The following is a 72089-nucleotide window of genomic DNA, read 5'->3' as shown; positions in this document are numbered from 1 at the left end:
GCACCATAGGTGCGGCGTGATAGGCTCACGCCCGTCCCTATTTGGGGCTTTTTTTATTTTTTTAAAATTAATTTTATTAAAATTAATTTTTATTAATTGTTATTTGTTTAAATTAATTTGATTATAATTTTTATGTTATAATTGTTATGTTAACCATTGTTATTTGTTTAAATTAAATTAAATTAATTTGTATGCTGTAAATTTTATTTTGTTTAATTATAGTTAAATTTAGTTGTTGTAAATTTTATTTTGATGAATTTTATTTTGTTTAAATTTTTATGTTGTAAATTGTATAATGTTAATTATAGGTAAATTTTGTTGTTGTAAATTATATTTTTGTTTAATTTAATTTTAACTAAATTTTTATGCTGTAAAGTGTATAATGTTAATTATAGGTAAATTTAGTTGTTGTAAATTATATTTTTTTAATTTAATTTTGTTTAATTTTTTATGTGTAGACGGAGCGGGAGACTGTCGCAGGGATATCTATCTCGTCATCAACTCGTTGTCTAGATATGGACGCGGAGGAAGATACACCACGTCGTACGAGACTACGTGGTATTGATGTATCAGGTCGTAGACGGAGAGGGGCTGCGACGCAGCAGGTGCGGGGGGGGGGGGGGGGGGGGGCTTCGATTAAGCAAGTTGTGTTGGATCAGCCCGAGATTGGGGGAGCGAAGGCGGAGGCGGATTATTCTGATGACCAAGATCCTGATCTTGATATTGTGGATGAGTATTTCCAGGAGGTAGCCGAGGTACATCGACGACCGGTATCTGGTGGTGATGGTGAGGGTGAGGGTGGCGATGTGTAGCCGACCCAGGGCTCGAGGAGACAGCGCAGAGGTGGTCGCTTTGCGAGTACATGTATTATTTATAGTTTTAGTATTATTTAAATTTTAGTATTATTTAAATTTTTAGTATATTATTTATAATTTTAGTATAGTATTTTTAATTTTAGTATAGTATTTATAATTTTAGTATAATTTAAATTTTTAGTATAGTATTTTTAATTTTAGTATAGTATTTTTAATTTTAACATAGTATTTAGTATAGAATTATTTAAAATTTTATTATTATTTAAAATTACAGGGACCAGCAAACGTCCCAAAGCTAGTGAGGACCACAGCTGGCTCGTTTCTAGGCCGGTGGATGGTGGCCCCATTAATGGTTCCGTGATTCCTAGTTTTCTAGGACATGTTGCCTCACGGATGCTTGGAGGGGAGCTTTGATCGTATCTGACATGCTACAACATATCATTAGCATGTCAGAATTTGGTGACGTGGTTATGTGGTGTGACACCTGATGTAAAAATAATTTAGTCAAAAAATTATTTTACTTATTATTTTTAACCCTAAACCTCATAAACAAGTTCAAAAGACTATCTGAACATTTTATATAAGTTGATAGGCCTACCGAGACACTTTAAAATTTCAGAGAACCAATCAAGCTTTTTGAACAAGTTTAGGAGCAAATAATGTATTAAGCCTTTTCTTTTTCATTTTTCCAATCATTTTTTTTTTCTTCAATGCTTTTCTAGTTGGGCGGAGTGGGAGAGTGCTCCGGGTTTCCTTTGTGACCCCGGCATGCCTAAAAGATTGAAGGAAAAATTCTACCGCACGGCAATCAGACCAGCATTGTTATATGTTACGGAGTGTTGGGCAGTGAAACACTGTCACATTCATAAGATGTCGATGGCGGAGATGCGTACGTTGAGATGGATGTGTGGTCATACGAGAAAGGATAGGGTGAGTAATGAAATAATTAGGACAAAAGTAGGGGTTACATCTATTGAGAATAAAATGAGGGAAAACCGACTAAGGTGGTTTGGCCGTGTAAGACGAAGAGCGCTTGATGCGCCGGTTATGAGGACTGAAGAGTGGCAAAGGGATGTAGTGGTGAGGGGTAGGGATAGACCTAAGCAAACTTGGAGGAGGATGATCGAGAGTGATTTGAGTTTATTAGGGATTGAGAAGAATATGGTAGTGGATAGGACAGAGTGGAGGGAGAGAATTTGTATCGCTGACACGACTTGATTGCACGATTTCATATGATGGTTCATGTTAGCCAACCTCGAATCATTTCGGGACTAAGGCTTTGTTATTGTTGTTGTAATGCTTTTCTATTTTACATGAAACCATGGAAAACAATAACACATGCTTGTATATAGACCCCGATTCACCTTTGCTCTAGCCTCTCGTATGACCTTCTTTACTTCTCTTTTAGCCTCTTTGTACTTATCCTAGTTCTCATCACTCCTGCATTTCCCCAATATTTTATAGGATTCTCGCTTACTCTTTACTGCTTGTCGTACTTCTTCTGTCCACCAAGATGTGCCCTTACCCGGTGGCATGCTACCTTTAGATTCCCCTAGAACTTACTTCGCTACTTCCTTTATAATATGCTACATCTTAGTCCATATCGAATCTATATCTAGATCCATATTATAAGTCCAGATATCTTTTTTGGCCATCTCATCCACAAATTTTTGTTGATTCTCCCCTTGTAGTTTCCACCACTTAATCTTAGTCTCCACTTGTGGTGTTCATTTTCTTATACATCTCCTACTTCAAAAATTAAGCACTGCAACTCTATGTTGGGTTGTCGTACTCTCACCAGAGATCACCTTACAGTCAATATAACTCTTCCTCCAAGCACTCCTTACTAGGAAGAAGTCGATTTGGCTCGCATTACCGCCACTCTGATAAGTCACTAAGTGGGATGTTCTTTTCATAAACCATGTGTTCATGATACTCAAGTCATAGGCTGATGCGAATTCCAAAATATCATTTCCTGCTTCATTTTTATCTCCAAAACTATGCCCTCCATGAACACTCTCAAACCCATCTCGCCTAGAACCCACGTGTCCATTGAGATCACCACCCAATACCATCTTTTCATCCCTATGAACCTATTGCACCACTTCTTCCAAGTCCTCCCAAAAAGCTTGTCTTATAGAGACATCTAATCCTATTTGTGGTGCATATGCACTTATGACATTCACAACCTCATTCCCTATCATGATCTTAACACTCATAATTCTATCGCTCTTTCTAGACACCGCTACTACATCATCAATATACTCCCGATCAATAAGAATACTTATTCCATTTCTACCCTTATCCTTTCTTGAGTACCAAAACTTATAACCCCAATGAGCTATCCCTCTAGCCTTAGCTCCAACCCACTTAGTTTCTTGTAGGCACATTATATTTATTCTCCTCCTCTTCATAACATCTACAATTTCAACTAATCTTCCTGTCAAAGAGCCTATGTTCCATGTCCCAAAACGTAACCTACTACCCCTACCCCTACCATTACCGTTACCCCGGACTAGCTTGTTTACCCACAACCCTTGCATATTTGACACCACCCCCGGGTCCTAAGGTGGCGCGTCGCTTCGGGACGACGACCTAGCAACCCTTGCACATTTTTCACTACACCCGGGTCTAGGAAGTGCAGTGCGTCGCTGAGTAGGGAACGCCCCCACGATATTCATATTCTGGTTCATGTCATAAGATGTGGCTAAGTTTTACGTTGGCCGCCACAAACCTACCGCAATCCTCATTTGTCCGGGCTTGGGACCGTCTGTAAATGCCACAAAGTGACCCTCACAGGCGGAGTTAAAACAATAACACATGAATCAGGAAAAAAAAAATATTAAATGCCTGCAGACAGCATATCACTAATACGTTCTTGCAAAATTTGTTATCTAAATAGTTATCATATTCCCTTCACGATAAAAATAAATAAAGGAAAGACATTTCTTATTAAAACAAATTAGTCTCATCCTCTGCTTAAAAATCATCTTCTGTTATCGGTGTATAAGTGTTACTATTCTTTTGTAGACAGAATCATTCCCAATCACTCAAAGCTCCTCTTTTACTGTGTAGGCAGGAAAGCTAACGATTCATTGACCCGACCAATAAAACCTAGGCAGGAAAGCTAGCTCAAACAAACGATTCATTAAGCCGACGAACAAAATCAGCATGCACCGAATGACCTCCCTGTATTACATCCAAGTTTCAGTTACAAGGTTCCAATGATTGGTAGCTAACATCTTTATATTTCCTTTCTTAAAGTCCGCACGGAAAAAGTGTATATATGATTTCCAGTAATATCATTATGATATACTCCTATGCTCAAACAGATAAACAAATGAATAATTGGCAGACTAGAGCTAGCAACCATGCTAAGAAAGATGAACAAAATACCTTGTAAACAATTATGTGCGCCACGGGAAGCCCTTGATTACCAAGCCGTGCAAACAAGGAAAGGTCACCAACAAGATCCAAGATTTTATGGCGGCAGGGTTCATCAAGGAAACGTAGTGGTGGATTCAACCAACCTTCACTGGCGCTGCAGAACAAAACAATAGGTTGCATAAAAATGGATAAATACTAATGTTTCGCTGATTTACGATGTCTAGAAGATGAAAGTCCAGCCCAGTTTCACATCAATGACCATTGTCATCAAAACCAAATGTCACAAAGTTAAAATGAAAAATAGTTGGAGCTGTCTTGGGTTTTGACAAGAAGAGAATTAGTGGCTATCTATAGGTGTTTTAACAAAAGCATTTCTGCTAATGGAGGTGACTCCTGACATTAAGAGATTTTCACCCTTTATCATTTTTCTTAGGAATAGGAACCACAAGAGCGGCTGGACCAGCATAATAAGCCAAGGCTAAACATCGCCTTCAGATATGAATGAAGCATCTCACCTGCAAACAAGGGCATTGTCTAGTGATCCACCTTTAATGAGTCCCATATTCCGCATGGACTCTACCTGCAAGAATTTTTCAAAGTGATCTCAGGCAGCATACAAGAGTGTAATATAGCCTAACTGCACCAATTAAAAACAACAGTACCACGTAAGAGAAAGCCCTATTACATCGTCAAAAGAACAGCAAGCACATCCCAGCAGATGCAATGCATATACTGCGCAACAATTTACCATATATATAGCAGCGGCATAATTAAATGGTAAGAGGTGAGATATAGCTGAGAGATTTTATTTCTCCTGATGGAACATTCCCAACCCAGAAAAAAAAGTTACCAATTATCTTCAAAGTTCAGAAGAACTAACAAAAAAAAATTGCCCCAGAAATAAGCATTGTTATCAGAATCTTACGATTCTATTCAATTCAGCTCTATTTCGAGCCGAATCTATAGGGTGAATCTAGATTGTAACAGAATCTTACAATTCGATTCGATTCAGCTCTATTTCGAGTCGAAACTATAGGGTGAATCTAAATTATAACAGAATCAGATGTGAATAGTTGGAATCGGTGGTGAATTGGTGGAGTCCGCCAATTCCACCAATTCAAGGAATATGCTAAAAAAATCGTGATAATAGCTACTGCAGCAGATTCCAAATTGTAGTTTAGGAAAACTAGAAGTCTCTGATGAAGGAAGGATATAAATTAGTGGAAAAGAACCAATCAAAAATTTAAAAAATAAGAAATAAAATTAATTATAATTAATCCTTAACAAATCAAAACATATTAACATATATGACTTTCCACTTTCAAATCAATACGCAAGTCCCATCTCATCCCATTCAGAAAACGTCTTTGGCACTTTGCTTTGTCGTGGTGGAACAACAGATGATCATAAGCAAATTATCTTCATCACCGTTCATCAACAACTTCAACAACACTAACCACTAAACTCACTCTCCGCTAGTCCCATTGTTATTTATCAAGTTATCCACTCAAACTAGTTCCATTCCATCATTATCAAGTTGACAACAAGTGCAAGAAAACAGAGGCAGAACTCAAACTCTCCATCTCCACTAAGTTATTAAACAGAGTCCGATTTGTAGTTTTATTAGGATTGCATTTGCATTAGACTTGAATTTTAAGTACTTAGTTGATATAATTTCTTTTTTGACATTTTAATTGCATTTCTAGACTAATATTGATAATATTTTAAGTTCAACATGGTAAATATTTTATTTTTTGTAATATTATGAATTTGAACCGAATCCTACGATCTGATTTGATTCACGAGTCATGATTCACAAAATGAGAATTTCGATTCACGAGTCAAATCTCGATTTGACAACTATGGAAATAAGTATAATGCCATCAAACTACTCAAAGATGTTTTTCTGACCAACAATGTGATCTGTATTCTATAGTTGTGTGCAAGCCATTACATTTTCACCCTGATGCATAAGCAACTAGGTGCTTCATTTAAAGAATCTTACAGGTACGTAGGAATGCTACAAGTACATCCACAAACACATTACTGATCAGGTGAAAAATAACAATCTGACATAGGAAAAGGATAGAGATGATAAAATGCATTAGTAACAAATTTGATAAGCAAGCACATCATGTGAGTTTTAGAACATAAAACGAAACGCTGTCTGTTTAAAAATTCATCTAGAAGACAGTATGCTTGTATCCTGAGATCTTGTGCTCTTCTTTATGCTAGTAAGATTAAATTCTCTTGAGATAAGACCTTAAAAACAGCTAGAGATAGGTTATCATTTTATAAAGGCCACAAGTCATTAAAATAATGGTGAACTGCATTTCAATTATCATATATGCATCCATAGTACCTGAGAACATGACAATAAAAATTTAAATACTTTTCACTGCAAAAAAGTTGATTGTTCTTTATTTAGTTGCATCACACTGTCCACGTGAACGATGAGAAAGAAAACATCCAAGGGGGCAAACGAAAACAAACCTCATCATATAGACAAAAAGTTCTTGATGAAGCTATCTGCTTAATATAAGAAGAATCCTCAAAAGGAGCTATAGAAAACCACTGGCGGCCAATGGCAGGAACCTGGGAGTAGATGAAGAAAATGGAAAACATGTAATTCATTACCTGTTACAATTTCTCATTCTTCCATCAGGGTAAATAAGAGCATGATTCCCCAGCCAAAATAAAAGAGAAATAGCCTCCCGGCACTCCCATTAAAGCCATGTAATTACTACAGATAAAGGGCATTCTAGCAACTTTAAGACCAGTGAGGAAATGGCCAGGTAATTAAAGAAAACAAACAGTTAAAAGAGGAAAACGAGTTGAAGATTGCAACATCCAGTGTCCAATATCATTTCCCCTCTAAGAGGATAGCCTCATTTGTCATTTGGTAATCAAGAAATCAAAGAACAATAATACCATTGGGTATGTTATTTTTCAACTAGAATCTCTACTCTCAATAGAAAAACAGTTCCTCGTTGCAGACCCCCAATCCTTAAAGAACCAAATGTTAATTTAATCGAGTCAAGTTGTACATACATTATTACTTCATTCAGCCTATTTTATACCGTTCAACTGTTCTCAGATAAGTGTGCAGCTTTAGCTTATTGACCATCCAAAGGCCGATCTAAGAAAACTATGATCATGTCATTCTGTTTAACCTAATTGTAATCCAATGGCTGGATTTACAAGAAAGGAACTAACAAAAGATTATTCCTCTCCCTATCTGATTATGAAGAGCCTTTTAAAGTTCAAATTCTGTTATGAGCTATTGTTTCCGTTTGACACATGTAGGACCTAGAAAGTTTTCACCTTTCTGCGGTATATATCGTATTTTCAAAACTGAAAAGCAAAATAATCCAAAACACTACAGGCATAACAGGAGTACTTTTTCCAATCCAACCATGAAAAGCATAAAGCACCTTACAAAAGTCAATCCCATAAGTAATGACAACTTTAGGCGAAGGAACTGCAATCACGAAAGAATCATTCTTTTGTACACAGACCGGTTCATTCAAATATGGACTCAATTGTTCACTGCTATTGCCCCACTGATCTACAGCCACAACCAAACTAGCCTCTTCTATTGCGTCCACCCATCCACTCGCTGATCCATCCAAAATAGGAACCTGCCTCACAATTAATTTTTCACAAATCCAGGAAAAACAATAATAATAATAATCTGAACTTCTTCAAAAAAAAATATATATATATAATAATAATAATCTAATTTCACCAGTTCTGAACCTCAATTTCCGAGTCTTCTGCTTCAGAATCGACATTATCATCGTTATTACAAATCTCAATCCTGCAATTATCGACGCCTGCTGCCTCGAGAGCAGAAAGCAAGTGCTCAACGGTTCTAACTCTGAGTCCATCAGTAGAAAGCGAAGTACAAAGAGGCGAAGCTTGTTGAGCAAAATCAATGGAAGCGGGTATCGAATATTTGGATTGGAAATCAAAGTGTCTCCCTTTCCCAGCATATTCAGGCCATATCCTTACAGTTGATGCCTTACCGGAGTGGAGGCCGTTTCCGCTTACCTCCACGTATCTCCCTATGGTTTGTTGAAGTCTCCCGCTCTATGATCCAGAGACATGCAGAATTCAAATATTATAGAAAAAATGGAGAGAATGAGAGGGAATAGGAGGAGAATGAGGAGGGCGTACAGATTTCCAAGAGATGAGGCTGGAGGACTTCAGAGCGTTAAGCGCGCCGGAGAGCGTCATCCGGTGAGAGAACAGACAGGAGGTTGTGACTTGGGTGTCTCAGCGCTGTCGTTTCGTTCAGTCAGCTGTACATAACGGAAAGGGAGAAAGGCTTAGACCGACATTGGACCGGAAGTTTTTTAAAGTGCCCAGGCAGGGATTAAAAAATGGCAATTGGATATCAGCGGCGGGTGGGAATGGAATGTTCAAGGTCTTCCCTCCAATTCCATTTATCATTTTTTTTAAAGAAACTATCATCTTTTAAGAAAGGGATAATTACTAATCTAGCCCAATGAAGAACCCCACTTTACATATCTAACCCACCTTCCTTTCATTTTACCAAATTAGACAAATAAACCCATTTTGGACAAAACTACATTTATTCTCATATAACAACCATCTCCTCTTTCCCTTTCATTTACTTTCACATTCTCACAGAAAAATTTATCAACTCAACCCAAGATCTAAAGATATTCATACCCTATTCAAGTTCATGTAAGTATCATTTCCTCATTTTTCATACATATTACTAGAAATACACAGTTGGTTTTCGAATACATTTGTTTGAATCTTGACATTTTCCGATTCCGCCATTGTCTCCCGATCTGTCGCATTCGGTGGTCAAATGCGACACAGATAATAAAATGCGACAAGGACTAATATATAGCTTGTCGCATTCATATCCATGTCGCATTTGCGGTCGCATTTGGCGGTCGCATTTGATGTACCATGTCGCATTTGGCAGTCGCATTTTGGTATAGCTTGTCGCATTTGAGTCGCATTTTGGTGTATCATGTCGCATTTGAGCTTCATTTACATATGAATTGGCTTTATTATGTTTTGATCACGTGTCCATTTTACTAAATGTAGAAGTATGTCAACCAAAGAGAGGTGTACGTGTTTTTTATCTTGGAACGGACAGTGGACTACAGAAGGAAAAGTGATGACATACGTGGGTGGTAAAGCGAAGTTGTTGGTTTTGCCAATAGATATTGACTTGCAAAAGTTGAAAGAGAAAGTTTATGGTGCACTCCGCGTTGACTCAACCTCGTATGATCTCCAAATGTCAATGCAGGCGACATATGGTCCAAATAAACTGCGTGGTGGGATAGCAGATATTGATGACGATGGAGATGTCATAGGATTCATAGAGTACTGCCGAATGAATCCGACCGATTTGATTCCATTGTATGCTACTCTAAACATGCGAACAATACAAGCTTCAACATTGCGACCTAACAAGGATGGACATGTTGGTCAAAGCAAACCAACGGAAGTAGTAAGTAATGATCCCACCATCGAACTGGATGCTCCTATACATGGTAAGGATGACAACGAGTGTGGAAATGGCATCGATGATTATATGAATAATGATAATCACGATCATTATGATGAGCATTATGATAATGATTATTGTTACGATAATGGTGATAATGTGGAGAATGAAGATACCACTCAGAATGAAATTCCTGTTAAAAGTGTTCACGAAACAGTTAAGCAATCTAAATGCGTCCAACGTATCCCATATGAGGATGGCGATGAAGATAGAATGAAAAGGATGACTGATCCATTTCGATGGTGTCCAAAGCCATGCGATGCGCCCGTGAATATGATTGCACCTAAACAATCAAACAGAGGTACTGCTTTGAGGGTCAATGATCATTATCAACGGCGAATTCAAATACTTGCTAACCTTAGCAACCCGTTTACCTTTTCCACGTACTACTTTTGTTCCACGTCCTGCTCCTTTTCCACGTCCTGCTCCTTTACCTCTAACTGTGCCTCCACCTCGGGTTGGAACTATACCTCCTCGAGTATTTTCCTTAACTTCATCTTTTCCGGTCCCTCGACCTTTATCTTCTTTTGGATCAACCACCTACAAAAACATGGTAATGAATAATTCATACGTGAAAGCTGTAATTCAACATCTTGTTGCATTGGAGATGAATGCGCTCTAATGCGACAAGCCATAGTGCAACATCTTGTCGCATTGGAGATGAATGCGCTCTAATGCGACAAGCCATAGTGCAACATCTTGTCGCATTGGAGATGAATGCGCTCTAATGCGACAAGCCATAGTGCAACATCTTGTCGTATTGGAGATGAATGCGCTCTAATGCGACAAGCCATAGTGCAACATCTTGTCGCATTGGAGATGAATGCGCTCTAATGCGACAAGCCATAGTGCAAAATCTTGTCGCATTAGAGCGCATTCCACTACAGAATGCGACACAGAGATACGATATGTATAAATTCAACCAACTTATACCTCTTGCTGCAACTTTGGTGTCACTTCCTCAGGCACAGAATCATCAAGATGGACAATCTCATCTAATTGCGCAACTTCCTCCTGCACAGAATCGTCTGGTACCACAATAACATTCTGAACCTCCTCATCTTGAACCATATCTGCCTCTTGTTCCTTTCCATCTTTCATCGGCTCCTCTTGAACCATACCTGCCTCTTGTTCCTTTCCATCTTTCATCCACCCCTCTTCGACCACTGGCTCCTCCCGAATTTTACTGGCCTCAGCCTCCTCATTCTCCACATTAGCATTGGGTCGACCCATCACCTTTAATTCTTTTATATCTCCCTCAATCAATGATACCCGTTCATCTAGGTTGTCTAACCTACTGTCGACCTTACTAAATTGTCCCTTGCACCACGTATGATGCCTCTCAAGCACATCCGTTAGAACTTTTTGAAGTTGTTTTATCTCGGTCGTTTGTGACCGTGATGCAATGATATATCTATACATTGCCATGCCTCTCGTTAGCATTATCCAATACATTGCCATGCACAAAGTACAACATGGCAATCATCACAACATCTTGGTTAAATCGGTCGGTCGCATCCTTCTTCTTCCATTGTACACTTTTCAAAACTTCAAAGAAGTGAATTGTCGTTATTGTCTCGTATTTCTTGAAGTACTTATTTCGCAACCTATGCGGCATCTCTAATTCATACATTCTTTCCATGAATTCCCCAATGTTTACCCCAAACCTTAAACCACTTATCAGGCCAAACTCCCAATCTCCAAACCGCATATCAACTCCCCTCACCCTGAACCACATCTCCCTGTGTTTACTTTCTTTATGTTTAATCTCCCGTGATAGGACATGATGCACTATTCCAGCAGAGAAACTAGCAACTTTCATATCCAAATATTGAACAAAACATGTTTTCCTATACATTTCTAGCTGCTTTTCACTCAAATACTTCTTTATCATGACCCCAGAATCCATATTAAACCTGACTGTTACTTGAGCATCCGAATTAACCGCCTTGGGATATTTGAAAATGGAACTATGTTTTCTCTTTTTAGATTCACTAGGATCATGCTGTAACAATTTTAAACATACACACATTAAATTCTCTAACAAAACTGACATATTCTATGTATAAGGCTTACAATCATGTCGCATTCGTCTGTGAATGCGCTCAAATGCGACAATGTTTCATGGTGTATAATGTCGCATTTGAGCGCATTTAGGTAATAAATGCGACAGTTTAATGGAATGGCTCGTCGCATGTGTCGCATTTAGGTAACAAATGCGACACTATGTTCGCCTATTATACCTTGTCGCATTTGAGCGCATTTAGGTAACAAATGCGACCATATCTACATACAGTTAACATACGAGCGCATTCGAGCGCATTTAATCCATTAATGGCGGTAACAGGGAAGAAGATGATGCATGCTTACCTTATGCTTTGTCCGTCCTTCCTCTTCGCTTGCCGCCGCCGCCGTCACCGTCGCCTTCCGTTTTCTTACCATCACAGTCGCGCTTCGCAGGGAAGAAAGAAACCGGAGATGAAAATGTCGAGGTAGGAGAAAATGAAAATGAAAATGTAGAGAAGAACAACCCGGATTATATATAGTGATGAGTTCAAAACGTAAAATGCAGTTGAAACGAACTGAAAATGAAGAAGATGAACCACAATGAAGTTGAATGGGAAAGGTCAGGTGAGGAAGTGGAAGTGGAAGGAGCGGGAGGTAGGAGATGAACCTTCAAACTAAAATAAGGGTAGTTTTGTCCAAAATGGGTTTATTTGTCTAATTTGGTAAAATAAAAGGAAGGTGGGTTAGATATGTAAAGTGGGGTTCTTCATTGGGCTAGATTAGTAATTATCCCTTTAAGAAATGCAAATTTATAACTAATGCAGAAAATGGTGTAATTTTATCTTTCTTTCTTTTTTTTTTTTTTTTTTGTAAATTCCAAATAAACCTCTGTGGTTTCACCGATTTCCAAATAAACCTCTGTGGTTTACGCCGTTACCCGAAAAACGGAAAATGGGTTAACAGTGTTAAAAATGCTGACGTGGCAAAGAGTAAAGTTGGAAAAACGATTTTTTTTTATTTTTTTTATTTTTCTTTTTTCTTTTTTCTTTCTTCTTCTTCTTCTTCTTCTTCTTCTTCTTCTTCTTCTTCTTCTTCTTCTTCTTCTCTCACTCTTCTCTTCTTCTTCCTATCTCTCTTCCCTTCTTCTTCTTTTTTTGTTTTTTTTTGTTTCGATTTCAGATTTCCAAAATCGGAAATCTGAAAATTCTAGAAATCTGGAAATTCCAGATTTCCAGAATCGGAAATCTGGAAATTCCCAGATTTTCGATTCTGGAAATCTGGAATTTCCAGATTTCTGGAATTCCATAAATCTGGAAATTTCAGATTTCCGATTAAAAAAAAAGAAGAAAAAGAGGAAGGAGAAGAAGAAGAAGAAGAAGAAGAAGAAGAAGAAGAAGAAGAAGGAAGGAAGGAAGGAAGGAAGGAAGAAGAAGAAGAAAAGAAAGAAAGAAGAAGAAGAAGAAAAAGAAGAAGGAGGAAAGAAAAAAAAAAGAAAAAAGAGAAAATTAAAAAAATTAAAAAAATTCGGAATTTCCAATTTTACCCCTCATTTTTAACACTGTTAACCCATTTTCCGTTTTTCGGGTAACGGCGTAAACCACGCTCCTTTTTTTTGGTAAAAACAAACCACAAGGGTTTATTTGGAAATCGGTGAAATCACAGGGGTTTTTTTTTGGAATTTACCCTTTTTTTTTAAGTAGTATACTTTTATTCTTAATTTATCTAAATAAGATGATTTTTATTTTTATAAATAAAATATATTTTTATTTTTGTCTAATAAATTTTTTTTAAATAACATGATTTACTATTATTTAATGATTTTGAGCTTTCCTGGGAATTCTTAAGTATAGTCTATATCGCGATTCCAAGCCTACCAAACTTGGTGGACCGTTGGAAACATTCGTGTGAACATTATGACGATCAAATCATTAAGGATAATTAAGGCATTAAAGAGATAAATATAGAAAAAGAGAGGAATGAAAAAGATCTCACTTTGCTTGACTCCCTCAGACCTTTATATTAGGTGCTAGATTCGTTCTAGCTATCGAGTTTGAGTGGATAACCTGATGTGCTTACCTGGGAAACCCCAACATGGATCTTTAGTCTCAAAATATTGGGTTTGGATCCCGACAGGCGTTAAATGGGCCTGAGGCATGTGAATATGGGTCCATAGTCCAAATATGCCTCGTCAAGGAGTCAACTCCCCCCCTTCCCCATTGCCGGGTATGTTCCTTGAATCATTTATGTGAGTTATAGGAATTATGCTTATTTAGTGGATAAGAGTGATGAGTATAGGAGGTTTGATATCTTTGATGGGGAGGATTGGAGTTGTTCGTGTTTCTTTGCTTGACATCGGGATTGTGTGTGTAGGAAACATGTGTCTGCTCCCCATGAGGGGAATTGAAGAGCCATCATGCATTTGGTCTTGGTGCTCTCTTAAATGGCAATCATAAAGGAGGTGACGCTTTAAATGATGACAATGATGATTGTGACTCTTAGGTTTCCCAAACCTCGTATAGATATTTGATTCTTTTCCTTTTTTAAAAATACTTTTCGCACAAGGCGACCTACTTCTTTTTCTCGCCCTTATTTGTTTGGACGTTTTTCGCCTGAACTAGTGGTTGTTTTTCTTCGATGACTTGGGGACCTTACCTTCGTAATTTTTACATCGTGAATTGTTGGGGTGAGAAGTCAGTCCCTGCATCCCCCTTTGAGTATTTTTTTTTTTAGTTTCATCTCTTCTTTTGCTTTTAGAGGGCTTTTCTTTCTTTTTCGTTTGGCCTCGGGAACATATTTGAAGTATGTCCGTTGAAGTTGGTGGGGCACAATCCGTCTTCAAATGTGGTGTAATTTGAGATTTTATGGTAAAGCATTCATCCTATTCTCGAAAGAGGAAATGATCGAAGGTGAATAAAGTGGTTGAGGGTTACTCTAAGTTGCCTTCTACTTCTGAATTTGTTCCCAGGGTTAAGGTGCCTAAGGAACCAATGGTAAAGGTGAAGCCTACCATTCCCCGAGCAGTGGGTGGCGTTAAGGTGAACTGTTGTTTAGTAGTATTGATCAATCTTCCTGAACCTTATCGAAATGTTGAAGGGTTCGATTTCATCTACCAAAGGTTTTTCGAGGCAATGTGGCCAAACGGTTTATCGAAGAGAAAGGGTTCTTCTAGAGTCGAGTGTGAATTTTAATCATTACCACCAATCTTTCACTTTTTTTTTCAATTTTTTGCATTTTTACCGTTTCACGTTTTGACCATCTTTCACATACTTACCACTTCCGTATTTTTTAGTTTTTTACATTTTTACCACTTTCACGTTTTTACTATTTTTCACATTTTTTGCTCTTTTCTGTTTTTATAGTTTAATGGAGATGTGGGTAACTGGCGATCACTGTGGCGCTTTCATCCATGTGTCGGGAATGGTCCCTAGGAACACTCTGATGGTCAAGTTAGTAATAAGGTAAGGAGAGAGAAATCAGAGTAATAAAGTAGTGAGAGAGAATGTAGCAGACCTTCCAATTGGGTGTTGTGGGTGCTCTTATAGAGGTGCGAGATATTACTGTTGGCTGATGGGCCTTGGTCCACTCAGCCTTGGTCAGGTCCTTGTTGGGCTTATGTACAAGAGCCATATTCCTTATCAAGTAGTCCCTTTTGAAATAAGTGGGGCGAACCATTTGATGTGAGCGGGTAGTGTTTTGCTGCTTGTTGTTCTGTTGGTTGGTCGTCTCTTGCTGGTATGTGATATTTGAGATCGAGTGGTTGGTATCGATTGAGCAAATGTGGTTGCTTGGGGTCGTGAGTTGTGTGGAAAAATGTGAAATTGTTAGTTGAACTAAGATTATGGTCTTCGTTATTGAGCATTCATTTGTGGAGGTCGGTACGTATTGTGCGTTGTTTGAGTAACACTAAATAGTGGGAACCAGCTTTAGGCTATGGTAGTGTAACAGCCTGCCTACAAAAAGTAGGTTACGTCAGTTATTTATTGAAGCGTGATTAAAGTGTTTGCATGGGTGCGCCATATTCCATTTTCGTCTGGTGGTAGATTCCAAGGTGTCGCTTGGGTTGCCCTAAGGCTTATGAAAGCGTTTGGTTCTCTCCTTTTGGCTTGTTGCTTACTATTGCATGTATTTCATGCACTAGAGATTTTAACTACACTCCGCGTCTTTATTTTTTCTTCTTCTTGCTACGATTTTGGTGGATCGATCTCTTCTTTCCTTCGAGTGCTGCTTGTTTAGGTCCTGCGAGGCTCGATTTATTTGCAGCGAGCATCCATCCTTATTGATTAACGCATATTTTCATTGTTCACTAAGGTCAGTCTCTCCTTTCCTTGAAGTTTATTTGCTTCTTCCTTCATTGCCTCATTTCTTTTCCGCATGGGAGGGTAATTTAGCGCTGATTTGTTGCTCTAATATGTCTGGTGAGTCCAGTCAGAGAGAAGTAGTGAAGTTAACGGGTGTTTCTCCTAGTGACTTCTCTTTGGTTGATTCTGGGTAAAGTCGCCAAAAGAAGCGAAAAGTGCCGAATGAAAAAGTGGATGGTGAGGGTACTTAGAAACCAAAGAAACCCCGTGTGCAAAACGCCCATGTCGTTCGACTTCCTCCGTCGGTTGCTAGACCTATAGGTGGCATCAAGCCTGGGCATTGGAAGTGATAGTAAAAGTGTCGGTTTATCTATTAAGCGAAGGGGAGGACCTGTTAACATTGTACGAACGTATGCGAAGAAAGGTGTGGTCTCGTGGTCCTGGGGTGTTAGGTTCGGATAGGATTCGGTATGATTAGTCCACCCGACCAAAAAATTCAGAGTCTTTGAGCTTGGACAAGGCTTACTCCATAATTGTGCGGAAGGACTTGGTTGCATTATCAATTACCTATCGCATATAGGTTCCCTATGAGATTAGTGATTTGGGGAGTGACGTACATGTGAATGACGTTGTGGCTCCAAATGAGTTGATAGTATACAAGGAGAAGCTTGAGGTGGGGATGTGGTTGCCACTGTTGCCATTATTCGTGAAGGTGATGCATAAGTTTAATTTGTGTCCGGACCAGATTCATCCCAACAGATGAAGGATGATGGTCGGGTTTTATTTGTTGTGTCACGCGGAAGGCTTCAGGGCAACCGGTCATGTCTTTTGGAAGTTCTTCAAGCTGTTGAAGAGTTCACGGTCTCAATATAATGAGCTTTTTCCATGCGAATTTAAACGTTATTACGGGTATGTCCAATAAGCTACCTGAGTGAAGACATTAGTTTTTTCTAGTGAGACAGACACGCTGTGTTTTTCCCTTTCGGGTGACCTGGAATGTTGACCCGCTAGATTCGTCTTCGTGTTTGGTGGAAAGGTTATTATACCTCACGAGGCGGAATTGGTGTCTCACTTGAAGCATTTGCCTGATGGTGAGAAAAAAGATGTTGACTTATTGATCAACCACTACTTAGCCATCAGATACTCTATTTAGAACCACTGGCGGCTTGCTCATCTAGCCAACTGGACGGCGAATACATTGGCTTCATGGAAGAAGTCCCGTAAGTTTATCGAGGGTGAGTTGGCTGAACTCAAGCCCACTACTATTTACGTGGCTATATATAGTAAGACTTGGGTGGGTTTTATTTCGGGTGTGATGTCTTTTTATTTGAATGATATATTGATTTTGTTATTTTGCCTTTGTATTGTCACATGATTTGACGTGTTCCTTGTGTTATTTATGCAGCTCCGATGAGTAAGCAGGTGAACATCGATTTTGACCCGATAGAGTTTAAAGTCGTGTTTCTTCCACTAAGGGTTGTCTATCAGGCGGTGTCGAGCTCCTTACCATCGCATTTCTCCCTTGATGAATCAAACGAGGTGATTCAAAGTATGGGGTAGTGCTACATGAAAGCAAGGAGGTTGGCCCTGATGAAAGTATCCATGCCGACGTTCCACTTCATGTTGGGATAGGAGGTTGGCGTTGGGTCCGTGAAGGATGATATGGATGATAGATCTGCGAACAGCAGTCATCCAAGCGGACTGCAATCAAGATGCCTATAAAGAAAGCTGCTCCAGAGTTTCTGGTAGACTTATCGGATAGTGAGGAAACGGAGGAAGATACAGAGCTTCTACGAAAGACGATGAAGAAGGCTCAGTTAGAGACCAATGTTGGTGTTGAGAATAGCCTGATGAATAATGCTACGGGTTCGTTTGAAGGACCGGTTTGTGTGAATGCGGCTTTTATGATCGATATGGAAAGCAAAATGCGTTTGTTTCTTCAATTTGTTGGCCGAATGGGTTGTGATGAGGATTTGATCAACTCACTCCTTGTGCACGAGTTGGCTAAGTTGGCCGATGTGCCCGAGGAGCTATAAAGGCATGGGAACCTCTCTCTTTTCTAGATACTTGAATGAGGTTATCATCGCAAATGGGGCGGTACGTGTATTTCTTGACGTGTTTTGTACTTGTAAATATTGCTTCTTCCTTTTTCTTTCTTGTTCTGACGGATGCGCAATGCCTTGTTCGGAGATAATATAGCCTAGAAATTTGCCAGATCGAATTCTGAAGAAGCGTTCAGGGTTGAGTTTGAGGTTATACCGTCGGAAGATCTCAAAGACGTTCGTGAGGTCTTGCGGGTGGTTCGCTTCATTCATGCTCGAGAAAATCATAAAGATGATATAAACTTGAACCGTTTTTCCTATGAGATTGGTGAATATTTTGTAGATTAGGTGTTGATACGTGGCTCCGACATTCTTTAAGCCGAAAGGCATTACATTGTAACAGTAGGTACCTTCGATCATGTGTGATGAAAGATGTTTTCTCCGTGTTAGCCTGGTCCATCAGGATTTGCTGGAATCCCGCGATAGCGTCAAATTGTGATAAGATTTTCCGACTAGTTGTCTAATCAACGAGCTTATCGATGTTAAACAAGGGATAACAATCTTTGGGACACGCTATATTGACATCGGTAAAATCTACACATGTTCGGTACTTTTCGTTGCTCTTCTTTAAAATACAACGTTAGAAAGCCAATCGGGAAAATTTACCTCCCTAATAAAATTTACAACTAAAAGCTTTCCAATCTCTACCTTGATGGCTAGATGCTTGTCCTTGGCATGGAGGTACTTTTTTTGCATGACGGGTGCATAGGTGGGATCCATGTCCATCTTGTGTGTTGCATGCTCTAGGGAGATTCCGGTGATATATGCAGTGGACTAGGCAAAGATTCCTGCCTTGTTATTGAGCACCACTTTTATTAAGGTTTCTGAAGGGAAATAGATAAGCCTAGGCATAGTGAAAATATACAATTTATCTATTTTATCTATTTCCCTTTTCCAATATCCATTAATCGTTATTTAATACAAAGAGGGATTAAAGAATTGTACATTTTTTGATGATTTATCTACTGTTACAAACGAAGTGCCCACTAACTTATCAACTGTGTTTCACGAACAATGAAAATAATAGAAAAGAAAACGATTAGTAATCAACCAATGAATAACAATTTAAAATCGATTGCCTTTAAAGGAATCGACACAAAATCAAAGAGAGAGTAAATGAAAGGAGTAATTAGACGAGTGGAGGATGGAAGAGTTTTCTTCCCTTGCTTTTGTGTTGGCTTAGCCGAATTTCTAAGGCTACAAGGTTTATTTATAGCGTCTACATATTAACCCCTAATTGCATTAGGTTAAAACTCTTAATTAGAATCCTATTCAAAATAGGTTTACTAATTAAATAGATAAGTATAAGTATTATCATTATTTATATCTAATATAAATAAATAATAATCCTAATCATAATTAGATATTTATTTATGTTAGGTAATTAATTTAATTAGAGATATGATCACATTAAACCTTAATTGATATTATCACTTAATAAGTTAATTTAATTATAACTATAATCTAATTATAATTATCAATTCAATTAAATTAATCCCTTTAACTATAATTTTTGGCCCCCATGACCCCACACTCTCACTTACCATTCATCCTCCGATTTCAAGCCCCATGTGCGATCCAATAGGTTCTTACCGCTATTAGTCGTATATATTTATTGGAATTAATTTAAGCAAATTAATTTCAACGAAATATATAACGGAATGAGTTTGAAGACTATTACTAGCAGAACCGTAAACATTCACCCAGAGCGATAAGAAGCTAGGTTGATATCGACGTCTACCTTTCCGTATTAGGTTCGGTATAATTCGATCATTCATCAGCTATATCCTTAGACAAATATATAACTCTGGAATATGTCAAGTTACATATAATGAGACGTCTATTTTACTTGTCCATGTAGAATTAACTCTGAATAGACATGTTAAATGAAATCTCCATTTCTACTCTTAAGCCTATCACCTTGTAAGAATTTCTAGTTAATTATCCACAAGAGGCCATAGATATATTTCCTATTTATCAGGAGTGGCGAATGCTCAATCTAAAATTAATCATCATGCAATTACTTCATGTGATACCTAACGCCTGCTCGCACACACCCCAGAGCCATCCCTATTATGGATCATGTTTAAACATAGTCTAAGTACCACACTCCATAATCAGTAATTAATGTTTGTTTGAGTCTGAGGATTACTTATACCTACTAATACCATTTGAGACTAAACATGTGACATTTAGATAAATCCATCCATCTTGTTATCTCAAGTCGGGTCCCCAACCCTAATGAACTCCTTCACCGGATCCATGTAATTGCCTAGATATCTGAATACCTAAAGCTTATGAGATCAACTCTCTGTTCATAATATAAGACATTATTACATGCAAGTCTCGACAACATTATATTAATCCTTAAACATATCACTTGACTTGGGGCAATTCAAGTTTATCAACTTATTAATTTAGAATCACAAAGTATAGTATCACTTCATGCTTGTATAAACACTCTATGATGGCTTATATAAACTTGGGATTTTCTTTTATTTAACTTGTTTTAGTTGTGATAAAAGATCAATGCCTTTATATAGTTAAACATACTATATCTCATAAAACAAATGATAACGAACGATTCATTTACAAATATTTTGTATCCTTAAATAATTGTCTATAGGACATAAAACCCCAACAGTTTCTAGCTTAACCGCTTCAAGCCAGTCTTCACGGTGCACCCACTAGAGATGAGATGGTCATGTATGAGTTTGATGGTCATGTATGAGTTCGATGGGATGAGGGTTGTACCATCTCCTATCCATTAGGTCTCCATCGACTCACATGGTGGTTCGTGGGTGCATGGCGTGCCAATGGATCTTCTTTGCCAGCTTCTTATCGCTAATGATGGTGATGAGTCTGTTTATGATTGGCAAGGTAAAATTTAGGCTTATGATGCTCACTGAGGCCTCTTTTGCTGACAAGAGTGGCCACCCGAGAATAGCGTTATAATCTAAGGGAATATCGACCCCCACCCATTCAGCTTCTAGAACTATCTCTATGGCCCCTTTTGAGAAGACGATGGGTAAAGAGATAATTCCCCAGACGAGTACCTCGATGTCGGAGAGACCGACAAGGGGGGCAGGTTCCTTCCCAAATGCTTACAATGTGACCTTTCATGGCCTCCAAGGCCCTCAAATTTAGGAGGTTAGCAAAGCTTCAAGTGTTTACTAGGATTCTGTGGACGTTGAAATTGGAGATCGCTAAGGTGACCACTAGAGATTCAGAGTGGGGCGTACAGAGTGGGGGTTGCACTGTCAATGTTATCTTAGTGGATTTTCTTTTACCAGAGGAAAAGGAGGTTCCACCATGGGTGGGAGCTCCTCCGTAGATGACTTGGATTTCACCTTGATACCGGGCTCTCTTGTTGTCCTCTTGCCTATGGACTAGTTCAGGTTGTCGAGCTGCTCTATAAGGGGCTGATGCACCCCCGAGCTGTCGCTCGAAAGCTCATTAAGGGATAAGTGTACATCATCGTTATCAAGTAATAAAATCTAGACAAGTCCAGGTATAGAATCCACATGATTTATACCGCAAGTACCAAACTACTAGGCTTCCAATGTTATCTAGGCTAATGGGGGTTTAGATTGTAGTCATTTTCTTACATTTGTGGATTCTGTACTAGGCATAGCCTGTACTTATGTAAGGTTTTATTCCTTACTTTTCTTATTGTACTTGTTGGTTTTTTATCTATGAAATGAATGTACACATTTTCATCCAAAAAAAAAAACTAGCATACACAGATTCATCTTAACATATAAATATTAATAAAAATATAATCTAATATTTACAGTTAATGATATAAAGGTGCTCTATAAATTAAATATTATTATTTTATTTTCACATTTACTTTAAATAGTCTTTTTATAGATAAATATAATAATATAATTAAAATTAATATATTATATATTATATTATATTTTTATCAGTAAAAAAGGAGGAAGTGACACCCCAGCTCCATCATTACTGTTTTATATTATATAATATAGATATGCAGAGAATTAGAGAGATTTTAGGGATTAATTTAAATTCTGTAGAACTCTTAGATATAGTACGGATAAAATGATCTTTTTATAGATAAATATAATAATATAATTAAAACTAATATATTATATATTATATTATATTTTTTATCAGTAAAAAAGAAGGAAATGACATCTCAGCTCCATCATTACTATTTTATATTATATATAGATATGCAGAGAATTAGAGAGATTTTATGGATTAATTTAAATTCTGTAGAACTCTTAAATATAGTACAGAAAAAATAATCTTTTATAGATAAATATAATAATATAATTATAATTAATATATTATATTATATTTTTGGGTAAATTCCAAAAACAACCCATGTGGTTTCACGTTGTTCAAAAAAAACCCATGTGGTTTGTTTTTATAAAAAAAAAGGACCGTGGTTTACGCCGTTACCCGAAAAGCGGAAAAGAGCTTAACACCGTTAAAAATGCTGACGTGGCAAGGGGTAGAGTTGGAAAAAAAATTATTTTTTTTAATTTTTCTTTTTTCTTTCTTTTTCTTTTTTTCTTTTTTCTTTTTTCTTTTTCTTCTTCTCCTTCTTCCTCTCTTCTTCTTCTTCTTCTTCTTCTTCTTCTTCTTCTTCTCCTCCCTCTCTCTCTCTCTCTCTTCTCTTAGAGTTGGAAAAAAAATTTATTTTTTTTAATTTTTATTTTTTCTTTCTTTTTCTTTTTCTTTTTTCTTTTTTCTTCTTCTCCTTCTTCCTCTCTTCTTCTTCTTCTCCTTCTTCTTCTTCTTCTTCTTCTTCTTCTCTCTCTCTCTCTTCTCTTCTTCTTCCTCCTCTCCTCTTCTTCTTCTATTTTTTTTAAATTTCTGAAATCCAGACGTTACGTTTGGATTTCAGATGTTGAACGTCTGGATTTCAGACGTTCAATATCTGAAATCCAGACGTCGAACGTCTGGTTCAGACGTTCAACGTCTGAAACCCAGACGTTCTTAAGAACGTCTGGATTTCAGACGTTTAGAATTTTGGAAAAATTCCAGAATTCTGGAATTTCCAGAAATTTTGGAAATTTTCCAGAATTTCTGGAATTTTCCAGAATTCTGGAAAATTTCTAGAATTTCTGGAAAATTTCCAAAATTCTAGAATTTAAAAAATAGAAGAAAAAAAAAGAAGAAGAGAAGAGAGAGAGGAAGAAGAAAACAGAAGAAGAAGAAGAGAATAAGAAGAAGGAGGAGGAGGAGGAGGAGGAGGAGGAGGAGAAGAAGAAGAAGAAGAAGAAGAAGAAGAAGAAAAAAGAAAAAGAAAAAGAAAAAAGGAAAAAGAAAAAGAAAGAAAAAAGAAAAATTAAAAAAAAATAAATTTTTTTTTTCCAACTCTACCCCTTGCCACATCATCATTTTTAACGGTGTTAAGCACTTTTCCGTTTTTCGGGTAACGACGTAAACCACAATCCTTTTTTTTTTGTAAAAACAAACCACAGGGGTTTTTTTTTAACAACATGAAACCACAGGGGTTGTTTTTGGAATTTACCCTATATTTTTTGTCAGTAAAAAATGAGGAAGTGACACCACAGCTACATCATTACTGTTTTATATTATATAATATAGATATGCAGAGAATTAGAGAGATTTTATGGATTAATTTAAATTCTGTAGAACTCTTAGATATAGTACAGATAAAATAATCTTTTTATACGTAAATATAATAATATAATTAAAATTGATATATTATGTCACACACACCCGACCCTAAACGACCTCAATCGGCATCGGACGTGAAATAGAAATCTCACAATCAATACTTAGGAGTCTCCAAATTACCCAAATATCATAAATGTCACACTTTTCAAGAATTTCTTTTAAATATATTATAAAATAAATCCATATTCCTACTATATTAGTGCTTCAAGAACCTCAACATATTTACCAACTTCATTATATTACGATTGAAATACTAAAGTTTCTAATGATAATTCTAACAATAAGCCACAACTTCCAATCCTCGCCTAATCGGTCGGTAACTTTTTCTATATCATGTACTTTCTCACCTAAAAACATTAAAACATTTAAAAACACGAGACAGAAATCTCAGTAAGCAATTATCAACTACATAAAATACTTATACTCAAAATAACTATTTATATATAGTTTAATTTTTTAAATGTATCATATAAAATTCATATTCTTCAAAATGAACATTTTATGGATTAAACCATAATAAAATACTCAAAATAGTACTTTTAACCAAATATGCAATTTTAAATATCATAAGCTTGTTATAAACATTATTTCTCAAATTATACCACATTGTCAAAACGTAAATCACTGCATTAAAACTTGTGTTCAAAATAGCTATATATATTGATTTATTTAAAATCCCAACTAAATAACATAAATAGGTTCGCAATTAACCATTTACTTAAATTGACCGTAAATCAATAAATAATTCATAAATCGTATATCCATAAATACTTCATAAACCGTATATTAATAAATACTTCATAAATCGTATCTCTATAAATACTTCGCAAACTGTATCCACCCGAGAGATAATCCCTGTTTCAATCCCCACAATATAATAAAATCGAGATATCTCATAATTTTGCCTAACCCTGCATGGTCTTACTCAACACTTCTCCGTCATACCTTATTAGGTCTTTATCTGTGGGCTGGGCGCGAATCATAGAGATACTGGACCAGACCGAATATCTAAGGAAAAAACTCCGGAATTGGACTGGAGCGTTGACTCTTTTTTTTGGAGAACCGAACTGGATTGGACTGTTGACTTTTCGTCAAAGAACTGGACCGAAATTTATCCAGCACCGGACCGATAACCAAATTGGATTGGATTGGACCGAACTGGACTGAACTGACCGAAAGTTTAACAATATTAAATTTATATTTTAATAATAGATTCCCAAATAAAATTATTAATTTTAGTTTATAAGTATTATTTTTATATAAAAGTATCAAAATAAATTAGTAGATGTAGAGGGGCTTTTATGAAAAATAAAAGAATATGTATAGCTGGGGTAATATTGAACTTTACAAACTAAATAATAACCTAAAGAAAACCTTTGCCCTACAGCAACTCTAAATCTCGTTTATGTTTACAAACACAGCCGCTACATGTACTCCTCCACTCCACCTGCGCTTGTGTTGCGTTTCCGTTCATTCCACCTGCGTTTTTCCTGCGTCTGGGATTGCTCAAGCACTGTGTCTCGGAACAACGACGCCACTGTGTGTGTCTCTGCTCCGTCCTCTCAACAGTAGTGTCGGTATTTAGGTAAACCACATCAACAGTAGCGCCGGTATTTAGGTAAGCCACTGTGTTTCCTTTTATACAATTTTAGTTTTGCTGTTTTGAAATTTCAAGTAACTTTATGTTTATGAAGTAGGAAAATTTTAGTTTTGATGTTTTGAAATTTCAAGTAACTTTATGTTTATGCAGTAGGAATATTTTAGTTTTGCTGTTTTTTTTATTGTTTTTCTTATTTATTTGTTTCATGTTAGGCCATGATTTTTGTCTTTAGAATAAAAGTTTCATATTGTTTTATGCTGAAGTAGTTTTAATTTAATATATGATTTGTATTTACATATCAATGGATGAAGGCAATATAATCAGGCTAGAATTTTTGTTTGATTTGTCTAATAAAGCTGGTTAACCAATTTGTTTTTAAATATTATGCTTTAATTTTTGTATATATAAAACATGAAATATATATATGGTTATCTTACATGTTTCCTGTAAATATTTTATTGTCAGCATGAAAAGATGAAAAAGAAAATAGTTATAATACAATGATAATACCCCTATTAACATTTAGCTTGTACTAGTATTGTAAGAAAATATGTAATGAAAATTATCATTTCTAAACTCTTAATTCTGTTAGAACGATGCTAATGAGTTGGTGGCACAAGTCACAAAGATTATTATTGCATTGTTAGATGAGTATATAGTGCAAAATGTGTAAGAAAATGTGAATCTTGGAGCACATTCTTCTAGTTTGGATGAAGCGGATGATGATATTGATGATTAATTTTTGAATATTGATAAAGATATATCAATTGAGGGATAATGGGAAAGATATGTCAATGAGGCACCTGGAAAATATGTAATTGAGTTTGACCTTCTATTGTGGTGGAAGGTTAATGCTATAAGATATCCTGCTTTATCCAAAGTTGTAAAAAACGTTTTTGCAATTCAATGCTCAACTGTGGCTTCTGAATTTACGTTTAGCACAAGTGGTAGAACTTTGGATCAATTTAGGAGTTCTTTAACTCCTGCTACAGCTGCGATTTTGATTTGTTGTCAATATTGGTTGAAAACTTCAACTCAAACTTTCAAGCATGAAGAAGAAGTTGAAGATCTTGAAGCTATTGAAGAATGTAATATTTACTTAGCAGTTATATTTCATAGTTTTATTTTAATCAAATGTTTATGAATACTAACTATATAAATGTTATTTAATTTGTAGAAATTAGTTCTGATCCTGAAGTTGCATCGTCTCTTTTATCCATATTTCAATTGGATATCTAAGGTTTTTTAAATGAAACAAATGCATTTTGGTAAGCATATATTTTGCCTTTTACTTTTTGCTAGTGTGTTGATTAATTCTATTAAAGTGAAAGCTAATTAATTTAACATTTGATGATTCACTAATATGGTAAATTTTATATGTTCAGGTTGATGTTTGGCTTTTACTGCATTTCCTTTGGAAAAACAAGGAATTTATTGTGTTAAGAAGATTCAATTACAAATTGGGATGATGATTAAAGAGATTGTGGTCTGATCATATTTTGTTAATGAAGTGTTGTCTTTTTTGAATTAAAGGTTATTTGTTTTTATCGATTTGTTATTTTGTAACTTTGATTTTTGTGGATTTTTTTTAGTCTTGTTGTCTACTGTAAATTTTAATGAATGTTGTTTACTTCCTAAAAAAATATTATTTATTTCAAGTTATGTAAGATAATAAAATTTATATTTTATTATCTTGAAAATTAAATTTTTAATTTATTTTTTAGGACTTAAAATATTAGATATTTATCCGAATCACCGAAAAATTATATTGGATTGGACTGGAACCGAATCTCCGAACCCCGAACTGGACTGGACTGAAATTTTGGAACAATTCAATTCTGGAGATTTATTCTTTCAATCCAATCCTGGAGATTTTCTTTTATTAATCTCCGAATTTCAATCTAATATTGGAGATGCATGAATCCCCGACTTGGATCGAACTGTGCCCAGCCCTGTACACACGCCGTATTCTCACTAAATACGGACTTTAATCAAAACCACCTATCCGGATTACTCTTGATGGATACTAAAAATATTATAATTTTATAATATAATTTAAAATCAGAAATATATATATGTAAACATATATATATATATATATATACACTCATAAATCAACATCATAAGGTTTTCCAAGTACCTTTCTTCAATGTCATTCTCCAAAATATTAAATCATAAATCATTATTGAACTAAAATCACCAATAAATAATTTATTGATATATTTTTCAATAAATCATAATTTCATCAAAATTACTATTTTAACAATCTTTAATTAAAACTAAAATTTACTTTGAAAAGTAAATTTATAAAAAAAAATCACTTAATATCTATACTAAATACCAAATCTGTAGAATAAATAGTGATGTGTCATTTTTTTAAAGCATCTATTGCTGACATGTCATGTTGTTAATTAATATGTAACAGGTTCCGTCCCTTCCTTCCTTTTTTCATGGAAACTGCTTCTTTTCCACGTTCCAACTGTCCCCTCTTTTTCTTCAAGAAAAAAAAAACTGTCCCCTCTTTCATCTCATTTATCTCAATTTGAGCATTACTGTTTATGAGGAGTTTTTGCTACTTTGCACGTCTTTCTCAACTGCTTCCACAAACCATATCTAAATCGGTTTATAAGAACAAGAAGTTGAATTGTATTTGCTAACATCGTGTCATCCTTTTTCTCCCTCGCCACAGCGTTCCAAGAATTCAATCTAATGCATTTTCAGATTCCTCTATTTTACCTTCTCTTAAGGGTAAGCTTTCTTATTGATTTAATTTCAAATTTTAGGTTCATATCTGTTTGTTAGACAATCTATTTTTCATTTGAAGTTTGTTTGTTTGTTTCTTGATCAATTATTGATCAATTATTATTGCATGCGTGAAATTCTAAAGATTTTTCTATCATCACTTTGTAATCTTCCTTTGTTAAGTTAATATGCTGCAAATTCAGAGTTCCAACATTGGAACTCAGTTTCTCAAATTGAGATTCTTCTAGCGGTTACATACACATCCAGCTACTTCTAGCATCATGGACTCCTGTTTGGCTTACATTTCTGGATACTCCTGTTCGATTTACTTCTATCCATGGTTATTTTCCATTCCCATTTTGTTGAGTATTTTCACATTCGTCTAATTATGTGTTTTTTCCCTATCTTTTAATTTTAACTCTAACAATTCTGGCTTATATTTATAATAAGTAATAATTTGTCAATGGAGAGTTTAAAGGTTCATTGTTTTTTTAAGGTATGGCTTTCAAAAATCAACTCTCCAATTTAATTTTAAGTCGAATACAATATTGAAGTTAGTCAGGAATCATTTTGGTGCAAGTATTTTTTTCTAGGCATGGAAAAAGTGATTGCCAATGAAGCATGTAGACAACAATATAAAGGAGTTCCTGCCATTTACAGATGTCACATTGGAAAAACTTTCTCTTATGTAACTGATTTAATTGTGCTATTGCAGAAATTAAGATTGAAGTCCATCAACGGTGACTTGGCTACAAACTTCAAGATGTAGAAACTTTCTTATATGTAACTGATTCAAATTTTGATAATCCATGGATTAAGATCAACTTCTTCATCAAGGTATGTTTAAGTTTGATTATATTGCCTTCAAACAAAAATCTAGTCTAATTATATTGCCTTCATCCATTGATATGTAAATACAAATCATATATTAAATTAAAACTACTTCAGCACAAAACAATATGAAACTTCTATTCTAAAGACAAAAATCATGGCCTAACATGAAATAAATAAATAAGAAAAACAATAAAAAAACAGCAAAACTAAAACATTCCTACTGCATAAACATAAAGTTACTTGAAATTTCAAAACATCAAAACTAAAATTTTCCTACTTCATAAACATAAAGTTACTTGAAATTTCAAAACAGCAAAACTAAAATTGTATAAACGGAAACGCAGTGGCTTACCTAAATACCCGCGCTACTGTTGATGTGGTTTACCTAAATATCGACACTACTATTGAGAGGACGGAGCAGAGGCACACGCAGTGGCATCGTTGTTCCAAGACACAACGCTTGAGCAATCCCAGACGTAGGAAAAACGCAGGTGGAATGAACAGAAACGCAGCACAAACGCAGGTGGAGTGGAGGAGTACATGTAGCGGTTGTGTTTGTAAACATAAACGAGATTTAGAGTTGCTGTAGGGCAAAGGTTTTCTTTAGGTTATTATTTAGTTTGTAAAGTTCAATATTACCCCTGCTATACATATTCTTTTATTTTTCATAAAAGCCCCTCTACATCTACTAATTTATTTTGATACTTTTATATTAAAATAATACTTATAAATTAAAATTAATAATTTTATTTGGGAATCCATTATTAAAATATAAATTTATTATTGTTAAACTTTCGGTTAGTTCAGTCCAATCCAATCCAATTCGGTTATCGGTCCGGTGCTGGATAAATTTCGGTCCAGTTCGGTCCAGTTCTTTGACGAAAAGTCAACGGTACAATCAAGTTTGGTTCTCCAAAAAAAAGTCAACGATCCAGTCCAATTCCGGAGTTTTTTCCTCTGATATTCGGTCCGGTCCAGTATCTCTAGGATCCGCGCCCAGCCCTAGTTGCCATTGAATTGACAAAGTTGACCTGTTGACAAAGGAAAATAATTTAAGCTAAAGACATAACACTTTGTTAAGTGCAAATATCTTAAATAGTTGTTATAATTTATAATCCATAATTGAAAGGTGTTATAAAAATGTATTCATGTTTATGGTTCCAAACAAATATGCTTATCATTTTGTTGGCTCCTCACATGAGATATTATCATATTGATTCAAAAGGTTGGCATTGTGGAATGCATTACAATTTACAAACATATTTCTCAAGATGGATTTAATCATTTAATGTCATGTGCAGAAATTAGTTTCTGGTGGTAAATGTTGAACAATGTTCAGTCCTTTGACTATCATATAGATGAATTGGTCATTAGATCTGTATAGGTTTTACACTTACAAGGTAACTAATATAAGCATCTGATACTTGACTGTTTGTAGTTAGCTTTTCTTTTTTTCAAGATTCTAGACATTGTGTTTGTTTATTATGTCCTGTCACTACTTAAAATCTAAATGATAAATTTATATCGTAAAATCAAATTGACCAATGAAAGCCATTTATCCAATATTATAACTTGTAATTTTCTTTACTTTAGTGACATAGTTTCCTTTACCACTAAAGGGGTGCCATTAAATATCCCTAAATTTGATCTATATTACGAAGTAGTAAATTTCAACTTCTAACAGCGAACAAATGAAAACAATGTCTGTACTTAAAATATAGTTTTCAATTATAAATTGGATTTGATTTTTTTTATAGTGATCCTTATAGGACAAGCTATATGGCACAACTTTTTATAATGAATAAAATTATCTTAATTAACATAATAATATATATTTAATATATTAAATTTAAATCATTTTATTTTATTAATTATTTCAATATAAATATATTTATATGTGAATAAAAAAATAGAGGGTAAAGAAAATTATTGAACATCCCGTGCATTGCACGGGTACTCATGCTAGTATACTTATACATTTGTTCATAAATCACTTATCAATAAATTTTCTCAATACATTTTTCTTTAATTTTACTCTTCAAAATATCAAATCTTACACAACTATTAATCAAATATACCAAGTATATCAAAACAAAACTCAAAATATGTACATATAATTACATATTATAGGTTGAAATTGGCATGCAAATACATATATAATTACTTGAACTAAACTTTAAACTCATGTTGAAAACTAAATCATAAAAACTCCAGTTAATCAAGTGCATGGCAAAAAAGCACAACAAAAATTTGATTTTCTAGAAAATATAGATTTATATATACATATATATACATAAAAACTCAAAAGGGTAGTTGATAGTTACTTACATTAGCCATAATTGAGAAAGTAAACACATTAAGGCTCAAATTTTCCCCTCTAATCAGCCTAGCTTGACCCCATCATAGAAAATTCCAAATCAAAATCACACCGACCACAATGTGTATTAGGATGTCTAGAAGCTACTGTAAAAAATCGGCTCAATCGGACCACATAAACTCCAGATATCATAAGATCACCGAAGCTGGGTAATTTGAGAGTTTGAATGGAGAGGGTGAGATGGAGATGATCACAAGCTTTGTGAATTCTTCCAAAAAAGAGAATTGGAAATATGGCACGAAATGCATGCCTAGTTTTATGTAACTAGCTTATTACCCGTACAAAAGCACGGTTTGCATAGGTTATCCGTATGTTATTAACTTCCTTTGCTTGATGTGGCATGCCGAATCTTCATTAATGACTAATGGAATACCAAATTTAGAATGTGTAATTCTTTCATATGACATGAGAAGAAAAACTATTTCACTTGATGCAACTGTAAAGACAACTATTTAATGACCTAATTAGGTTTTTACTTTTTTGTGCTAATAATTCCCTATCATAATTAAGTTCATCTTTAATCAGTCTATTTCTTCCTTCATCAATTAGTGACGCATTCAGAAATGGTAAAGTAGGATAATCTTCAAACCTCTCATTTTTAGTAAAAAAAAATCTAAATCCGTCATGGTGTAATTCATTAATTGCTCAGTTATCATATGTAAATCTATCGATATAGAAAAAGAATAACTCATTAACTGTATTTAACAAAAAAAAAATCTAAGTGTTAATAAAAATATATATGTGATAACGGTCAATGAAAATATTTTTGTAAATTAAAGTTTGAAAATAAAAAGAATATAAACCTGTAGTGGATGATCATAAAATTATATATACTTTAGATTATGCTTATCCCTTTTTGGTGAGTGATATTAAAAGTTTGTTTCAAACAAAAAGCTAAGTTCTTTTTCTCGATTTAACCACTCTTATCTTTATCTATTCTCTAATTTGAAAACAAATAAACCCTTCCTTGTTTTTTTAATTATCCTAATATACTCTAATAATTTGAAATTTGAAATAACAAACAAACCTATTCCTATCCACATCTAGTCTAACGGTTTTCAAAAAACATAATAAATTAAATTATAAATTAAAAATTAAATATAAAAAACTGATATCATTAACAACTAAAATGAAAAGCTAAAATCGAATTGCGGATCGCTTGGCGGCGGCTGGGCACGAGGGGATGTTAGGTGTTTCCACCCTTTCTGATCCTCCTATCTATCTTTATTCTCTCCTTTTAGAGGACAGAGTTGGGGTTAGTTTTCCTAGGCTGATCCCAGGTTAGCTTTTGTCTCGGTGTTGGTTTGTTTTCTTTCTTGTTTCTACCAAAAAAAAAAAGCTAAATTATATATAAATGGGAATGAGAGTAATATTTTCAACTGGATCATTTTTTGGTTAATGATGTAGCAAATATTCTTAACTATAATCATTAGGTGGTTTTATGGTTAATAATGTAGCAAATATTTAGGGAAAAGTACGAAAAAAATGATTGTGGTTTGCCCAATTTGTAAACAGATGCATGTGGTTTAAAAGTTCACAAATAAAGGTCTATGGTATGTTTTATTTAGGCTTAATACATCATTTGCCCCCTGAACTTGTCCAAAATGGTTGATTGGCCCCCTGAACTTTCAAAGTGTCTCGATAGCTCCCTGAACTTGCATAAAATGTTCAGTTAGCCCCTTGAACTTGCGTAAAATGTAATCAATTAATCATTCGGTTGTAAAAAAGTAAGTTAAATGCGGAAGATATGTTGCACGCATCTTAAAAAAGTAAAATAACCAAGATCGGGATATGCGATTATAATATTAGAGAAGAAAATGTTTTATAGTTGAATAAGTAAGAAATTCTTTTTTAACATATTTTAATTTATTTTGTGAAGTATATAATAACATTCTAAGGCACGTGTAACATATCTTCCGTATTTAACTTACTTTTTTACAACCGAATGATTAATTGATTACATTTTATGCAAGTTCAAGGGACTAACTGAATATTTTGTGCAAGTTTAGGGGGCTATCGAGACACTTTGAAAGTTCAGGGGGCCAATCAACCATTTTGGACAAGTTCAGGGGGCAAATGATGTATTAAGCCTTTTATTTACAAAACAAAGTATTACAATTACACATTTAGGTTCCAATTACAAACAAAGACATTTTTATCTTAACAAAAATTATACTTACATATCAACAAAACATAACCCCCGAAAAAACAACTTTCTAAATCGAAACAATAAATAGTATGGTGGAATTTTACGTTTTTTAGTAATATGACAGTTTATGAATTAAATTGATATTTAAGTTCATTTTACACGGTTGCAATTTGATTTTGGGATTTGCGTTTTGTTAATATATAAATATAATTGAAAAAAAATTAAAAAATGATTTTATTGTCATCGATTACTTAAAAGTTTAATTTTAAATACTTTATTTTGTAAAAAAAAGCATACCACATACCTCTATTTGCAAACTTTTAAACCACGGACCTCTATTTGCAAATAAGGTAAACCACAAGCATTTTTTTCGTACTTTGCCCAAATATTTATTTGCATGAAAAAGTTAAACTACAGTTTTATGGATATAGATAATACAAATATTGCAAAATTAAATCTAATGTCAAGTGAAGTGCAAATTTAAAAAATTTACCCCATAACATATTATAATACCTGTGATTCTTAAATTTTTCAAGATATAGCTTTCTCTCATAATGAAATGCATATAAAATTTGAGCATCCATCACAGTTTAAAAGTAATGATTAAAATGATAAGCAAATCAGTGAAAAGCTAGTAATACAATGAACTTACCTGAAATTGAAAGAAATAAGAGAATTGAAAGCTACTAATAATAGGTTCAACACCGCAGCTCCGAGTTGCATTCCAAACTTTGATCACAAAGTCATCACCATCATTCATACTCAGATTTCAACAAAGATTAAAAAAATTAAAAAAAGATAAAAAAAAGCACCAAAAGACATAAAAATCCAGAGCAAAAGGATGAAAAGTTACATTACCATTCACAATCTCCATGTTACCAAACATAAAATAATTGGGATACTTCTTCACACTCATGCTACATCAGAAGCAGTAAAACAATAAATTGAAATTAGAGACATATCTCATTTTGGTTCTGTTTTTCTCTAATCAAACATAGAAATCAGAGAGAACTGAGAGAAATAAGAAAGAGAAGGATGTGCTCATCCAGAATAGAGATTCACTTGGAATTCAATTAAACTGAGCCACTCATCAATTTTGATTCCAGTGCTTGAAAAATATCGAAGGAACCCCATGCAGTCTACACAAAGAAGAAAAAGGAGAGAATTGTAGACGATGCTAATATCATTGGAAAGACACGAGCAAAGAAATCACAAACAATGAAATTGATGTTGAATTGAGAAGAATAAGCCGATTACCTTCTTAAATATTGGAAAGAATCCAAATTAGCAAGGGAATAGTCATTCGAATTCAAATTGAAGAGATATGAAGATAAAAGGAAGGACGTGAACCAATTTTGGATAGAGGAAGATGAGTTAGTAGATTTTGTTTGATGATATACGATTGATTCAGGGCTATCTTCACGGAAGATATAACTATATTTCTTTATGAATAATATTAAATAAATTAAAGTATTTAAATAAGAAATTAAATTGAGAAATTACCTCCAATTGACACATCGGCCTTTTAACTCCAACTTTTAGTATATGTATAGATAGATTTGGGTTCCCAATAGTGGATAATATCTATTTTGGTCCTTCTAAAATCTAGCTTCCTTTAAAACTTATCTTAAACTTTTAATTTTACACTTAAAGCATGATATTAGCCTCGAAACTATATCCATAATACTCAATTAACTCATCAATCAATAAATAACTATAATATAACCTAATATTAGGGTATAATAACTAAAATTAAGGATACATGTGTGACATATTATATTATATATTATATTTTTTATCAGTAAAAAATGAGGAAGTGACATCTCAGCTCCATCGTTATTGTTTTATATTATATATAAATATGCAGAGAATTAGAGAGATTTTAGGGATTAATTTAAATTCTGTAGAACTCTTAGATATAGTATGGATAAAATAATCTTTTTATAGATACATATAATAATACAATTAAAATTAATATAATATATATTATATTTTTTATCAGTAAAAAAGGAGGAAGTGACACCTCAGCTCAATCGTTACTGTTTTATATTATATATAGATTGTCAATCTAATCTGAGTTGCTTAGGCCTATATCGATTAAACCTACTTATCCTTTTAGGGTTCCCAGTTCGTTATTCCCTTGTCAGGCTGAAACTAGCTATTTGGTTCAGCAATTTGGGTCTTACCAACTATAAGGTTGTCAATCTTATAGGTTCTTCGATTAAGGTTAATCAAATTCGACTCGCAATATGAACCTAAATGATATTTGGATTATTGAATGATTTAAACCAATTAAGTAAAGCATAAACATAAAGGAAATAACAATCAATGGAGAAATTAATACTGAAAATTAGATTAAAGATGAAAAAAATTTATTGTTACGGGGTTATAATCAACCTAGGATCCATAGGAAAGATCTAAAGCAAACAAGAAATAAAAGAGAGTAAAAATCCCTTTCAGGGAACTTGTCGACCAAACAGTCGTCTTCCTAGGACTGAAGGATGAACAACCTTGATGAATCCCTGGAGCTCGGAGATGAAGTTCTTCAATGGTAGATGGATGGAAGGAAGGAGGAAGAATTCTCAAGGTAGGGGGTAGGCTAATTTACATAAGCAAAAAAATAATAATTTACATAATAGAGGGTCTAATTTATAGATTCATATGACCTAATTCTAATTCTAAAATGTTTTCTGATGCATGTAGGAAAGTTAGAGGCTAGCGTGGGAGTCGTGGGGCCAGAAATCAGCTAAAAAGCTAATTCCCACAGGCCAGCTTGTCGAGCTGGCCTACAGAGGCCAACTCGGTGGGCTGGTTTTGTATAGCTCATTGGACGACTTTCGGAGGTCCTCGAGACACGATTTTCTGTCGTCTTTCATCACGTTCAACCTGGACACACACATCAAACTCCAAAAATCATTAGTCCAGAGGCTAAATTGACTCACCCGTCTTTAGATTTGAGTAAAAACTCCTTTTGGTGGATCAATTAGCCAAAATAAATATGGTGAAGTTCAAGTGTGTGCTATTCTGGCCATATTTTGCCCGAAAACACTAAAAAATGGCTAATAACTACAAAAAGTAATAAAAGGGAGTGCAAAAACTAAATAATAGATACAAATGCATAAAAGTGCGAGAAATGCTAGCTATTTGCCAAAACCTAATTAAAACTACCCTAAAAACCGTACCTAAAGATAGGGTTTTTTGACCCCAATCAGGGGCTCCAAGCTCGTTATTTTATTTCTGCAGTTGGTTCTAGTTTTCTGTGAAGTGGCCGGTGGACTTATAGTACTTGCAGTATAGTTCCTTATCTGTTCGAGATTTGGACCCTTTTTCGAGTGTAGGTGGCTGCTGGCTGCTACGGCTGGTGGGTGCTGCAGTCGGTATAGTGCACCTCTTTTCATGTGGCTCTGTCAAGTTTGAGCATGCTCCTTCCTTCGGGATGCTCGGGCTCCCTACGAGGCTGATAGGGCGTCAGAGCTTTATCTCTCCTGCTTCTTGTGCTATCTCTTGGTTCTATGGGAAGTTTTCCCCTATCCTCTCACTTGGAGTCACCCTTAGCTTTATCTTTCTCGGATTCTTAATACCCTAGGGGGGCGGCCGCAGTCATCGCATCAAAAGAAAGTCTGGGCCATATCAATCGATTATTTGAAAGACCGGGGTATCTTACGGAAGCATTTTTAATTGAGCGGTTCGCAGGATCTACCTTTGTCCATCGCATCATGGGTGACCTCCAGGTTCAGACCTTTTACCTGAGTGGCCAGGTGGTGAAACCTTGATAGGAAATTTTTTAGCGGCTCTGACGGTTGCTAATAGAGACCAATGAGGTCAGAGCTAATCTTTTTGACCTTTGTCGTTGCGGCGAACCTTGACAGAAAAAGATCCTTTAAAAGGTCGAAAGAGTCGATCGACTCATGTGCAAGGCCTTGGTACCACTCTTGCACGCTTCCGGAGAGGATCGTAGGGAAAACCTTGCACATTATATCCTCACCTTTGGAGTATAAGTTGACGGTGCTTATAAAAGAGGCTACATGATCATTGAGGTCCTTGATCCCTAAGTAGTAGGCTAGGCGGGGGGGCCTTCCAGTCTCTCGGCAAGCGAGTATCGATGATTTGACGAACCAAATGTGTCTTGCTGGAAACTGTTCGAAACGAAGGCCGCCTGGACCGCCTAGGCGCTCGAAATCGAGAATCCGCCCCGATTTTCTACAATTAGTCCCTCTAGGCGTTTTATTGATTCCTAGGCGATTTTCAGCCGCTTGGGTTCCGCCTAGGCCGCCTCCGCGCCGCCTAGACCGCCTAAACGATAATGAACAAAAGCATTTTTAATTGTGATTTTTTTTTGCTTTATTATAATTCACTTTTAAGTTGTTTCAATAATATTGTTGTTGAAACGTTGATGTTTGCACAATTTTAAAAATATATGTTACAAATATACGTGTTTTTCTATATTAAATAATTTTATATTATTATTTTTAGATAGTATAATACATATTTTAATTGAAGTATACAATAATTTGTTGATTAATAAATAAAAAATACAAAAATACAAATTCGATTAATCGCCGATTAATCTCCGACTAATCCCCGATTAATCCTCGAGGACCCTGTCCGTCCGACTAGCGCCTAACGTTTTTTACAACCTTGGCTGGAAGTGACGTTCCCTCCCATCACTCTGCCCATGGCCCACTTATTGAGAAAACACTAGATTTTGGATTCTAGTAAATCTTATGCTTTAGCTTGAGTGGCCTATCCGCGTACGGTGCAAGCCTTTCAAAAGTGTTCGCGGGATTTTAGGGTGGAGCGGGTGGCCGCACGACTTCAAGCTCCACCTCGTTCGAGGAGCCGAGGAATAAAAACTGTTCGATTGGACCGGTTCTACTTTTGAGGAATTGTCAAATCTTCGAGTTTTCTTCTTGCAGACTCCTCTACTATTGGATGATTTTCATTTACGCCGCGGTTTGAACGACTTGCGTGGCTTGGAAACTTTGTATAATGTTGACCAGCTGGACGGTGGTACTGGCTTCCCTTTCTTCTTCGGTCTCAACCTCCATGAGCAATGGGTTTAGGTTTAGTGGTGCCACTGTGGGGCTCAGACACAGTTCCTCCTACTTAGTGATTAAGGTTTTGGCTGCCACGACCAGCATCTCTTTTACCGGAGTAATACCTTGCGAGTGGTGGCTATACGAAGAGCAGTAATGAAGGTGTATGAGCCCCTAGCGCTAAAAAAAAATCCTCCAAAATAGTTAATCTGCCAGCCCCTTGATTCCGGTCCAGCCAATTGACCTGATCATCCCTCAAATTTTAGCCCTTGTTTGGGAGAAGGTTAATGGAAGTAAATGAGAGTAATGGAAGGTTAAGTATTAAGCTAACCTTGTTTGGGAGTTATTTTTTTTAGAATAAATGGAGGTTAATGGGGTTAAATGTTTACTTTCTCTAACCTCCAAACTCTAACCTCCAAATTGAGGTTAATGAGAGTAACGTAAAGTTTTTTAAAAATTTCTTATATCTGCAGATTAAATTTAACTTTCATTCCTCTCCATATCTAAACTCCTAAACGAGGTTAAACATTTAACCTCATTTACATCCTACAAACTTCCAAACAAAATTAATTTTTAACTTTTCATTTTCATCACTTTCCTTTTTTTTTTTTTTTGCCATTGTCTCTTTTGACTCTCATATCCATTAACCTCCAAAGTCCGGAACAAGAGGAAATCTGGCTTGTTACAATAAATCAGGAAAATAATAAAATAAAAAGGGACCCACTGACTGATTAGAGCAGGACTGCATAGGAAAAAGAAAAAAAAGAAAGTACATATAATGTTTAAAAAAACGGCTAATTTGCCCGCCACTGCTTGAAAGAAGTAAAAACCCTATTATTCAACTACTCCCATTCTTTCTTTCTGCTCTTTTGCTACATTGCTGTCTGCAAAGCTCATCTTGCTCGCACTTTTCTACGCTCTCAATTTAACCCATGCTCTAAAATCGCAACTCTTTATTGTTTTAAGGTCTTAATTTCCCGACCTTAAAAAAAAAGGGTCTTAATTTCCCTATAAACCCTAGGGTTTTGGGGATTTTTAGTGAAATCTCAATCACTACTCTCCATTATAGGGTTCTTGTTAATTGTCTAGTTATGCTCAACGACATGTCGTGGGATGATCAGATTGTGCTCCGTGATGTTACGAATGCGGGCCTCGTTGTCAGTGACCGCATTGGCCGGGAGGTTGCTTCTCAGCTTGACATAGAAGAAGCCCTCGAAGCTTCTAGATATGCCAGCCATCCTTATTCTACTCAACCCAGAGAGGTGTCATTTTTTTTTTTTTGTTTCCTGTTGATTTTATTGAGTTCTTGTTATTTTCACACTATCTAGTCTCTACATATAGCCAGTAAATTATGGTGTGATTCAATTGCAGTGGCCTCCTTTGATTGAGGTGGCAGATACTTGGGAGTTGCCTCCTGTACTTATTGAAAGATATAATGCAGCCGGTGGAGAAGGGACAGCTCTATGCGGAATATTTCCTGAGATAAGGAGGGCATGGGCATCGGTAGATAATTCCTTGTTTATGTGGCGATTTGATAAGTGGTAAGGCATTGGCTTGCTGTTCAACAAATGGTTAGCCAGAATGGAATATTTGTACGTTTTTTTTTAAATGATTGTATTCTTTTGAAAATTCACAATTTATTGATGCCAATGTGAGAATCATTATCGATGGTTGAAATTCATGCCTTATGCTTTAAGTTGAAGATAAATGGCAGACTGTTTAATCCTGAGAATGGAATTTCTAACCTATATGAATATCAAATAGTTAAAGTAGGTCACTTATTATCCATCAGGTATTGAGCTCCTAATCTGTCCTGAGAAAGACTATAGTGTTTATGCAATTAGTCTTCAGTCATTGATGCAATGACTTGAACGAGTATACTATGGAACAAGATGCTACAAGTTGATCATTTTGTTGATTGATTTGAGGAACATGTGTAGTGACAAAACTCGACTTGAAGAGATTATTTTTCATGATAGCTTTCATACATCAACAACAGTACGCTTTCTTCCCTTTAATGCAACTTTAAATTCCATGGATTTCCATATTCAGAAATGAATTTCTTCTCTTATTTTTTTTTCTAAAATGTGGGTGAAGTCTAAAAGTTGATATTTGATTTTTATCGTGTCAAACCTGATCAGTGTGCTCTTCTTGCATCAGTTATATTAATTTGTGTTTTCACTTTTCACTTCTTTGAACTGTGTGATTATTGCTTCTTTATGTAAGTCTTTCATTTTTTAATTATTGAGCACATCATCATTATCATTTTTGTTTTATAAATAATTACTAGTATCCTTCTGCGTGTCTTTGTGCGTGTCTGATCATTGTATTCTTTATTAGGGATGGACAATGTCCTGAATTCAGTGGGGAGGAACAAGTAATTTGTGCTGTTGGCCTTGCCAAATCCAAACCTGGTGTTTTTGTTGAAGCCATTCACTATCTTCTAGTTTTAGCCACTCCTGTTGAGGTAGTAACTCCAGACCCTTTAATATTCTTCATATTTATTTCTTACATTTGCTTTTCAGTTAAGTAGCTTTTTGTTTGCCAGCTTAAAACAGACTGCCATGATATTATCATGTTATCAATATGATCGTCCTGCCAATAAGTTTTCTGTGGTTTATCTTCTGTTTTTTTTCATAGCTTCTGTACGCATGGTTGTAACATTGAGTTATGCATTCATATTATGTTCCCATATTGCTGACTAGCTTGACTGTGTCAGGGCATTCAATGGCTGGCTCAGTTTTTGAGCTCCTGAAAGTTGTTAAATAACACTGTGGGGTTTCATAGAATCAGGTGCTTCAAAGTTGTTGCACAATTTAATTATTTAAGATGCTAGTTTACATGTAAAATGAAAAAGGCAAAAAAAAAAAAAAAAAAAAAAAGAAAAAAAGAAAAGAAAGGAGAATAAAGGATCGACATATACATTATGTAAACAAACACTACCCTGTTTCTAGTCCTTCCTCTCTAAATTAAGACTAGTATTTGGTGCCATGATGTTGGATCCTTATGTGTCTTGTTATCAGCTGATTCTTGTAGGAGTTTGCTGTTCTGGAGGGGCTGATGGCACCGATCCATATGCAGAGATTAGACTTCAGCCTTTGCCAGAGTACACAATCCCATCTGATGGAGTTACTATGACCTGTATTGCCTGCACTGATAAGGGTCGTATCCTCTTATCTGGGCGTGATGGCCATATTTATGAGCTACATTACACATCTGGCTCTGGCTGGCATAAGCGATGTCGTAAGGTTTGCCTCACTGCAGGATTGGGTAGTATCATCTCAAAGTAAGTTGCTTCACTCAATGATATTGAGTTTTATGGTGTCGTCTGATCCATTTTCCAGGAAATCTAACCAAGATGGCTTTAATTTCTTATGGCTGCATAATACTTTATTTTTGGTTGAAGTTGTGCACACCATTGAAGTTGAATACTTTAAAGAATCAATTGTACAATAAGATGTTTATGTGCTTAGCTTCTAAATAGCGGCTTATCTCTTGGTGTCTCAAACATTTACACTGAAAACAAGAATATTAATTATATCTGATTATCTGTTGTGTGTCAATATTGAGCATGGGTTTCTGTTTCCAGGTGGGTTGTACCAAATGTGTTCAAGTTTGGAGCTATGGATCCCATCGTTGACATGGTTTTTGACAATGAAAGACAGATTTTATATGCACGAACTGAAGATATGAAACTTCAGGTTTTCCTTGTGGGGCCAACAGGAGATGGTCCGTTGAAGAAAGTGGCAGAAGAAAGAAATTTGTTCAGTCACAGGGATATACATTATGGAGGTAGACAGTCAACAGGAACACGGGCTACTAATAGATCAGCAAAGCCATCTATAGTTTCCATGTCACCTCTATCTACACTGGAGTCCAAGTCTTTGCACCTTGTTGTTGTTCTATCAGATGGCAGGAGATTGTACCTTACAACTTCTTCATCTACCGGCAATAATGGTACTGTGGGAGGTTTGAATCGATTCAATACTGATCATCAGAGACCAAACTGTTTAAAAGTTGTTACAACGAGACCTTCTCCTCCAATAGGGGTAAGTGGGCTTACCTTTGGTGCCATACCTCTTGCCGGAAGAACTCCAAATGAGGATCTCACGCTAAAGGTTGAAACAGCATATTACTCTGCAGGAACTCTTGTCCTTTCTGATTCATCACCTCCAACCATGTCTTCCCTTGTCATTGTGAGCAAAGACTCAAGCTCACAATCATCTTCTATGAGTAGTTTCGGTACAAGTGCAAGAAGTTCTCGAGCTTTACGAGAAACCGTGTTTTCCTTACCTGCTGAAGGACGAATGCTTTTTGTGGCAGATGTCCTGCCTTTACCAGATACAGCTGCCACTGTGCAGTCAGTTTACTCGGAACTAGAATTTTTTGGATTTGAAAGCTCGGAGTCCTGTGAAAGGGCATCTGGCAAATTTTGGGCTAGAAGTGATCTTTCAACTCAGCATATACTTCCAAGGCGAAGAGTTGTTGTTTTCAGTACTATGGGAATGATGGAAGTAGTTTTCAACAGACCTGTGGACATTCTGAGAAGGCTTTTTGAGTCAAACTCCCCTCGATCGATCCTGGAAGATTTTTTCAATCGATTTGGAGCTGGTGAGGCAGCTGCAATGTGTTTAATGCTAGCTGCAAAAATAGTTAATTCTGAAGCTCTTATAAGCAGTGTTGTTGCTGAGAAGGCTGCAGAGACATTTGAGGATCCAAGAGTTGTTGGGATGCCACAACTTGATGGTATCAGTGCTCTATCAAACACTAGAACATCAACAGGGGGTTTTAGCATGGGGCAAGTCGTTCAGGAGGCTGAGCCTTTATTTTCAGGTGCACATGAAGGGCTTTGCTTGTGCACATCAAGGTTACTTTTTCCCTTATGGGAACTTCCTGTATTTGTCACCAAAGGTGGATTAGGTTCATCCGATGTTACTTCTGAAAGCGGAGTAGTTACATGCAGGCTCTCTGTTGGGGCCATTCATGTCCTTGAAAACAAGATTCGTTCGTTGGAGAAGTTTTTAAGATCCAGAAGGAACCAGCGGAGGGGGCTTTATGGCTGTGTGGCTGGTTTAGGAGACGTGACTGGTTCTATATTGTATGGAAATGGTTCAGACTTAAGTACTGGTGACAGAAGTATGGTCAGGAATTTATTTGGTGCGTACTCACGAAACGTTGAGTCTGCTGCTAGTGGAACATCAAATAAAAGACAGCGATTACCTTACAGTCCTGCAGAATTGGCCGCCATGGAGGTAGGCAGTTGAACTGTTAATTATAGCTGGATTTTCAATTTCCTTGTTTGACTTGAAAGTCTACCATGTTACAGGTCAGGGCCATGGAGTGTATCAGGCAGTTACTTCTTAGATCTGGTGAAGCTTTGTTTTTGCTGCAACTTCTTTCCATGCATCATGTGGCAGGCTTAGCTCATGGTTTCGAATCAAATTTTGTACAAGCACTGGTTCAGTTAACATTCCATCAACTAGTTTGTTCCGGGGAAGGTGATCGGATTGCTACAATGCTAATATCTGCACTAATGGAGGTAAAATAAGTCCACAGTAAACAATCTAGACATCCAGTCAACTTTTTTTATTTCAAATGTGTTCTTACTTGGTGTGTGCATTTTATTTCTCATGGTTGTGCCTGGTGCTACTATCCTTCATTATGGATCATTTGTTTGTTTTTATGTGATCATGCTCCAGTATTACGCTGGCCCTGACGGCAGAGGAACGGTAGATGATATTAGTGGGAGATTGCGAGAGGGTTGTCCGAGCTATTTCAAGGAAACAGATTACAAGTTTTTCTTAGCTGTGGAATGTCTTGAAAGAGCTGCTGTGACTCCGGACCCTGTGGAGAAGGAGAATCTTGCTAGAGAGGCTTTCAATTCTTTAAGTAAAGTTCCAGAGTCTGCAGATTTGAGAACTATTTGCAAAAGATTCGAAGACTTGAAGTGAGTATTGTTTGCTGCAAAAGCAGAAGGCAGTGTCATGTATTTTGAACCTGAAACCTGAAATGAGAGTTTCTTGCAGGTTTTATGAAGCTGTAGTGCGCTTGCCTCTGCAGAAGGCCCAGGCCCTTGACCCTGCTGGTGATGCTCTCAATGACCAAATTGATGCAGCAATTAGAGGACATGCACTTGCTCAGCGTGAACAGTGCTATGAGATAATTACCAGTGCTTTACGTTCTCTGAAAGGTGAGTCCTCAACAAGGGAGTTTGGTTCTCCAGTGAGGCCTGTTGCAACGGGACCAGTTTTTGATCAGGCTTCTCGAAGGAAATATATTTGCCAGATTGTTCAGCTTGGTGTCCAGTCATCTGATAGACTGTTTCATGAATATCTGTATCGAACTATGATTGATTTGGGTCTTGAGAATGAGCTTTTGGAGTTTGGAGGCCCTGATTTAGTGCCTTTTCTACAAAATGCAGGCCGTGAATCATCACAAGAGGTAAAGGTTGTCTATTGGCAACATAGACTCGTTTCATTATCTGTTAGTTCCCAACTCTCATTGGTCCTATTAAAGTGCGTGGACGTTTGGATTGTGTTTCTGATTTTTTTTTTTTTTTTTGCATTTAACATCATCTAGTAAATTTTTTGTTATCTATCTTGTAGGGCCGAGCTGTTTCTGCAGTAACTGCTGCATCTTCTCCTGTTGGTCATTCAGGAGCACTTGTAACTTCTCGTCAAGCAAAATATTTTGAGCTTTTGGCTCGATATTATGTAATGAAGCGACAACATACACTTGCTGCTCACATATTGCTTAGACTGGCTGAAAGACGCTCAATGGATGCAGGAGATGTTCCTAGTCTTGAACAAAGGTCAGCAGTCTCCCTTTCATTGTGGATTTATGTATTTCTTATCGTTGTCTATCTCCTCAGATGAACTCTTTGATCTATCAGATATTAATTGATATACCAACATGCTGAATTAAATATCGGAAGAATAGAACTTTGATTTGTTTGTGAGGTTCAGTGCCTCAGCAAGAAGTTGGTGTCTAATCCCTTTGGTCCTGTTGTCTGTATTAACTTGGACTGGAGAGTTCATTATAATCTTACCTAACTTCTATAGGAAATTCTTATATTAAAACCCAGATGTAAGGCCACATAGACATGCAAATATATTAGGATAAAAATGGTAATGAGAGCTGAAACTGTGCAGAACACTTCTTGAGTTAATTAGCTCTGAATTTGTTTTTCCATTTCATTGTGGAACCAATCAGTCAACGAGAAATAAACATTAGCTCAAATTGTATCACAACAACTCTCCGCTTTTCCTTATTCAATTTTTATGTATTTTCCATGGAGTAATTATCATCTGATGATTCATTTCATTTTCTTAATTCAGGCGCCAATACCTGGGTAGTGCTGTTCTACAGGCGAAGAATGCAAATGATAGTAGTGGTCTTATTGGTTCCCCTAGGGGAGCCATGGAGAGTGGATTGTTAGATTTGTTGGAAGGGAAACTTGGTGTTCTTCGGTTTCAAATAAAGATAAAAGAGGAGTTGGAGGCTATAGCTTCCAGACTAGAATCTTCATCCAGCATGTCTGAAGCTATCCAAAATGGATTGCCCCGTGAGAACAATGCAAATGCAGAATATGCTAAAGTTGCACTAGGAAAAGCCAAAGAGTTATCAATGGACTTGAAAAGCATTACTCAGCTATATAATGAGTATGCAGTTCCTTTTGAACTCTGGGAGGTAAATTTGATGCTATTCTGATGCTGACTTGTTCAGACCGGTGCAAGGCTATTCAGTCTCTTTCTCTGTTATGGATATTCCATGAGTCTGCAAAACCTATTGTGCTTGTGATTTCTTCTTGTCTTGGAACCAATGGGTAAATTACACCAATGGTACCTGAATTTTACCCTAGTTCACACTTTGGTACCTAGATTACATTTTATCCCAAAAATATACATGAAGTAACGATGACTGGACAATTTAGTATATTTTACCGGTTAATGACCAGTCAACGGGAGTTTCATGAGTTAGTTAGATCAATGGTACCTGAACTTTACCATAATTCACACTTTGGTACCTGGATTTTATTTTATCCTAAAAACATAACTCAAGTAAAGGTGATTGAAAAATTTAATTCATTTGATCGGTTAGTGGCCGGGTAACGCGAATTTGATCATTTGAACTAAACATTGGGACTCACCATACATGTTAATTGAGTGTATGATGAGTTTCAATTTTTAATTTAAAATGGTCAAACTCGTGTTGACCGATCACTGATGGGTCAAATGTACTAAAATGTTGAGTCATCTTTACTTTAGGTGTATTTTTTGGACAGAATGAAATCTAGGTACCAAAGTGTGAATTAGGGTAAAGTTTAGGTACCATCAGTGTAATTTACTCGTCAAACTCGCATTGACCGGTAAAATATACTAAATTGTTCGGTCAAGTTCAGCTACCATTGGTGTAATTTACTCTGGAACCAATGGAACTATAAGCTTAAGCTAATAGTTAAGGCCCAATTCATATTAATATCCGACACACCCCGCATGCTAATGCCCATTCGGCTTGAATCGTATACAACACAGGCCCATCTTGCCATGTGTTGAAATAAAATCAACAAATGGGGTTGCTAGGATTCGATTCCTTGATCACTTGGTCTAAGAGGCTTTGATACCATGTTATGGAACCAATTGAACTAAACGGTTAAGCTAATAGTTAAGGCCCAATTCATATTAATATTTCACACTTCTTTTGTACACACTTCCATTACTTTTTTTAATTTGTCAATTCATTGCACTTCAAAAATGAGGAAATGCAATAGTGGCTCGATATCATGTGCCCTTTTTATACCTGAATCAGGTTAATGTTTAAATTATTTGTCATGTTTTCTTGTTATAAATATTTGCTAAATGTTTTGATTACATGTTTATAGATTGTTTATAAATGGAAACATGCCAAAACCAAATGTTTAGTTAGGTTTTGGTCTCTTCCTCTGTTCTGTTAAATAGTGTGCATCTCTTTTAGTTTAGAAAAGGCCTAATGCTTCCCCAACCCCCTTAACTTGTCCAAATTGGTCATTTTACCCCCTCAACTCATCGAATGTCCTATTTACCCCCCTTAACTCCATAAAAGTGGTATTTCTCACCCCCTCAACTTGTCCATTTATCCCCCCAACTTATAGAATGTTCTATTTGCCCCCTTAACTCCATAAAAGTGGTGTTTTTCACCCCTTACAATCCGTTATCGAAGCCTAAATTGATAACGTTTTTTAAACGTTAAACCTATATTTACGCTATTTTGTAAGTGGAACCTAAACTGATACTTCTCCAAAAATCATAGGCATATTTTTGTACATTATCCCTACATATAATGTATTTAACTTGTTTATATTAATGTTCTTGTTATTTGTATTTTTTATTCGTTCTTTCTCTTTTCAACCTTTTTGACTACTATAAAGGGATAAGAAATACCATTTTTATGGAGTTAAAATGGTAAATAGGATCATAAGTGGTGAGAAATACCACTTTTATGGAGTTAAGGGGGTAAATAGGATATTCGATGAGTTGAGAAGTGGTAAAATGACAAATTTGGACAAGTTAAGGGGGTGAGAAATACCATTTTTATAGAGTTAAGGGGGGTAAATAGGACATTCGATGAGTTGGAGGGGTAAAATGACCAATTTGGACAAGTTAAGGGGGCTGGAGAAGCATTAAGCCTTTAGAAAATCATTCAAGTATTCCACATATAGCATCTAAGAATAAGTTCTAAGATGGTACTGAGGATTTTAAAGAAATTTATCCTAGCTTGCTAGTTCATGATAATAAGTATGGGCATAGTATTGGCTGTTTCTCACAATATGTACAACAACAACAACAACAGAGCCTTAGTCCCGAAATGATTCGGGGTCGGCTAACATGAACCATCATATAAAACCGTGAAATCAAGTCGTGTCAGCGACACAAATTCGCTCCCTTCACTCCGTCCTATCCACTACCATATTTTCCTCAATTCCCAGTAAACTCATATCACTCTCGATCACCCTCCTCCAAGTTTGCTTAGGTCTTCCCCTACCCCTCACCACTACATCCCTTTGCCACTCTCCGGTTCTCTTAACCGGCGCATCAAGCGCTCTACGTCTCACATGGCCAAACCACCTTAGTCGGTTTTCTCTCATTTTATTCTCAATAGATGTGACCCCTACTTTTGTCCTAATTATTTCATTACGCACCCGATCCTTTCTCGTATGACCACACATCCATCTCAACATACGCATCTCCGCCACCGACATCTTATGGATGTGGCAGTGTTTCACTGCCCAACACTCCGTACCATATAACAATGCTGGTCTAATTGCCGTCCGGTAGAATTTTCCCTTCAATCTATTAGGCATGTCGGGGTCACAAAGGAAACCCGTAGCACTCTTCCACTTCGACCAATCAGCTTTAATCCTATGAGCAACATCTCCATCTACTTCTCCATCCGTTTGGATAATAGATCCTAAATACCGGAAGCAATCCGAGGCCTGAACAACTCTCCCATCTAGGGTGATTGTCCCTGCCTCCCTACTCCTATGGCCGCTAAACTTACACTCCAAATATTCTGTCTTACTTCGGCTCAACTTAAAGCCTCTAGATTCTAGAGTTTGTCTCCATAGTTCCAACTTCCTCTCCACTCCTTCTTTCGTCTCATCAACCAACACAATATCATCTGTACATTGAGAAGAATCTCTATTTTCAAACAGTAAGATCTATAAACAGCTAAGCTTATTCCTGTAAATAGGTTTTAGTTGTATTGTTATGAAACAGGGGATCTGATTAAGCTAGTTGAACATTTTAAAGATCCGCTCATCATTTATCCCTTATTTCTCTTCTCATAAAGTGCAGATGTAGGCCCGCTTTCTCTTAGCGAGCTTTGCAAATCAAAGTGATACCCTCACAATTGATTCAAATTCTCCCTCCCTCACTCTGTTCTTGCTTCTGTATCAATTGGTTCATTAATTTCTTTAAAGTGTCATCTCCTAAGGGGAAAAGAAGAAAAGAAACCTATAACTTTTGTAGCCAATTTTAGCCTGTTCAGGATGTTTCGTCTTATGATGCCTTTGTTTGAAACTTTGTTTCATCCCTATTGTTTCTGATCTAGACCAGCAATTCAATGCTAGTATTTTAATTGCTAATTACTTGCCTTGGCTTTGGAGTTACAGTACTGTAACATCTAGCCTTGAAAAACATCTTTTAGTGCATGTTAAATCAGAATGATGACAGGACATGTTAGGATGAGTAACTGATAGACAAGGTGAAGATAAACCACGTTCAGTTCCTTTTCTTGAATATAATGAGATCTGCTACAGATAAAACAGTGCTTCTTGCGATGTTGTGGTTTTCAGTGTCAATTTTTCTCATTTTTGTAGTCAATAAACATGCTGTAGGCTTCTATTTTCCAAATTTATGACAGGTTTTTTTTACACCTTTGTCCCTTTCAGATATGTCTGGAGATGCTTTACTTTGCAAATCACTCTGGAGATGCTGACAGCAGCATAGTAAGGGAAACCTGGGCTAGACTGATTGATCAAGCTCTCTCAAGTGGGGGCATTGCCGAAGCTTGTTCTGTACTGAAGAGGGTTGGTTCCTACATATATCCTGGAGATGGAGCTGTTTTACCTTTAGAGACTTTATGTCTTCACCTTGAGAAGGCTGTACTGGTAAACTTTGATTGCCATGGATAATTTTGTGGTTCACAATTGAATTGCTGTTTGGAAATTTCCAAATTTTGTGATCCTTGTGTTTGGTAGACGTAATTAAATAAAAGGCAAAGGATTTTCCTTTATACATTTACTCTATTGTATTTTATTGATGGTTTGTTTCTTGATCTTGCAGGAAAGATCAGAATCAGGTACTGAATCTGTTGGGGATGAAGATGTTGCAAGAGCTCTTGTTGCTGCTTGCAAGGGTGCAACTGAACCTGTACTGAATGCTTATGATCAGTTGGTATCAAATGGAGCTATTTTGCCCTCTCCGAACCTTAGGTTACGCCTTCTCCGATCAGTGCTGGTAGTACTCCGGGAATGGGCAATGTCTGCATTGGCGCAGAGGATGGGTACAACGACAAGTGGAGCTTCACTGATATTAGGTGGATCATTTACACAGGAGCAAACGACAGTAGTTAACCAAGGGATTCGTGATAAGATTACAAGTGCAGCAAACAGGTAAACTTTTCCTTTCAACTCTTTGTTTCTTATTGCTACTCTTATTTTTAGGGATAAGATACAAATTTAGCTCTATGGTTATTGGGGAGAACAAATTTAGCCTTCACATAGAAACCAGTGCAATTTTAAGCTTAATGTTTACCCGTTGGTGCAATTTCAGCCCTAATTGACGAAAAATGAGTTTTTTTCACTAACATAAGATGCATAGTTTCAAACCTTATTTGCTGGCTGGAACACTAGAGGTGGGAGGTGTTGGGCTTTGGAGACTAATAGATTGGCCCAACTTAAGCGATAGGCCCAACTTCATCGATCCAAATGAGTGGCGAACTTAAGCGATAGGCCCAAATTTTTTTAGGATTTCTTGGGCGATTAGGATTTCTTGAGGAGTATAAATATAGCCTCTTTCTTTGTAATCCGTATCTCTAAAAATTATAGTGAAATATCCTGGCTTGGTAGTGCCCCCAGACGTAGTCATTCAAATTGAGTGGAGTGGCGAACTGGATAAACAATTCTTGTGTGTTTGTTTGTTTTTCGTTTATCGTAATTGCATCAGTTCCTAACAGGAGGGTGGCCAAAACATGAAATTACACATGAAAAAAAACTCATTTTTTGTCAAGTTGGCTTGAAATTTCACCAACTGGTAAAGGCTGGGCTTAAGATTGCAGTGTTTTCTATGTGGAGGCTAAATCCGCTCTTCCCCAATAGTCATGGGACTAAATTTGTACCTTATCCCCTTATTTTATGTATGCTAAGAATACATGTTTCCTTTGGCATGGCAACCTGTTGGTTTTTCTGTTAAATGGACATTAATAAGAGGTGGGAAAGAAATTCAAAAAATTTATATTATATAATTCACGTGAGTTCAATAAAAATAAAGGGATAGCAGACAATTGGATGCTGGAGTTCTAAGCTAAGATATCATGTGGTTGGCTTTTATTTAAGAAATTACCTGTTTGACATAACTCCTGTAGGCTTCTAGGTCTTGCTTCACCATGTTTCGGCAATTTAGAAAACCAAAAACGATTCTAGCTGCTTCTTGTTATCTGGTAGTGTCACATTTCAGCGTAGAGGAAAGTTAAGGACTGATTGTGAAATTTACCTATTGCAATTTCTATATTTATGTTGTTTGCGTTATTTTCCTAAAAGCTGTATCAACTAGTTAGTAGGATCGTACTCATGCTAATTAGGCGTTTGTGAGGATTACTTAGCCACCTGTCCAGAATAACAGCTGTCCTCGTAACCGTCTTTGTCCTTCTTATTTAAGGGGGCGTGCTTGTATGTTTTCAGTATTGAATTAATTAATGAAACTATTCCTTTCTTCCTAAATTCCTCTTCCTTCTCTCTTCTTTCTCTCCTATCTCCTTTTCCTATTCTAAAATCTTACGAGTGACATTGGTATGAGAGAAAGCTTTCCTCAGTGGATGGTCAGTAACACCGCTAAACGAAACAGAGCAGCCGTTAAGAATTCCATGGAGAATCTCGAACAACAAGTGAAAGCGATGACCGCCTAGATGAAGAGCATGCAGAAATTATAGCAACTCAACTGAACACCATACATGCTGTGTTTCAGGATGTGCTGATTGCGCAGAATCAGAAAATTGATGCCTTCATCCTTGAACAGAATCAGTTCACAAAGGAACAGCTCAACTCCATCTCTGTTCTTGCACAATTGATTCGAAACAATCAGAGCTCTTCTTCGGGAGGCTCTCTAAACTATTCTGGAAATCCTGATAGAGGGCTTCTTAGAACTCCAAACACTAATGGGGAGAATGTCTCCCAGGCTCCATTTTTAAACAAAATGCTTCCTAAGTGTGAACTTCCTGCATTTGAAGGAGCTGAGGTGGAAAACTGGCTCAGTAAATGTCTCAAATACTTCCAGCTTTTCGAAGTTGCAGAGGAGAAAAAACTAGATTTGGTAGGGATCTATCTGCAAGGAAGTAGAAAAATGGTTCAAGAATTGGACCAAGGAAAAACCAGCAGCCAATTGGGAAAAGCTCAAAATAGAGAGGCTGCACTGTGCTATTACGGAATCATTTTACATATCCAGTTTTATTTCTGGATTGAAGCCTGAGTTGAGATCTACAGTGAGCTCTTTTGAACCTGCAGACATTTATACAACTATTAAAAAAGCTAAATTGCAAGAGAGCCATATCAAGGAGATGAGCGAAGCTGTCAACCCCAAAAGCACCTTTAGACCAGCCATTCCTTCCAAAATATGGAACCCTACACCAAAACCACATGACCCAAAACCTCCCTTACCTAAACACCTGATCTCTGTTAGAAGTGCGGCGAGAGGTACTTTCCAGGACACTAGTGCCAAAAAGCTCAATGCCCTGCATTTGGATGAGGGAAGCTAAGGAGGAGGAGATTGTGGAGGCCAATTCTGCTAAGTAATTGATAGAAGAAGGTACTTAACCCATATCCTTGTCTGTTAATGTGCTTGATGGAGGTGTAAATCATAATACCTTAAGGGTGAAAGGAGCACTAGGAAGACGAGGCATTATGATCCGAATTGTCAGTGGAAGCATACATGGCTTCGTGGATCAAAGGGTAGCTATGGAGGCCAAAATTGCCACTCCTCACAGTTATGGAAGACAACTTCTAGTAAGTTCAAAATGTGATGAGTTTAATTGGACTATGCATAATTCTAAGTTTCATTTTCCTGTGAGGGTTTTAGAGCTAGATTATGATCTCTGCCAGAACCACTAATTCTGAATCAATACCAAAAGTAGAATAAAAGAATTTAGAAGAGAGAGAGAGAGAAAAGAGAACTTAGGAGAAAACTGTAATTATTTTCATTGATAGATTTGCTACAAGAGCGTGACCTTTATATAGCAGCTAGACAGCTGAGATCAGAACATGAAATAATTGTCAAAGGAATATGAAATGCTTGCTCATAGTAAGCTCATCTTTCCAAGTAGCATTGAAACCAAACCCTCACCTAATGTAGAACACACCACCAACTCCAGTAGCCCAATTAACCTATATTATCTAATGCACCCTTATCCTATCAACCACTACTTCAAAAGTATCACTAGCTTTTCCTACCACCATCTACCCTACCTCCTATCATAGTAAGCTCATCTTTCCAAGTAGCATTGAAACCAAACCCTCACCTAATGTAGAACACACCACCAACTCCAGTAGCCCAATTAACCTATTATCTAATGCACCCTTATCCTATCAACCACTACTTCAAAAGTATCACTAGCGTTTCCTACCACCATCTACCCTACCTCCTATCATAACACATGATCACTTCATTCCTCTTAAAACCTTAGAACCTATTAATGTCAGACCATACATATATTCTTACCATCAGAAGAATGAAACTGAAAGGCTTATAGCTGAGATGCTACAGAGTGGGGTAGTTCACCCAAGCAAATTGGTGAAGAAGAAGGAAGACACTTGGAGGTTCTGTATTGACTACATGGAACTTAACAAAGATACTGTGAAGGACAAGTTCCCAATTCTTGTCATTCAGGAATAATGAGTTAACAAGGGTCAGAGCATGAGGCCAGACGATGTGTACAAAACAACATTCAGGACACACTTAGGACAAGTTCCCAATTCCTTATCTACGAAAATTTGTGTTAGTGTTCTTTGATATATCCTCATATATAGTGATTCTGAATAACAACATTTGGAATTAGTGTTTCAACTGCTACACATCAATTGTATGCAAAAGGGTCTAAGTGTGACAATAGTACCTTCAGTTTATGCAAGTGTTACAATAAATCCGACCAAGATTGCTACAATGGAAAATCGGCCTTTGTCATCTTCCCTCAAGAGTCTGGGGGGTTCCTAGGCTTTACAGAAGAAGTTAACGACTCAAGCTCCATTACTGTCCCTACACGACTTCACTCTTTTTTGTATTGGAGTGTGACGCCAATGGATTAGGAATTGGTGCTTACTAATGCAGCAGGGCAGGCTGATTTGTTTCCTTTCTAAGAGCCCCAGTCATAAGAATCAAATATTGTGTTTATGAGAGGGAGATTAGCAATTTTACAAACATGTTCTACTTGGAGGCACTATTTGGAACACTCACCTGGCATAATCAAGACTGATCATGAGAGTCTTAAACACCTCTTAGATCAAAAACTTCACTCCTACTTGCAGCAGAAAGGTGTCTCTAAATTGTTAGGCTTGGAGTTCATCATTCAATACAATTCCTATATAGGAAAACAGTGTAGTTGATGCTCTATCTTTGTAGATGGAACTAGGATTGGAATTAAAGGCAATGACTCTAGTTCTCCCTACTTGGTTGGAAGAAGTCAATGCTTCTTATGAAGGAGATTCAGCTGTGCATGTCACCATTAAGCCACATAGTGCTCCAAACTACAGTTTACAGCATGGGTTATTGAGGTACAAACAAAGAATCTATGTAGGGCCACTACATCGTTGAGAACTACAATCATGGGCGCCCTATCACAATTCTTCATTGGGAGGGCACTCGGGAGTTCAGGGCGCCTAAACTGAGGGAGGATGTCATCAAGTGGGTTTTAGCCTGTGTCACTTGCTTAAGATGCAAGGTTGACCATTCTGCATATCGAGGGTTACTTCAACCCTTACACATTCCCAATGGAGCCTAGCAAGAGGTGGCTATGGATTTCATTGAACATCTACCTAAATCCAGGGGCTATGACACCATCCTAGTTGTTGTGGATCGATTCACTAAGAGTGATAATTTTATAACACTTGCTCACCCTTTCAATGTTGCACTAGTGGCTAAAGCTTTTCTAGACAACATCTTCAAGCTCCATGGCAATGCCTAATTCTGTCTGATAGGGATAAAATTTTCTTTGGTCATTTCTGGAAAGAATTAATGAAGTTGCTAGGCGTTTAGCGGTGTATACCGCCAGATTGAACGGCTAAATCAGTGTTTGGAATCTTATCTTCGTAGCATATGTTTTCTAAATTCTAAGCAATGGTTTGACTCGTTGAGCTTAGTTGAGTATTGGTATAATACTAGCTATCATAGCTCCATAAAAATGAGTCCTCATCCGGCACTCTATGGTAGCACTCCTTTCCTTCATGTGATACCTCAAGCAAGAACTTTTGTAATAGCTGTGGAAGACTTCTTGCAAGCCAGGGAACAAATGAGTGCCAATCTCAAGTCTTGTCTTGGTACTGCCCAAAACAGAATGAAGCAGATGGCCGATAAGCATCGCCCAGACAGGGCATTCAAAGTTGGGAATATGTTGTTTCTGAAACTGCAGTCATATAGACAACTAATAGCAGCTAAAGCCTTTTAGGTGCATCCATCATGCTTTCCCTATTTCTATTTTCAAAAAACAGTTGACACTGCATATACCCCTGCTTTCACTACATTACCTCCTATTCTGGATGCTGAGTGGCATATCTATCCTAGTAAGGTTCTTAATACTCGAATTGCCTACATTGCTAACTCCCCACTAAATTGCTCCTGATTCTTTGGGATCGTTTCTCCGCTGGGGATGCTACTTAGGAAGATGAGCTTACTATGAGCAAGCAGTTTTTGGACCGTGCAAATGGAGGGAATATTGTCATATACAGTAAAAAGGCAAAGAAGGCTGTCAGGATTAGGATTTCTGACAGTAAGATTAGGGCAGAAAATATCTTAGGAGAAGAGAAGAAGAGAGAAAGAAGAGAGAAGGTTAGAGAAAGATCGAGATAAACAGAGAAAAGAGAGAATTTAGAAGAAAGAAATGAAGATTTCATTAATCAATTGAATAATGAATTGGTACAGTACAATTCTCTTAAATAGGAAAAATGGGAAAAGGAAAGTATACTAGTCTTCCTAAATTCATGGCCCTAATAATTCTAACTTACCTTAAATCACCCTATCAATTCTAACCTAGCGGCCTTTCCGATTTCTCAAAGCTTGGCTTGAGCATCCGGACTACGACAGAACCTTTCTCTCCTCCTGGGCAACCAGTGATAGTCTCTTGTCAAATATTCAGGGGATCTCCTCCAAGCTGCAAGAGTGGAATAGAAACGTCTTCGGGAACATTTTCTACCGGAAAAGGAAACTTTTAAGTCGCATTTATGGTGTCCAACAGGCTCTCGAAAGGTGCCCGTCCTCCTCCCTTCAAAAGCTTGAGATCTCCCTCCTCGCGGATCTTGAAAATACCCTTAGTCAGGAGGAGTCTCTGTGGTTTCAAAAGGCTAGATGCAACTGGATTCAGGACGGAGATAGAAACACGTCGTTCTTCCATTTAGCTACCTTGGGTCGTCGTCGACGCAATCGGATAAACGGGCTTAAACTCCAGGGGCAGGAGTGGTGTATGAATGATACGATTCTCCGGGCAGCCGCAACTAATTTCTATTCAAACCTCTTCTCTGGGGAGGACCGTTTCAACCCTGCTCACTGTAGCACATCCACGGGTTTCTGTGCTTTGCAGGCTATGCCCCTCGACCTCGAGATTAAGGAGGCGCTTTTTGCTATGCAGCCTTGGAAGGCTCCAGGGGTGGACGACCTCCATGCTGGTTTCTATCAACATCACTAGGAATCGGTAGCTCCTAACATTTGCGAGATGGTGAGGAGGGCGTTTAGGGAGGGGGATTTTTGCCATGAGCTGAATAGAACCCTCATTGTTCTTATCCCGAAGGAGAGGCCTGAGACCTTTGGTGATCTCCGACCAATTAGCCTTTGTACTGTGGCTTATAAAATCATCACCAAAGTAATTTCGAACAGACTGAAGAAAATTATGCCTAAGCTCATCCTCCCGTACCAAACGAGCTTCGCCCCCGGAAGAAATATCCAGGACAATATTATTATTGCCCAAGAGGCGATCCATTCGATGAGAAACAAGAAGGGGAAGGGTGGCTGGATGGCTATTAAAGTTGATCTGGAAAAAGCGTACGACAAGCTCAGCTGGCAGTTCATTCGCGCTACGCTTGAGGAAATTGGCATGCCTTCTAATCTGATTAAGCTGATCATGAAATGTATCACTTCGGTTTCCTTCCAGGTTCAATGGAACGGCATTATCTCTGAGAGGTTCGAACCGTCCAGAGGGATTCGCCAAGGGGACCCCATGTCCCCTTACATTTTCGTGCTCTGTATGGAGAAGCTCTCTCACAGAATCATTAGTGCAACCACGAAGAAGCTGTGGCACCCGCTCTCCTTTGGCTGGGGGAGCCCGAGCCTGAGCCATCTCTTCTTTGCGGATGACCTGCTCCTCTTTGCTAAAGCTAACCACAACCAGGCGTAGGTAGTTCATGAAATTCTGGATGACTTCTGCCTTGCTTCTGGGCATAAGGTCAGCGAGGGAAAGTCAAATATTTTCTTCTCCCCTAATCTGAATCACTCCCAGAAAGCTGCAATGGCCAGGCTCTTAAATTTCAGGATCACTGATAATCTAGGAAAGTATTTGGGAATGCCCCTCTTGCATACGAGAATCAACAAAGAAACCTATTTGTTCATCATTGATAAGCTGAACCGGAAGCTCTCTGGGTGGACAGCGAAGTCTCTCTCCTTCGCGGGCCGGCTTACCCTCGCCAAGTCTGTGTTAGCCTCCATCCCCTACTACTCGATGCAATCAACCCCGCTTCCCAGCTCCCTCTGCCTGCGGATTGAGGAGATCATCAAAAGCTTTCTTTGGGGGTCGAATGGTGAAAACAGGAAGCTGAGTGTGGTCAACTGGAATGATGTGTGCCTTCCTCCAAAATTTGGCGGCCTGGGGCTGCGTCGGATGCGGGCAATGAACAAGTCTTTCCTTATGAAACTTGGTTTCCTGTTGCTTCAAAAACCTGGCTCTCTATGGGCTGAGGTGCTCTTAAGTACAAGTGTCAGTCGTACTTGGATGCCAGCACCAAGCAGGGGATTTCGTACTCGCCGCTATGGCGGGCCCTTCTGCAAGTCAGGGATGATGTTGTCATTGGCACGAAATGGCACGTTGGGAAGGGCTCAAAAGTCCGTTTCTGGTCTGACGCGTGGATTGGTGACCACGGGCCGCTTAAAGCTCTCACTACGGGTATCCTTAATAGTGCTGATTTGAACTTTACAGTGAGAGATATGGTTGATGAACATGGGCACTGGAATTGGGAAGCTTTTGCAGATCTCCTGCCTACTGCCTCTAATCTTCAGATTGCTGCCGCCCTGCCCCAAAGGGATGAGCGTAGTGAGGACTCTTGCTTCTGGATTGGCACCACGAACGGAAATTTCAGTATTAGCTCGGCTTATGGCCTCCACGAAGAGTCCTTTGGTACCGTCCTCTCTGCAGATTGGAAGTGGATTTGGAATTGGCCGGGTCCCCAACGGATTAGATGTTTCCTCTGGATGGTTCAGAAGGGAAGAATCCTTACCGATGTTGAAAGATGTCGACGGCACCTCTCCCTCTCTAGCTCGTGCTCTATCTGTGAGCTTGGCGAGGAAGACATAATCCATGTCCTTCGGGATTGCCCAAGGGCACGCATGGTGTGGCTCCATTTCCTCAGCCCATCCGAGTTTGCGTATTTTACTCAGGAGGTAGCAGAATCGTGGTTCCTGTCTAATTTGCAGGGGCCGTCTCAGGAGAGGGGGGCTGATCGCCACGTCCTTTTTGGGATCACCTGCTGGTTCCTTTGGCGTAACAGGAATGCGGAGGTTTTTGAGCAGGTTTCGAAGACTTGTGGAGAGCTCTGCAATCAAATTAGAGCCTTCTGGCTGGAGGTCCAGAGGGTCAATGAGGGGGTGCGAAGGTCAACCCATTGTCGTCGCAGTCATAGAGTTGAACAGCTGATCTCGTGGAAGCCGCCCTCTCTCAATTGTGTTAAACTCAATGTCAATGGTGCCTTCAATGGCCTTTCTTTTTGGGCTGCTGCGGGGGGCTTGATCAGGGATCGTTCTGGGATGTGGGTGGCTGGTTTTGCCAAAAACATTGGACACTGCTCTATCACTAAGGCGGAGCCTTTCTTTTCGGGCTGCTGCGGGGGGCTTGATCAGGGATCGTTCTGGGATGTGGGTGGCTGGTTTTGCCAAAAACATTGGACACTGCTCTATCACTAAGGCGGAGCTTTGGGGCTTGTTTGAGGGGCTCACGCTGGCTTGGTCTCTGGGGTTGCGGCGGGTTGAAGTTGAGTCTGATAGCCTAACAGCAATTGGCATGGTCCAGGGTAATGATCGAAGCCCAGATGAGTTCAAGAACTTGATAGAAGCTATTAAGGAACTGCTTAGCCGGGATTGGACAGTTGCCATCTCCCACACGTATCGCGAAGGCAACAGATGTGCCGACAGAATGGCCAATCTGGCCTATAGCCTCCCCCCTGGTTTACACCGTTTTGAGCAGGCCCCTGGGGTTCTGCTGGTTTTTCTGCAGCAGGATATCCTAGGAGTTTCTTTCCCTAGGCTGGTTTCTTCGTAGCCTTGTCTGGCTACTAGGAAATATAACCTCCCTTAAATAAGAATAGGAAATATAGCAATTCGCTCTAAATAGGCATAATTTGAATAATTGTGACAATACTTCCCCCTTTAGAGCATTCTTGTCCCCAAGAATGTATGAAGTTTGGAATTCAGTGAACTTGAAACGGCTCCGGGACAGAAACAACCCATTGAATTTGTAGGGGAACAACAGTGAACTTGAAAGGGCTTTGTGGCTGTGGCTCAAACAGGCCATCCTTAGTGAGCCATCTTATTGGTTCATACTTGTGAGCATCAACACTCCATAGGATTTTCATTCTTTCCAATGCATATGGTTGATAAGCTACCACATCTCCTTGCATTTCATCTTTTGCTATTTGTCCTTCAGCTCTATTTATGAATGTAGCAAATCCACAATTTCTCTCTCGTTCTATAGTTGCTCCAGGCCACTTCATCTTCACTCTAGCAACAGACTCAACTCTTCCAAATGTCCGTAGAAGAAAATTCTCATCAACAATACCATTTATTGATAAATTCATGCCAATTAAAACAGCTGATAAATCTAGACTCATTTATGCCAAAGGAAACACCCGTGATTAGCTGTGAGTCATTAAAACCTCCTTTTTCAGAAGCATAAGGTCTCCCTAGTCTAATGGAAGTAGTGCAAGGGCTCAGAGCCTTAGCATCAAGTTGAGCATTAGGAGTCGCACTCCTTGGTAAGGAAGAACCAATAAAAGCATAACTATGAGAGTAAGGAAGCCTAATTGTTTGGCCAACCAATGGGCTCACGTTTGCTCCAAATAGTGTAGTGTCCGGAGTTTTCGGGTTGGCCACTGGTATCAGATTGGTTTCAGGCAGAAGTTGCGGTTTGATTGGGGTGTTTTGGGTGTAAGGTGAAGTAGTTAATGGAGGTGTGAATGTAGGGTTAGGTTTCTGAGTTAATACAGGTGTTGGATTTACTTCAGCAGAGGTTATGGTGTAGGAATGGTTAGTTTGGATCCATTGCTGTTCTACAACATCACTGGTGTCATTTTCTTGGAACGTTTTGCTAATTTCTTCCACAAAGATCTCCCAATTAACAACTGGTTGGATTTTGATCCAATTTTTAAACCACTTCTCAACCCTTCCGTGCAAATACAAATCAACGAGATCCAACCTTCTTTCTTCCACCACTTCAAATAATTGGAAATATTTCTCACATTTACTTAACCAATTATCCACATCAATCCCCTCGAAATAAGGCAGAGCACACTTAGGTAGCATCTTACTGAAATAAGGGTTTGAATTTGAGGAATCAGTTTTGTTTTGACGATGGTAATCACCTAAAATGCCCTTTTCCCGAATTACCCATGATAAAGGAGGAATTTCCGTTTTCCTTATGAGGATGCGTTTCAGGTTGGGGTGTTTTAGGAGGTTGGGAATGACGTTGGTTGTTTTGAATCATTAAGGTGAGAGAAGTTAGAGATCTAACTACCTCTTCAATGAAGACTGAGCTTTGTTTTGATCTTTCTCGATTGAGTCCAGACGCAGGTTTTGAGCGGCGTGAACATCAGCGAACTCAGCTTTCAGGATTCCTATGTTGGTGGCAGTGAGCTCTTCATGTTCCTTCAATTTGGCATTTAAGGCCTGAATTTGTCTTTCAATGGCTTCCATGGATTGTGTATAGTTGGTCCTTACTGTTCATACAATTTAAAATAATGGCGGAGAATCGTAGTCTATGATACCAATGTCAGGATTAGGGCAGAAAAGATCTTAGGAGAAGAAGAATAGAGAAAGAAGAGAGAAGGTTAGAGAGAGATCGAGATAAACAGAGAAAAGAGAGAATAGAGAGAGAATTTAGAAGAAAGAAATAAAGATTTCATTAATCAATTGAATAATGAATTGGTACAGGACAACTCTCTTAAATAGGAAAAATGGGAAAAGGAAAGTATACTAGTCTTCCTAAATTCATGGCCCCTAATAATTCTAACTTACCTTAAATCACCCTATTAATTCTAACCTACCTTAAATAAGAATAGGAAATATAGCAATTCGCTCTAAATAGACATAATTTGAATAATTGTGACAAAGGCTTTTTAGAATTAGTTTTAAATCCTGATAGTTGTTTCCTATTTCTTTATAGTTATTTCCTATTTAGTTGTTTCCTATTTCTTTGACAGTTATTTCCTATTTAGTTAATTTCCTATTCTGACCTCAGCTATCTAGCTGCTATATGAAGGTCATGCTCTTCTAGCGAATCTATGAATGAAAATAGTTACAGTTTTCTCCTAAATTCTCTCTTCCTCTCTTCTCTCTCTCTTCTCTTCTAAATTCTTTTATTATACTTCCGGTATTGATTCTGAACCGGTGGTTCTGACACCCTAATTATTCCATAATGAGCTAGGCACCATCAGAACCAGCGATGAAAATCCTCAAAGTGGCCTTTGTTTGATTTGCATTTTAGAGGCACTGTAGTGGTGACTTAACCACACATACCTTTTGTTTTTTTGCTATGTTTGATTATTTTATTAGTATTTTCATGCCCTCCAGCTGAGAAGTTAGTTGTTTTAAGTGTGAACCAAATAATAGGGCCTGAATAAGGTCCAGTTTGTGCTTCGTGAGAAGTCTTTCTGACATAATTATGACTCATGAAGCTTGGCTATTGCTGGGATTTATTTGGCCCAGGAGGGTTATAATCTCAATTTCTTATATTATATTATATCATATTTTCTTCCTTGTGAGGATATTCTGTTGCCGTTTGTAATGTAGTTTAAGAAACAATTCGTTAAGGAAAGTTGAGCACCATATTTTCTCATTCCAAGTATTCTGCATGACTTTGCATTACAGGTACATGACAGAAGTCAGGAGGTTGCCCCTTCCTCAGAGCAAAACTGAGTCTGTTTACCGAGGGTTTCGAGAACTTGAAGAGTCTCTGATAAGTCCCTTTTCTTTTAACCGATTCTAATTCTTTTAGTTTGTTCCTAGTTGTTGTATGAAAATGTAGTCTTCTTTTTTGGGGGAATAAAATGCATAGTAGTTTCACCTTAGATTCCTGTAACATTAGCATTGAATTTAGAGTATGCAAATGTAATATGAACTGTCATCTCATAGGAAAAAAATGATAGAATTCAAATTTTTTATGGCAATGTGTGTATAAAATTTGTGAGAGGACGTTTTTGATAGCTTCATCTCTATAATGAAAGAAACATTTCTGAATCAGGGTCGGTTGAGAAGTGGTGTTTGTCTTGCAGCGCTGCCATATTGATTCTCTGGGTATGTCGGTATAGTGTTTTGCATTTCTTTCCTTAAGTTAGGATGGAATACAATTGCAAGAAGTATTTAAAAACGTGTCAGTGTATTGATAACAAATGACTGCGAATCGAGTTAATATGGAGTGGGATCTGTTGTGTTGAGTGCCAGTGTAGGTCTTTATAAGTGCAGTCCATGAAAGCCCTTTTGTGGGTCAGGACTGAACTGAAAGTAACTCTTGGATCAGTTCGTTTTTACAAACAAGATATATCGAGAGATCCATCTGAGTTTATAAAAATATCCTACCATAGGCTGATTTCGAATAGGAAGTTTGGAATTGGCTTTGAGTTCATAATCAGATTGGAAGTGGTAATAATTTGAGTTTGTAACATTTCAACTTCAATTTGTTTAAGGTTTTAAATATGAGTTTCAAGCTTTTGTTCCTTTTTCTACTCATATTACTGCTGCTTCTGATAAGTTTGATGTTTGTCCCTAGAGACTCTGCAACATCTAATATTTAGTTACGGAGTCTACGTAGATTTACTTGGCTTTATTTTCTTAAATTGAAGCCTTGAGTTCAGACATTGCTTCAGTAAGTTCTAAATAACGATTTATATTTTTTTTTTTCTCAATTCTTGATTGTGATCATATAGCTATAACATGCTTGGTCTTTCCTCCATAGTTGACTGCTGAGCCTAGCTCAGTTGATAGTCCTTTCTAAGGGTGAGATTGGTTGTATCCAATCCTGGGATTTAAAAAACTCCATAATTGTATCTAAAAGAGTTAACGGAACAATTTGGTTTGGTCCTAAAGAAATAGTCAATAGTTCAATCTGGTTCTAGATCTTTTTATTTCAGTCTGGTTCCTGAATCCCTAACATATTTACTCAGTTATTTGTTGAAATTTGAAGATTTCAAGAATTATACCTAATATTACGCAATGGTACAATTCGGTTTGATCCTAAAAAAAAAAAAGTCACGGTTCAATTTAATTCTGCATCTTTTTATATTTGAGTATTCGGTTCGGTTTAAGAATTTTTAAGATCCAGATCCTATTACTTTCTGCTCATCTACGTCAGCTTTTTACCTACTCGCATGTATACTCAAGCCTGTCATCGCCTTCAAAGTTTACCATTGCCATTGCTACACATAAATTGGGGGTAAACGTTTTTATTTCACTTAAGTATAGGTTTTATGCACCCATGGTCACCAAAGTATTGTTTGACCCAATAAAGTCACTATGGTCGGATCCGACAAAATGCATCATTGAAAAATTGTTATAGTTGCCAAAAAAAATTTCATGATATTACTCTTATCCCCAAAGTTAAGTCTCCTTGTTCTATGAAGGATCTCTGTCCTATTAGTTTGTGTAATGTCATTTATAAGTTGGTGTCTAAAGTGTTGGCTAATCGGATGAAAGGGTTGTTGGATAAAGTAATTAGTCCAACTCAGTGTGCTTTTGTTCCGGGCCGGCTTATAACTGACAATGCGCTTATTGCATTTGAGATGTTTCATTCTATGAAGTATAAGTGTCATGGGAGGAATGGGTTTTGTGCTCTTAAGTTGGATATGAGTAAGGCTTATGATAGAGTTGAGTGATCATTTGTTGAGTTGGTCATGAAAATGATGGGTTTTCCGGATATGTTTGTGAATATTGTTATAAAGTGTATCTCTTCAGCTTCTTTTTCATTTCTTATCAATGGGGTGCCTAAAGGATTTGTTATTCCTAGTCGGGGGCTTCGTCAGGGAGACCCAATATCACCCTATTTGTTTTTAATATGTGCGGAAGGTTTTTCATCTTTGATTAAGAAAGCTGAGGTGGATCGAAGCTTACATGGTATTTGTCCGGGGGCGGGGGGGCCGATGATTACTCATCTTTTCTTTGCCGATGACTCATTGATTTTCTTTAAAGCATCCTTTGAGGAAATGGTGGTGGTGAAGAGGATTTTGGCTTTATATGGGAATGCTTCGGGGCAATGTGTGAATTTGGATAAATCTGAAATCAGTTTTAGTTCCAATTTGAATGAGGAGTTTAAGGAGAACTTAAGGTGCTTTATGGGTGTTCGGGCTGTTAATGTGTTCCCTAAATATTTGGGGCTTCCTACAATTTTAGGGAGATCAAAAAAAGTAATTTTTAAATACCTTAGGGATCAGTTGTTGAAGAGAGTGAGTGGATGGAATGAACGATTTCTTTCAAGAGGAGGTAAGGAGGTGTTGATTAAAGCGGTTGCGTTTGCTATTCCGCAATTCGTTATGAGCTGTTTTTTGGTTCCGAAAACACTTTGTGATGAAATGCAAGCGATTGTTGCGCGATATTGGTGGGGTGATGTTGGGAATAAACGTTCAATTCACTGGGCTCGGTGGAATAAATTGTGTGTTGATAAGGAAGATGGTGGCTTGGGGTTTAGGAATTTATTTTCCTTTAATCAGGCTCTATTGGTGAAACAGTTATGGAGGATTATTGATCAGCCGGATGCTCTCTGTTCGCGGGTTTTTCGGGCTAAATATTTACGGGATCTGACATGGGATTCGGTTTCTTGTAGGGCGTCGGATAGCTATGTGTGGAGGTCGTTAATTAGCGTTCGTACGATTTTGTTGCAAGGTGGAATGTGGCGAGTGGGGGATGGTAGTGAGATAAAAATATTTGTTGATCGATGGGTGCCGATTATTCCGTGTGGTCGTCCTTTGGGATGTAGAAATTTTCCATCTTCGGAATTGGTGAGTTCTTTGATTATTCCTGGGCCAGGGTTGTGGAATTCGGCGGCAGTGAATAATTGTTTTTATAAGGAGGATGCCGAAGCCATTTTGAGTCTTCCCCTTCGGGCTTTTGCTACTGATAAATTCTTTTGGCCTTCCTCTCGTGATGGTCAGTATACAGTTAAATCGGGTTATCAAGTAGCTCTTGCTAGGAATGCGGTTTTCTGTGGTATGCCCGGTGGGTCGAAGGGTCCCCGTCGTTTATGGAAGCATTTATGGAAGTTAAATTTGCCGCTGAAGGTTATTCATTTGGTATGGTCATGTTGTAAGGAGTTTTTGCCTTGTGCGGAGAATCTTATTCGGATGAAGCTTCCGGTTTCAGGTTTGTGTATTTTTTGTGGGCTGAATTGTGTTTCATTAATTCATTTAATGAAATATTGTATGTTCTCTAGGAGAAGATGGAAATTGGGTGGTTTTTCTGTCAAAATTTATAAAATTGATGGTGAATCGTGTTTGGACTGAGGCTGTTTGTAATGCTGTTTCGATGGTGGATTTGAGGCTGTTTGTAATGCTGTTTCGATGGTGGATTTGAGGCTGTTTGTAATGCTGTTTCGATGGTGGATTTTTCTCAGTTTTGTGCTATTTTGTGGATGCTTTGGTTCGATCATAACCGTGTCAATCATGGTGAGCGACCCCTTGAGGATAGGGCGTTTATGGCGGGTGTGGATAATGTTGTGGTTGAGGTGGCGGATCGGGGAGGTGAACAAAGGAGGCAAAGGCGGGAGGGAATGGTATTATGGTTGGCGCCGGTTGATCCGATTATTAAGCTTAATTGTGATGCTGCGTTTTTTTGCGGATGGCGGTTGGGGCTTTGCGGGATTTTTGGCGAGGGATTTTAGAGGTGATGTGTTGATGTGTGGTACGTGTCCGTTGGGACGGTGCTGGTCGGCATTACATGCGGAGTTACTTGCGATACTAAATGGGTTGGTGTTTGCGAGTCATTGTGGTATCGAGAGGATTGTTGTTTCGTCGGATTGTGAGGTGGCTGTTGAGGCGATTTTGGCGGCTAGGGATGTTAGCTATATGGATGTTGTTGTTAATTCGATTCGTTCTATTGCGAGTTCATTTTTTGAGTCGAATTTTATTTTTGAGGGTCGTGCTATGAATATAGCCGCCCATGAGCTTGCAAAATGGGGATCTAGTTTGGTTGGTCCTTAGTTTTTTAGATCCGGTTATCCGGTGTGTTTGTCGGCTTGTATTGATGTTGATCGTCGTTTATAATCCAAGTTCGATTTATTGATCAAAAAAAAAAAATGATCTGAATCAATTTGAAATAGGAGTTACGGGTTAGGATATTTTGAAGATTCAAATTTTTTAATTGCTCTGTGTCACCATTAGTTGTTATGTGGCGACACGTTAAATGTCGTATATATTGTGAGATGGTGTTGCTATGATAACCACTTTAATTTTCTTATAGTTCGGCCATAGTGACTTTATTTTAATGATTTTATTGAATAAAAAATTACTTAACAAAGCTGAATAAATTACATATGTGGTGTACAATTTTTACCTATTTTCACATTTTGCTGTACAACTAAATTTTTTTCACACTAAACTATACAACTTTCAGATACCTCTTATTAAAGTGTATAGTCGGTTTTTTTTATCGGTCAATGCAAGTCAAAGTTGACACGTTAGCATTTTTTATTGTAGCATTACAAAATAGGACCCACACTTTATGGAATTACTAAAATAGTTTTATTCTTTATAGAATTACTAAAATACACTCATCTTCTTCCTTCAACTCCTCTCTCTCCCTCACTCCTCTCTCTACCATTTCTCTCTCACCCCTCTCTCTACAATGGAGGAATCCGACTATTTTTTCACTCAGGCTTCTCACGTGCTTAAACTCCAAGCAACTCTCAAATTTCACCTCCCTACTCGCTTTAACATAACATGGAAACGTAACTTGATAGAGTTCCGGTTCCAGCCACTTAGAATTCCGATTCGCGAAAGATCAGTGGTGTTCGAGCAGTACAGGTTTTGGTCAATGGATACTGGGAAGCTGTGTATGGTGGGATCTGCCTCGGCTAAAGAAATTTTGGGTGGTGTAAGTTTTCGAATGTTGTTTTAAAGCTTAATTATCCAGTAAAATTTAGTAAAGCTAGTAGCTTGATCAGTGGGGTTTTGGAGAGTTTGAGTGATAAGGGGAGTTTAGGTTATTTTGAGCCTATTTCAATTTTGGGAATTCCTCATTTTGGTGATTACAAACAAGTATACATTGTTGCTCTCGGAGAATTCATCCATCTCTGTCTCTTTGGCCCATTTTTTCTCAGATCCGGAACCCACAAATTGACCCCCAAATGTTTTGCACTTGTAAACCTGTGAATTGGGAAATGTAGATCCGGTAATGGAGGAGAGAGCTCCGTCATTTTGCTGCATAACTTCAACTCCACTCACTCAATCTACAGACCTCGACCACCACATTAGCATTTCCTATGGTGTTAGAGATGAAATTAAGGTAATGAAGAGTTTGGATTGCACAGATGAAGTGAAGATTCAGACTCAGAGCTGTTGTATTTTATATATTTTGATACTATATCTAAAGTTTGAGTAAATTACATCCATGGCCACATAACCTTACTCCTTTTCATGTATCGGCACTAACTAGAGAGGAGTGAGAGAGAAATGGTAGAGAGAGAAGAGTTGAAGGGAGAAGATGAGGCATTTTAGTAATTCTATAAGGAATAAGGATATTTTAGTAATTCCATAAAAAATGGGTCCCTTTTTTTAATGCCACAATGAAAAATGCTGATGTGGCAACTTTGACTTGCGTTGATCGGTCACAAAAACCGGTTGTACACTTTAGTAGGAGGTCACATGAAGGTTGTACAGTTTAGTGTGAAAAAAATTTGGTTATACACCAAAATATGAAAATAGATAAAATTTGTACACCACATATGTAATTTATCCTAACAAAGCTTCTAATTATTATTTAGTGACCATGGACACTTTTTATCCCATAAATTGGTGAATTTGATTTGGGATTTGGTGGGATTCATGTCATGCACTTTGACCATTTGTCGTATGAAATCAATTAAGATAGGTCTACAACATATAATTTAATTTTGATGGATAAGATGAAAAAAATATCATAATCTTGGCAGTTAAGAGTTACTTTAGCCTCAAAATCATTTATATTTCTAATATTTGTAACTTGTGCTAATTTTATCCTTCATCAAAATTATATTCTATGATGTCTAGAATTTTGTTATTTCCACTTCACTCGTGCGTTATGTTATATTTAATAGATTAAAGATACATGTACATGTGAATTTTTTTTAAAGAGTTTAAAACATATCTCGTATGTACACCTGTCTTTGGTTTGATGCAAAATGTGAAATAATTTTTCTGTTTAATTTTTTTCATATGTTGTGGAGTGAGGATTAGGAGATTCATGATTGTGTATATAGTAGTCTGTTAATAATTACTAAAAATTGGCCAAACTTTTAAATTTTAGAAGTAAAATAGGTCCAACTTGTAAACGCTACAAGTATTATTGTACCATTTATGACGTTAGAGTTAAAATTGCTTAATCATCAACATGGTATATTTTTACACTTTATTTCTTTAATTAAAAGTCAACCCAACCTAACTATGTTTAAAAATATTATAATTGCTATGAATTTAGGGGGTTAAAATTATCATTTATTTACAAATGTGTTATTTAACTAATCAAAAACTTTGATTGATAATGTGAATTTTGAAGATGTTTTATTATCTTCCTGAATTTAAAGTGATATATTGACTATTTGAACTTATTTAAAACATTAACCATTTGAACTTGTTTAAAGTAACCTATTGATCTCTTTAACTTGGTTAAAGTGATATGCGCTTCAAGTTGCTCAAATCTTATGTTTGATATATAATGATAGAGGGGTAATCATGTTACTTCAAAAGTTTACAGAACTAATGTGATATGATCCAATCAATTTTTTAGAGCAAGTTCAGAAACACCTAATGCATGTTGCTTTTATACCGTTTTAACATATTTCAAATGATTCTAATTATCATAAAAGGTTCATGTGTTAGCTATTAATGACACATGGACTAATTTATGCTCTCTTCCGAGGTTGTTATAGGTTGTAAATGAATACTAGAAGGTAACCTTGCTACGTTTTGGGAGTACTAATTTTTTTCTACCGAAAATATGCAATGTGTAGGTCTAAATATATAAAAAGTGTAATAATATATGTTACATCATTTAGAAAAATAAAACATAATGGTTTATGGATAAAGAAAACAGGTCGGAATTGTGTATTTTGGCCCATACACTTGTCGAATGTATGTGGTGTTATTTTTAGATGACGAAGAAAATGAGCTGTAGGAAAAAGAAAAAAATAACTTAACAATTAGTAATGGATCGTTCAAAGAGGTGTAAGAAATGTGTGTAACAATAAAAGTTATATATATATATATATATTAGGTGTTCACGTACTCCATGTGCCTTTTCCTATTCAATGCATTATCAATGGATATCTCGGATGATGAATTGTCTTTCTTAAGATGCAAGGTTCTTCATGTGGAGTCGACAATCACATGTTTTGATATGAGCAAAGTAAGATGAGTAGATGGTATGAACAATGAGCTTGATTTTTTTTCTTCAACAAATTGTCTTTGAAAATGTAAATGAATTTAAATTACTATATATGTTTATCACATCATTGACCAAACTACCAACTTGTACTTGTAATATTTTTTTAGTTCTATAATTTTTTTTTTGTTATTAAATGAGGTAGATCATGTATGTCCTTCAAACCACTTGCCAATGTGTGCGCTGAAATATCGATTAAATCTGCATTCATGTGGTCAAATATCACAAAAGGACAGACCTTGTTCTATCTTCCACAACTAGCTTAATTATGTACCTGCAATTAAGCGGGATTTTAGAAAATTACATCTTACATGTCCTACGCGAAAAAGTAAAAGATATACCATACGAGTGTTAATTCTTTAATATATCTGTAGTTTTTACACCAGTGTTTTTCATCGATATTATGGACGATGCTTCTACACTGCGGGCATTTCGATACCACCAACCCTCAGACGGATCAATCTCTTTAATTCTTGCTTTACATGTGAATTTCATATCTTTAATGGAAAACAATAAGTACTTAACATGCAAGGATGTATAATTTTATTTTAAGCTAAAGGATTTTTTCGGGCTATCACATTTTAAAGAATGTAACATTGTCAGTATTAATGTTAACTCGGATCAATTCTGTAATAGTTTTCTATTGGTCTCCCTTTCTTCTTCAATGTCAATTACCTCATATTCCTGCAGTGTTGTCCTTTGAAGAGTTGGAAATGATTTCATAACCCTATTTAGCAATATATAGGATAAAATAAACAACATATATAATACATTGGCACATTCCAAGCATTAGATATAAGTTGTAGTTATACTTCTCTAAGAATGCTATAATTTCAAGGATTTCCACATTGACGAAGAATTTGGTTATTGCCGATCTATTTAGTATGAACCCATTTATGTTTGTATTTTTATGACAAAAGCTTTATACGCTAATTGAATATATAGTAGTTCAGTGTTAGGTTTATCTAGAAGAGCATACTTTTATAAGTTTTAGGTATCATTTAAACAAATGCCATTGTGACTACTTGGTCTTTTGTTAGTGAAACTACATATTCTTCAAGGAATGCCACTTCAGTTTGATCCTAGAGCGTTACCAATAATTATTCCCCATTGATTCAAAGGAAAGAGTAAACAATTAACATCCATTGGAACTTGTTATATTTTGTTACTTTTGTGGTACCTAGCACTCCACACATAATCTTGACGTTTGTGCTTAATCTGGTATGTAGACCAAACTTGTTCGAAATGCCCAAAATTTGTAAGAAACCTATATGTATCTACAACATAACACAATATTAAATGTTGGATAGAGGAAAATATGTAAGCGGATGGAATGGAAGGAAACTTAACTTGTCAAAAGGAATGTGTCACAATCATTTTCGAGTTGTTTAGGGTACATGTTGTAGGATAAATGCAACCAGAAAGGATGCACAATGATTCTATAAGTCGTTTGTGCTAACA

At 37.1% G+C, this 72089-nt stretch overlaps 2 protein-coding genes across 4 annotated transcripts; one reads left to right on the top strand and one right to left on the bottom strand.

Annotated features, from left to right (window-relative positions):
* Positions 1-3672: 3672 nt before the first annotated feature.
* Positions 3673-8630, bottom strand: LOC136208392 (probable UDP-3-O-acyl-N-acetylglucosamine deacetylase 1, mitochondrial). Of its 3 annotated transcripts, none has more exons than XM_065999243.1 (7): positions 8382-8630; positions 7962-8294; positions 7637-7843; positions 6696-6797; positions 4718-4782; positions 4212-4356; positions 3673-4004 (listed from the first exon to the last, which is right to left on the bottom strand). In XM_065999243.1, exons 1-7 carry the CDS (start codon positions 8439-8441, stop codon positions 3948-3950), a joined length of 969 nt encoding a protein of 322 aa, XP_065855315.1. In that variant the 5' UTR covers positions 8442-8630; the 3' UTR covers positions 3673-3947. The 3 variants fall into 3 exon arrangements, with proteins under 3 accessions (XP_065855315.1, XP_065855317.1, XP_065855318.1); XM_065999245.1 differs by having other exon boundaries at positions 7721-7843; XM_065999246.1 differs by lacking the exon at positions 6696-6797.
* Positions 8631-39372: 30742 nt separating this feature from the next.
* Positions 39373-63248, top strand: LOC136208590 (nuclear pore complex protein NUP155). Its single transcript, XM_065999636.1, has 13 exons — positions 39373-39842; positions 39952-40121; positions 40921-41047; positions 41604-41866; positions 42170-43832; positions 43907-44119; positions 44280-44527; positions 44607-45021; positions 45186-45391; positions 45918-46269; positions 50009-50227; positions 50403-50731; positions 62877-63248. Exons 1-13 carry the CDS (start codon positions 39672-39674, stop codon positions 62992-62994), a joined length of 4494 nt encoding a protein of 1497 aa, XP_065855708.1. The 5' UTR covers positions 39373-39671; the 3' UTR covers positions 62995-63248.
* The last annotated feature ends 8841 nt before the right edge of the window (positions 63249-72089 follow it).

The sequence above is a fragment of the Euphorbia lathyris genome, chromosome 10 (assembly GCF_963576675.1).
Source record: "Euphorbia lathyris chromosome 10, ddEupLath1.1, whole genome shotgun sequence".
Taxonomy (NCBI): Eukaryota; Viridiplantae; Streptophyta; class Magnoliopsida; order Malpighiales; family Euphorbiaceae; genus Euphorbia; species Euphorbia lathyris.
The sequence above is the reverse complement of the archived record's forward strand: the minus strand, read 5'-3'. Positions and strand labels throughout refer to the sequence as shown.

Coding starts and splice junctions, on each gene's coding strand:
- LOC136208590 (XM_065999636.1), top strand. CDS start 39,672: ATGCTCAACGACATGTCGTGGGATGATCAGATTGTGCTCCGTGATGTT. Junction 44,120..44,279: donor TAATATCTGCACTAATGGAG/GTAAAATAAGTC, acceptor ATCATGCTCCAG/TATTACGCTGGCCCTGACGG. Junction 45,392..45,917: donor GTTCCTAGTCTTGAACAAAG/GTCAGCAGTCTC, acceptor TTCTTAATTCAG/GCGCCAATACCTGGGTAGTG.
- LOC136208392 (XM_065999243.1), bottom strand. CDS start 8,441: ATGACGCTCTCCGGCGCGCTTAACGCTCTGAAGTCCTCCAGCCTCATC. Junction 8,295..8,381: donor GCCTCATCTCTTGGAAATCT/GTACGCCCTCCT, acceptor TCTGGATCATAG/AGCGGGAGACTTCAACAAAC. Junction 4,005..4,211: donor CGCACATAATTGTTTACAAG/GTATTTTGTTCA, acceptor GATGTAATACAG/GGAGGTCATTCGGTGCATGC.